This window comes from Rhea pennata, chromosome 1 (genome assembly GCF_028389875.1).
Source record: "Rhea pennata isolate bPtePen1 chromosome 1, bPtePen1.pri, whole genome shotgun sequence".
Lineage (NCBI taxonomy): Eukaryota > Metazoa > Chordata > Aves > Rheiformes > Rheidae > Rhea > Rhea pennata.
The window spans coordinates 41,747,700-41,818,716 of record NC_084663.1 but is presented as its reverse complement, the minus strand read 5'-3'; the positions used below and the strand labels follow the sequence as shown (position 1 = coordinate 41,818,716).

At 42.2% G+C, this 71,017-nt stretch overlaps 3 protein-coding genes across 5 annotated transcripts; 1 reads left to right on the top strand and 2 right to left on the bottom strand.

The window, feature by feature from the left end:
* The first annotated feature begins 38,185 nt into the window (after positions 1-38,185).
* KRR1 (KRR1 small subunit processome component homolog) lies at positions 38,186-44,605 on the top strand. 2 transcript variants are annotated; one of them, XM_062567975.1, is made up of 10 exons: positions 38,186-38,377; positions 39,206-39,381; positions 39,918-40,052; positions 40,246-40,371; positions 40,464-40,547; positions 41,252-41,308; positions 41,816-41,986; positions 42,140-42,217; positions 42,329-42,422; positions 43,965-44,605. In XM_062567975.1, exons 1-10 carry the CDS (start codon positions 38,302-38,304, stop codon positions 44,105-44,107), a joined length of 1,140 nt encoding a protein of 379 aa, XP_062423959.1. In that variant the 5' UTR covers positions 38,186-38,301; the 3' UTR covers positions 44,108-44,605. The 2 variants fall into 2 exon arrangements, with proteins under 2 accessions (XP_062423959.1, XP_062423968.1); XM_062567984.1 differs by lacking the exon at positions 40,464-40,547.
* Positions 44,606-47,348: 2,743 nt separating this feature from the next.
* On the bottom strand, positions 47,349-57,782 carry LOC134136200 (glioma pathogenesis-related protein 1-like). 2 transcript variants are annotated; one of them, XM_062567955.1, is made up of 6 exons: positions 57,541-57,782; positions 54,293-54,538; positions 51,953-52,062; positions 49,173-49,255; positions 48,262-48,288; positions 47,349-48,177 (listed from the first exon to the last, which is right to left on the bottom strand). In XM_062567955.1, the coding sequence occupies exons 1-6, from the start codon at positions 57,718-57,720 to the stop codon at positions 48,026-48,028; spliced, it is 798 nt and encodes a 265-aa protein (XP_062423939.1). In that variant the 5' UTR covers positions 57,721-57,782; the 3' UTR covers positions 47,349-48,025. The 2 variants fall into 2 exon arrangements, with proteins under 2 accessions (XP_062423939.1, XP_062423945.1); XM_062567961.1 differs by having other exon boundaries at positions 54,293-54,457.
* A 2,697-nt stretch (positions 57,783-60,479) lies between these two features.
* Positions 60,480-66,918, bottom strand: LOC134136191 (glioma pathogenesis-related protein 1-like). The gene is given in 6 exon segments (XM_062567944.1): positions 60,480-60,733; positions 60,821-60,847; positions 62,119-62,201; positions 62,959-63,095; positions 64,275-64,521; positions 66,740-66,918. Coding segments are annotated over 6 exon segments (927 nt in total).
* Positions 66,919-71,017: the final 4,099 nt, after the last annotated feature.

Here is a 71,017-nt window from a genome sequence, read left to right as displayed (position 1 = left end):
GCTCCCGGCGGTGGAGGCGGTTCGCAGCGCCGTGACATGCAGAGGGTCGGATCCTGCTCCTGGGTAAAGTCGCCCTTGCCTGCAACCAGCACAGCATCTGCTCAGCGGCTTCTGGGCTTAGCGCATCACGAGGTCCTCGAGAGCAAAGAAGGCGGGTGGTGAGGAAAGGGCACAGCCTGCGAGCGCAGGTCTGGCCTCGGCCACCCCTGTACCCCTGGAGTCACGGCAGGGACGCAAACGTGTGCTCCCTCCGGCTCTCGCCTTCCTGCCGAAGCAGGGGAGGGAGACGAGCGACGTGCCGCGGGGCTGACGGTGCCGCTGACTCTGGGGCACGGGGCTGCAATCTGCCACGGCGGGGGAAATCGGGGTGGGGGGAAGCGTTTGACCCTCGGCGGGTAGAGGAGGGCGCTGAACCGAGGCGCTTGGGGAGACCCTGGAGCCAGCCTGCTGCCGGGCGGTCCCCGGCAGAGGAGCTGGTCCTGAACCTTCCCCTTTTAAAGCAAGAAGAGCAAAGCGCCAGTGCTAGGCAGCAGCTGTGGTCCGCCGTCGCGTTTTCGCATTTCGGCGCCTGCAATTCCCTCACAGCCCTTCGGTGGGTTTTTAAGTCTCCCCGAGCCGGCGGCCGCCCCCGAGTCGCGCGCGCCCTGCGCGCGGTGCCAGGCGCTGGGGCTCGTCCTCCCAAGCGCATCCGCCCCGTGTTAAAGCCGTCCTCGACCGCAGGCGAGCGCGTAGGGGCCAGAGCGAGCCGCTGTCTCGGCGGGGTAGAGCTGCTCCTTGCTTGCTGCCGCTGCATACTGCAGTGCAGCCCAGGCAGAATTAACCTACGAGACTACAAACTACGCACGTTGCGCCTAGGAGCACAATTGCACTAATATTATGCACCCTGTTTCTGTAAAATATCGTTATTTTACTAGCTAGCGATATCCCCTTAGCAGCAGCTATAAATGTACTTTTATCCCACAGCAGGTTAATTAGGCCTCAGTTAAAAAATTTATTGAATGATTTATTAATTGGCTATAACTACCACGTTACATGAAAAATTGTGTGAAGAGATGTGAAATTTCATCTTAGACTCTGGTGTAGTTACAGCTGATGAAACCGTGATTTACACAGTATGTTCAGAAGGGAGTCATACACTTTTTTAAAACCTTGTGGTTTTGTCTTCCCCTTTTGAAACACGGCTGCTTTTTTAACTAGCATTTTAAAACACAGTAAAATACAGCTGCCTAAGCATTTCCCGGTTTATTTTTTGAGGCAGCGGAGGTGAACTCGGAGGTGCGGCGCCCCGATTTCCGTAGCGTTGAAGCACTTCACCTGCCTTTGCCGGGGAGGCGCTCGGCACCCCCGGCGCGCCAAGGAGCAGGAGGCAAAGAGGAACCTTCAGCAGCAAGACTCGCAAATTACGTTCCCAAATCCCTCCTCTCGGTGGCATCCCGGCCAACAGGCAACCCCGGCGTCGTGGCGGAGGTAGGAAGCATCCTCAGGACCCGACGGCTTTTGGATGCCAGCCTCTCCCTCCTGCTCCGGTCGCCTCAGCATCGCTCCTCTCCTGCTCTTTCTTTCTCTCATTTCTGCTGTTCTCACCTCCTCTCTCTCTTTGTTTTTTTTTTCTTTTCCTTTTTTTTTTTCCCCTGATGTGCTAGGCCCTCCTAACCAAACTTACCCTAACAGGGCTGACGATGAAAAAAAAATTAAAATCCATTAAAATAATGGATTTCACCCTGCAGAAATAGCCGTGCAGGATCTCCTGGTATTCCCCTTGCTTCTTTTGGCAGGGCGATACTGTCAGAGGCATAACCTATAGGCTATTTATAAAAAGAAACGCAGCAGCAATAAAAACAGTGAATACTGCGATCCGTCGGGCACATGAGCAATTCCTCCCATCATCGCGCTAGGCCCGGTCCCTTCCGCCTCCGGCATCGCGGCGCTCTCGGTGCCCGTCCAGGTTTCCGCAGCGTATTTGGAAAGCGCTCTTGCGGGTTTTATCTCGCGTAAACGCTCTCCTTCCTCGAGAAGATGTTGATGCCTCGCCACAAAACTCAAACCAGAGTGTTGTGCTTGCCTCTGGTTTAGGAAGTTTTTTTTTTTTCTTTCTTTTCCAGATAGAATCAGGACAAACAATAAAATGACCTTTATAATGAGAAAAAAATGGCAGGCAAGTAGTATCCTGGAGGGGAAAATACGATGCTATTACTGTTTGTTTCTTGGTATGTTTAACAGATTAACTATGCCTATAATTTAGTAAAAGGCTGGGTATGTGACAGTGAACAGAGGTAGTGAATACTGTTTTTTTTTAAAAAAATCTGTTCTTGATGCAGTTACTGAGATCGAGAATCTGAAGGAGATTTCCCCCCAGACCACCATGGATTTGATTACTACACTCTGGTATTTTCACATACTTTAGGCTGTAGTCATGCTACAACACAGCTTCCTCAGAACCCCCCCTTTTCATTAGGCATTTCTGATTATTTAATACAGGCTTCTTTTCCTGTAATGCTTTGTTGCAAACTGGGGGCAGAGATAGATTTCCTTATGTCTCACTTGTACTTTTTTGAGTGTCTTGTGATTTTAGGTAAACAGCAAACACCCAAAAAAGTTGTGGTTGAAATCTTGGTATCTTTGAGATCAGTGGAAATCTTTTGGTTCAGCAGGGCCAAGGCCTTATCCTTAGATCTTTTTGGCTACTGAAAAGTATGAAATTGTGTGCTGGGAACACTGGGTTTCTCAGCAATATTTCTGACAGTGTGTATTCTGTTAAAATTTGCGCCTCTCTAATCCCAAGGTATCTATTCCTGTTACAGCAGCACGTCTCTCAGCCAAAGAGCCCATCAGGAGGCTTCATGCCCTGTCTGATTTCCTCATTACTAAACATGAGGAAGGTACCAGCAAGTTGCTGGCTAGATGAGAGATCTTTTCAGTGGGAAAGAAGAGGTCAATATGGGAAATACTGAGGACCCCTGATGAGTAATTTGATCTTTGTTGCACCAAAGCAGGAGACAGGGGAGGGGAATATCAGGACTAAATGTAAGTGTCGTTGGTTTAAGCAGTTAGTACCTGCTACTTGAGCCCTGTGAGAAGGAAAGCGGTTCTGCTCTCTGTGTGCACATGCAGAATTGCTTCTGAGGATTCCCACACAGTCGTGATTTTGCTTACCCAGTGCCACTGTCAGCGAGCAGGAGCTGTATATTCAATTCCTGTGCAAAACAGCACCCCTGAGAGTGTGCTGGAAAAAAAAAAGAAAACTTGCTAGAACTGCTTTCTCCTGACCTCATTTTAGCTTTATGATCAGTGCAGGCAACAAATTGCCTTCTCAAGTCTAGCAACAACATTGCAGCATTGCATATCTGCATTTAGCTGAAGAAGCCTTGCTCGAGACTACACTACTCAGAAAGGAGCACCTTCTTCCAAAAATGTGTGTCTTAGGTTTCTTTGACCTCTCTTCCTCTTATCCCCAGCTTTTTAACACTGAATGTTCAAGCCATCTTCCAGTAAGTTTCTTTAGTGGTGGTCGGTACCCTCTGCCTAGGGTAGACTCAGCTTGTTTCTTTCTGACCTTGCTCAAATAATTAGCTCTTAAAAAGCGAAGGAAAAAATCCTTTCACAATTGAAGGCAGTACTGCAGAATTTGACCTTCTGAAAGTCTGTTCGATTTTCAGCACAGCTTTCTGCAGATGGACTACCTTATGGCCTGGGCTCTGGTTGTTTCTACCCTATTTGCTATTTCCCACATCTTGGCTGTGGGCCAGCATCTGAGAAGTCCCTGAGCTCTGTGAAATTGCCTCAGGCAGCAGCATTCATCTGCCCTGACCAAAGCATCTGATCTTGTGGTGTCTCCTTGCAAAGTTTTTTAAGCTCTTAGAAGGCATTTGTTTCTCATGGAAAATCAGCAGAAAGGAAAAATAACTGCTTTTGCTTCCCTTAAAGATGCTGTTTGACAGGATCCCAACACAGCTATCTCTTCCTCTTGAAAACTGGAACGAGGATCTGCAGCTCAGTAGTTTTGGGATCTCCATACGCCCAACAAAACGGCAAGAAAGGGGCAGACCGATGCAGACCCTGCAGGACATCTCCACTCCCTCTTTTCCAGCTCGATGTGGGGCTGAAGGCTGCAATAAACAACCGAGCTCTGTGTTTAAACTCCACTGCATCCCCGGCCAGAGTCCAAGACCAGTAGCTGCAGCCTGCGGGTGCACGGCTATTAGCAAAGCACAGAGCACATCCCAATTTCGTCAGCACTTCGGGGCTCGCTAGCTCAGGCTCCATCCCAGGGCAAATCAGAGATCCGAGGGGAGAGGGCCAAGGGCCGAGCTGGGTTTGGGGGAGCTGGGATGAGGGGCAGCGGTGGGAGGGTGGCGGTGCCAGGCTGAGGAGCCCGCGGCAGCCAGGCTCGCCCTGCTCTGACGTCCTGCGCTGGGTAATGCCAATTTGCTTATAAGATTTGCTGATTGGAGAATTCTGCATGTATATATAGCTTTTGGCGTCTGAGGTGTTTCTCCCAAATAGCTGAGCAGACAGAAAAGCCCTAACAACAACGGGGCATTTACACATTCAGATGTGCCCACTGATGGCTTCCGAATGGTTAGGCTGGCACTGTGCACATTCCTGCGATATTTACGGACGGGATTCAGTCACATTTTAGAAAAAGGGAGCTACAGGAGGAGGAAGAGCCATGAAAGGGGAAAATACGACAGAGGGGAAAAAACAGAAAGAAAATGCTAACTATGTGGAAAATCGCACAGATAAGAGAAAGCTACAGCCTGCACTAGCTAATAGCTCTGTCGCATGTGCTGGGGAAAGAGTTTAAAAACAACGCTGCCCCCCTCCCGGGTGAGCCCGTGGCCTGGGTTGGCTGTGATGGGCCTGGACTGCAAGACTGAGAAAACAACAGGAACCTATTTTGTCCTGGATGTCTACCATGTCTCCCTCTGGTCACCCTTTTTTTGTCCTTTCACTTGCATTTACCTTCTCTAATAGGCAGGTAATACTTGGTATTTTCGTCCCACAGGAATTCATCTGTTCCCGGTTTAGGAATAATAATATACGTCTTTAAGTAAAGAGATACCATATTTAAATAACACTGGTAAGGCTTAAAAGAAAATTCCAGATTCCAGTCTCTTTCCTCCTTTCAACGTGCCACATGCATCGTGGGCGCATCATGAACAGCACAAAAGGGATCTCTCACATCTTCTTTGGCTCTATCATAATAGGAGGTTGATGACAGCAAAACCCAGAAAACTAAAAATCCTGCTAGCTTGTGTCATTTAAGTATTTAGCACAGAAAAATAACAATGTAACTTTCCAAGCGGATGTAAATGAGCTTGATTAAAAACTCCTGCAGAAGGCTGGCATATTGTCCAGGCCAATGAAATTCAAAGTATTGCCATAATACCTGCCTTATAAAAATGCATGTATTTCTTCAGCTGTGTGTATTTAGACCTTTTAGCAGTTCTAATGAGCTTTCAGAATGAAGCTACTATAGTAATCAGCTTTTGTGAGACAAGCAACATTTAAATATTAAAAACGTAAATTAGCTAAGCTGGTTAATTACAATTTTCCAAATATTGCGAAAGTGGAAGTAAGACTATTAACTGCTTTGAAATTCAGATATCAGTTCCTCCCACACAGGGTACATCTAGTTCAGTGGAGGAGATGAAGTTACAGAACACAGTCTCCTGAGCTAGCCAAAACAGTATCTGCTTACCAGGGCTAAAAACCCTACATTTCAGAAGCCTTTCAGAGATGCTAGAATGTGACAAAAGACTCTTAGGAAGCTTTTTCCACCTCACACACCCAGCCCAGGGCACACAGTTCCAGCCATGGCAGGAAGGTTGAGGGTCGAGGTGCCCATGAGAGCCAGGCTGCCCCAAGAACCCCTCAGGAAGAGGGGTCTCCTCTCTTTGGGGCAGGTGAGAGACCTGGAGAAGCTTTTGTGTTGGTTGCAGTGAGGACAGTCTCTCCGTTTTACCTTGCAGACAGACAGACAGAGCTTATGGGCAACCATAGGATAATACCAAAGCCTGTGTTGTGGCCCTGTTTCCTTTGATAACACATAAGTAGCCAGAATGCTCTTAAAAGCAACCTGCTGGGGCCCTGGCCAAAGTCTGCGTCTGGCCTGTATGCCTCTCTGCTGCTCTTACAGCACTCAGCCGTCACATGTTGCTCCATTTACTAAAATGGGTGCAGTCACAGAGTAAATTGCCTATCAGGAAGGACGACAGAAATGGATCCAAAATTATAAATGTGCACATCTTGGGGTACATCATCCGCCCATGCTGAGTTGTGCTTGAGAACAGAGAGGGAGCTCAGAAAATTCCTTTTGTTGCTTCTTTACTGGAACTGATTGAAACCACACAGAAGTCGTTTCTATTAAAAGAGTCCTAAATAGTTTTTAGTTTCAATACTGCTAGAAGTTGCATATTGTTTCCTGGGTTTTACTTTCTATATTGTTTTAATTCAAAACTTCATAAAAGATAATGTCCCACAGAAGGAAAATGAAGAAAATATCTTTGAATACATTTCTTCACAAGAGCAAATGGGCTTTTTTAATTGTTGCTCAAGGAAACGGCTTTGCAGTGCCAGTTCTGCAGTTGTTACATGAGCAAGTATTTGTGTTTCTGCAGCATCCCAAGATTCTGCATGTTGCCTTTGTTTTCTTTTAAGTAGTCTGTAATTTTCCATCTGTCTGTTTGACCTACCCTGGTATTGGCTAAAATCCCTGCTGGCCCATTCAGCTCTCCGAGAGGTGGAAATGAAACTCAAAGTTATTACTGGAAGACATTGTGTATTAGAAACTATCAACAGTTGGTGGTATCATTTCATTCAGAAACCCCTTGTCGGCGTAATTCAGAGTTCGCTGTAGGCAAACTCCTCTTAAATGCAAGTGAGAAAATGACAAGTTGACTCTCAACTGCTTAATAACAATTGCACTGAATAATGCTTGTGTTGTTCAAACGTACTGTAGACTATGGCGATTTTCACTGCTAACATCTAAAAAACATGTAATCCCTTGGAACAGCTGACAGAATAGGTGCTTTGCGCTACACTGAGTAATCTTTCAGCTGAATTAATAAAAGCTTGGTCATTGCAACGATAACCTCTTATTTGTATTAGCTTAGTGTCTGTGGGTTCCCAGTCCTGAAAGACCACCCCCCAGTACCTGGCATTGCATACAGTGTAAGAGACTGTCTTCTCACTACATATTATAAACTCTTTGGGCTGGGACAAATAAAAGAATTAGTATTGTTGCCTTTTCACAGATGGGAAATGAGATTTAAGGATATGAGACCATTTTAAACAGAAAGCCTGTGGCAGAGCTGGAGACAACCCAGTTTGCTTGAATATTATTCTCTTAAACATCTCTCATCTCTACTTTTCTGTGAAACCTTACATTGCCAATGCATGAAAATGAATGTATATGAGAAATTTTATAAGAAATATTTTTATTTTGCCTTAACAATGCTTTTTTGTCCTGATTTATTTTTTAAATTTTGTTCTTGAGTACCTGAGAAGAGGTTACGGTAGTAGTAAAATACCACCTTTGAGACATTGGAGCACCTTTACTTTCATAACATTCAGAATCAGCTTATTGTAGCCAGTAGAAAGAATTTAGTATTTCTCAGCTGGAAAGGAGTGATTTTAAAGATTATCTTTGTGGTTGCTTCAAACTGTGAGGCAAGACGCGCTGTTACTGAAGTAAAGTTCAAAAGGACTCAGGTCAAAAGGGAAATAATTGGGCTCTATAAAAGCAAGAGCTGCAACAGTCTTGTTGATTTCTCTGCAGAACAGATTTTATCAACTCTTTCCAGCCAAAGGAAAGAGGATAACTTTAAAAGGATAACTTCAAAGATGTGCTCTGCAGAGACAGTGCTTCAGTGCCAAACTGCAGCGGCGAGGAGATAATCAGCAAGATCGCTATATGCGACCATGGTGCTCTAATGTTAGCATCCTTATGCTGCTCTTTTTGTGCCTTCTGACTTAAGGGCAGACATAAAAGCAACAAATCCTTCAAGAAGTCCATCAGTGGAGAAATGCAGAGATGAACATCTGTGACTCATTGAAGCGTTCCAGGAGCAAGCAAGTAACCTTCTGACCCAGGCGAGTTAAAAGCAGGAAGCACTCTCTACCATCTCGTTTTGGCTCTCCTTCTTTTATCCCAGTTTCTTCTATTATCTCTCTGTTAATTATTGCATTTTCTAGGACAGACAATGGAGCGGATCCACAAGCACTTGCCATATAATCTGTGTTTGTAATTCCTAGCTAAGACCAAAATTCTGGTTTCATCCAAAATACCCCTACTTTCTTCAGATCCTTACTGAATTCTCTTTTACTTTCTGTGACTGTCTGAGGAAAATATTTCTTGCCTGAAAATTGTGATTCAACCCAAAGTTATTGGGGGCAGTTCCTGCGTGAATTTGAGCAGCTAGCACCATAAGGTCATTTCCTTTGGGGGGACCGCAGGAGGAGGCAGAGGGCTGTCACTGGTTCAAAGGCAGAGCTGCACGTTCACAGCAGATGTGGGGAATCCCTGCTCACTGCACATTTCTGTCTGTAGAAGCTACTCAGAGAGGTACATGCACGTCCCATTTCGCTCTTTCAGCAGAGCTGCCACTTTCAAAGGATACTGTCTTTTCAGAAAGGTGACTGTGTGTAGCTAATAACAGCTTCTTAATCAATAGACCTGATGACCAGAGCATAAATATGCCAAACCCTATTTGGTGCCAATTTTTCTCTGGTAACTATTCCAAATCAGCAATCTGTTTACAACTGAAAGGTAAAGTTAGGAATGGGAGAGAATAGGGAAGAGGTTGTAAAACTTTGGCATCAAATTACCTCTGAACACCTAGGTAAATGGAGGACTTAGCTATCAAAACACTTCACTGTAACTAGTGATATACATACAGAAGGGAATCCAGGCTTACCATTAGAAGCAGAATTGAAAGACTGGAAAAAGTGCATGCCTTTTTTTTAATTTGCATACTGAATAAATTTTGATCAAAGGTCACAGAAACAAGCATTGACTCCAACGTTGACGTTTTTACAGTCCCTCCTTGGAGGGGAGCCACACTTTAAAATCAGCGTTGTGCAGTCATAGACCTGTCACTGCTAAGTGGCCTTTGAAATAGGAAATGTGATCCCTGATAAAGCATGAGATGAACAAGGGCAAAGCTGACTGACCACGCTGCACTGAGTATTTCATCAAAGAGGCACAGCGAAGCCTGACACTGTAAATGGGCTCCGGGTGTTAATGATTTGTTTGCCATTTAGCTGTTTTGGCTCACATGGAGAAAAGTACATGCTAACTCTAAAAGCCACCCGCGATTTTAGAAAACCCATTGTGTTATGCTTCTTAGCTCTTTCCTTCTCCGTGAAAATGAGGATAGGGCTGGAGTTCAAACCCATCGCTAGTTTGCTTGCCCAGGCTTTTTGTCCAGACTTGCAGGTTTCTGACAGCTAAGTTGGAAATACTATTTATGCAGCCTGTAAACTTCCTGGAAATCCCAGAGGAGGGGCCAAATTCCTCTTTTTCCTGCAAAGACAGAACTTCCAGGTGGAAAAGGAAAGTGTATAGGAGAAAGTAGGAATGTCTGGGCCCAAGACAATCCCTCCCAACGCAGCAGTGCTACTTGTGGTTCCTCTACACTGAACCCAGCAGAGGCACCCACCTGCTCTGCGTGGCCTGGAGCATCTCGCTGTGGTGCTGCCGGGCCTCTGGTGGCTTGTCCCTCAGGGTCATTTCTGCATGCACCGAGGCCATGTCCCCTCGACTACCATCTTCCCTGCCACAAAAAACGTGCAAGCTTTTTTCTTCCTCCATTGGGGTTAAGTCGTTGTACAGACGACAATAGTAAAGGTATCAAATACCTCCAGATCATGTCAGCAGCATTTGACCTTCCTTCCCAACCCACAGCAACACGGTGCTCTTGGAACACGGTGCCACAGAGAAGAGGCATCTGCGACCATGTCTTAAAGTCTCTGCTGTCAGACCAGGCTGCTGAATGCACTGCAGAAATGACAGAGGACAGAAGTTTTCAAAAGGCAAAAGGGGATAGAGCAGGGGTAGGGGAAAGAAGAAGCTAAAATGACTGAGATGTGCAGCAGTAGCTACGGGTTCACTGAGGAAATACGTAGACTGCTGCAGAGGTGTATGATGAGTACGGAGAAGAGGGGAATTGGTCTTTTATGTTGTAGATAAACTTGAATAATGGGCTGACATATTCCAAGCTCTGTAGTCCAATTTCAGTTCCTTCACACATCAGTCAGTTGTGTAAAACCTATTCATCTAGTTATCTCCTTCTAAATTTCCTTCTGTTCTCTTGTATCCATTGATGGCTCTTATCTAATTACCCATATGCTTCTGTAGTTGTTGGGGAGCTATTCTTTGTGGGCAGTATTACCCTGGTGACAAAACAAAAACAAATGAAAAAGGAGAAAGATGCATCATTTTGCATAGCTGTGTCAAAGATAATGCTTTTTTTTTTTTTTTTTTTTTTTTTTTTTGTGGAGGAAACAATTTTCATATTCTATGGTAGAGAATTAGAAGATAGCTTGTAGTTGTGACTTGTTAGAGTACAATTTTCTAATCTGAATATAATCAGGAAAAGGTCGTTTCTTTACGTGCAGGGAACAAAAGCTTGATTCTTGCTGCTGATTTTTTCCTTTCTCACCATACATTTTGGTATCAAGGAAATAAAAAGAAAAATATATTATGCAACATTCTAGTAGCAGCAATTTCTGTAACTATATAAGCAGTGAGACAGTGAATTAATGTCTCTCTCTCTTTTTTTTTTCAGAAGATCTGATTTATTATGCTACAGTGTGAGCAAGATTTATGTTGGTAGCCATTCTCTTATGAAAGAAAATACTAGTTCAGTTATAGCCCGGGTAACAATGAAATCTGAATCTGACCTATGCTTGGTTAAACCTCAAACCAGTCAAAATAAAGTATCTTCAAATTTTAAAGGAGCAAGTTTCTAACTAAAAACTGAGATGTCCTGACAGTGTCCTTTTAAACAACCTTCAGAGCTGAGCGCGCCGTTTCTGAAAGCCTATTTAAATTCCTGTGAGCATCTGAGCAACCAGGGGCAGAGCGCACAGAGGGACAGATAATAAAAATCAATACAGGCTTTTAATAAAGGACAGTGGCAAAGGAGAAAGAAAGCTTAAAAAAAAACAGGATAATTTTGCTGTAGCTTTAGTAATATTTCAGTCACTTTCATCTGGTTCAACCTCCAGCTTTCTCCCGTAATTAAGACAGGGAGGTATTAAACCTCTCTTCATCCAAGGAAGGAAATGAGTGCAGGAGAATATATATATATATATATATATATATATATATATATATATATGTGTGTGTGTGTATGTATGTATGTGTATACATATTTTTCTAATGCTAAAAAAGGGGGTAGGAAGGGAAGGGTAGTCTCACTCACTCTGGTGACGTGAGTTTTTGTCTGTGTGTGCAGAGACAAGCCTTTTGCTCCATTAGTCATCCTGCCCTGAAATGTCTGGTCCCCGGAGGAGATGAGGATGTTGTGATCTCATCCGAGTTGCAAGGTGGGTTTCTCAACAGCCAGCTAGCCGGCTAGGCTAAAGCTTGTCAAACAGCACCAGCTGGAGCAGTCTTGGTGCAGAGTGGCTGGCACAGCTGAACACCGGTGCTGTGCACGCACACGGCCCAGATGCAGCCAGGAGCAGACCAAAAGCCCCCATCACCTCCTATATGTTGTGCAAATTGCCACTAACACTAAACCAGTGGCTACTACCCCTGAGGTTCATCTAGCTCCATGAGATTTACTCTTGCCATCAGAGCACCCACCTAGGTGCCCATCTCTAGCAACGCAGCTCCTGGGAGCTCAGCTTAGGGGCAGGCAGCATGGTGGCGTGTTCAGTTTACTGCAGACCTGCACAGCACCTCCAAGTCCCATGTGGGATCCTCCACCAGCCTGCTATCTCCCTGCACATCGTCTTCCTCATCACAGCGCTGGTGCCATCGCACTGACAGTGCTTTTCTGTGAGATGTAAATGAGGTATCAGCATTTCTTGAGGGGCAAAGTAATGCAGTGTTTCTATTACACCCCTGCCTAGGGGTGGATGAAGAGCAAGTCGAGAGATTATGGGTGAGGATTAAAGGGCAGGTTAACATGGGTGACACTCTTGTGGGTGTTCACTACATCCCACCTGATCAGGAAGAGGAAGGCAATGAGGCCTTCTACAGACAGCTGGAAGCAGCCTCATGATCGCAGGCCCTGGTTCTCATGGGGGACTTCAACCACCCTGATATCTGCTGGAAGGACAACACAGCTAGGCACAAACAGTCCCGGAGGCTCCTGAAGAGCACTGATGATAATAACTTTTTGACACAGGTAGGGGAGCAGCCAACGAGGAGAGATGTGCTGCTGGACCTTGTACTCACAAGGAAAGACTGGTTTGAGATGTGAAGGCTGAGGGCAACCTTGGAGGCAGTGACCATGAGATGGTGCCGTTCAGGATCCTACAAGGAGAAAGCAGGGCAATAAGGAGGGTTGCTAGATACTTCTTTGTGATTAAGCATTCTCATTAATAAGAATGGACTCTTTGCAGAACTGAACCAATTTTTACATAACATAGTGTGTTTGCTTATTACCATTTGGTAGCATTATACAGTTCAATGGCAGTGTACCTGCTGTTAGACAGAAGAGAAATTGGGAGAGACAAGATCCCTGTAGAAAGAATCTGTGCTTGTGCCTGCAACCAAAACACAGTCTTTGCTTTAAAGGATCGTGAAACAAGCCTTAAAGCTCTGCCGTTGCCCTGAAGGTTGCCAGCGCCATACAAATAGGAGGAATGGCAAACAAGGCAACAGCCAGGGCAGTGTCACGCAGCAGTCCGCATCACCTCATGGCCTGGTTGCAGCCAGATAACACGTTTAGCACAGCCCAACACAAATCCAAACACTAGAGGAAACGGGGTTGGGGGACCCTCAGGGAGAAGGGCAGTGCTTGCTTGGAGGAAACACCAACTGCCTGGAAAAGAGCTGGAGGCCACACTGAACATTAGCTGCTAATCCAGCCCTTCTGCCAAATGATTAAAGGCAGGGAAATATTGAGTAGGAGTAAGTAAGATATATTACCTCCATGTCTGGCAGCAGCATACCGGCCAAACGAGTCCATTGCCAGTGTCAGCAGTTCAAAATGGATATTGAAAAATTGGAAGTGATTCAACAAAGAACTAGAAGGATGATAAAAATATGGAAAACATGAGGAAGGCTCAAGGAGAGCAACCTGTTTATCTTATCACAAAGAAGGCTAATGCAGCTGTGAGTATCTACAGAGGAAACATAAATTTATTAGCAGATAGTTCTTCAGCCTAACAGATAAAGTTATATCATCATCTATCAGGAACAGCTGAAGATAGGGACACCTTAGATTAAAAATAAGGTGCAAATGTCCAACGATAAGAACAGTTGATACTGAACCTCATTAATAGCCACATTAGATTGGATTTTTTTCTCCTGAAAAAGATGCTCTGGCTGCAGCAGGTTAACACCGAAGTCTGAGGCCCTTGTTCTACAGAACATCAGAGCAAATGATCTTGGCAATCTTTTCTAGCTTTGAATATTGTAACATATTTTGTTCCTACTTCAATATGGAAAAAAAGGAAGCTTTTACTTTTGGTACCTTTAATTTCTGCCTAATGTTTTTTGCATTCATCTTCCAGTGCTTTCAATTTCCTGTAATGAAATTTCAGCTGATCTTTAGCTCATTCTGCATAAATGTTGCCACCACAGCAGATAAAATGTAATGAGCTGTTTCCCAATCAGTTTGCAATATGAAAAGCTTCACAGAAGCATTCCATAACATAGCAGAGAGCTATGGCGATAAATGATTAGACTAGGAATCTGCTTCTGTGTCTGGAGGGAATTCCAGCTAAAATCCCACCCTCTTTAAGGAGAATGGATGGGCCTTTTACCAAGGACTTATGAATTGACTTGTGTATGGAAAACTGACTTTGAGTGTATATCTCCTATGACAAGCAACCAATATTTTTCTTGTAGTTGTGTTTATCGTAGGTATATATTTAGGAGGCGATAAGTTTAAAAATATTCTCTCATTACTTGTTTGTGCATGAGATTGTAGTTTTTCTCTTTGTTTCAACAACCACGTCACTACAAGACTGGAAGGTTCCCAAGGCTGTTATCCAAAGGCGCAGGACCAGGCCAGCACAGGGTACTGCAAAGAGCCAGGGCCAAAGCGAGCGGTGGGGTGGCATCAGGAGAGAGAGGCGCTAAAAAGAGTAAGCGCAGTGATAGCACCAGCCGTTCTAGATACTGGTTTGCTCTCCGAACGCCAGTGCTGTGACCACTTCAAGCCGTGTGCTGCCGCGGTGCCTTCGGCTCAGGGAGAGTCGCAGGCACTCAGCAGCTCCGGGGAGGCGTGCGAGGAAACGTGGCAGGACCTGGGCTCAGCAAAGGACGGCGACTGCAGATGGCGTCAAGGACTGGAGGTATTTTTTGACGTGACATGACACCTTGTTTAAACATGGTGTTTGCTGAAATACATATCTCTTACCTGATTTTGCCAAGCCTTGTACCCTGTAAAGTGCATGCCAGGCAGACAGCAAATGCTACTGAGCCAGAGGAGGGATATTTTACATTCATTTCCTGAGGAAAGGAGAGCAGGGCCAGTATTTGGGTTTGAAGGCACTTTTGGTTAGATCAGGACTTGCGAGGTACAGTGATTCAGTTATTTTACTATTTGCCGTACCTAGTCTATGCCATGTATTTAAGAGAGCAAAAATATATCCTTTTTGAAGAATTTCTGGGTTAGAACATTCAGTAGTTATAGTATATTGTTGTCATTATTTTATTACAATGATTTTAACAAAATATTATTGTTGATATTAGCCAAAGAGTTTACAGTGCCATGGCAGATGTATTCACAATAAACAGCATTTTCATCACCTTTAATTTATAAATTGACCATATATATATATACTACAGCAATCATAAAAAAGCAGAAACCTGAAATTGTGCTTAAGGAGACAACGTTGCCAAATACTGCATGTAAAATTTGAAGAAAGAACATTTTTATTCCAAGGTGCTAGGTTAGTTTAAGATATCTGTCTGAATGATCTGTGCAGCTCACTTTTCTACTCCTGATGTGGAGTCGTTAGAAGCTCCTTTAGTTTCCATTTTTGAACAACATAGTACGTGCAGGCACACACATTCATAACCCAGATCAGGTTGATGAATTGGGGCACTAAACTCAGGTAAACACATTTTCCCCAAGAAGCTGATCCATACTGGCACACAGGCATCTTGTTTGACCAGCTAACTATGGATTTTTTTCAATTAAAGTGGAAGAAGTAGAGGGGAAAATCTAACACAAACAGCATGGATTAAAGTCTGGACTTCCAGTGAACACACGAAAGGACTGAGTATTTTGAAAGTTTTAGAGCCAGTGTTTCAGTCCTATCAGCTCTATTACTAAAATCAAACGTTATTTTCTGATTTAACGTGAACAAACACACTTAATACAAATCCTCTGTATTTAGTAATAATTTTAGGCACCAATCAGCAACAAACAAGAAATTCTGTTGGAAAGCCCTTAGATACTTCTTTTTCATACTTTAGAGATTTCCCCAAAGTCTTATCTCAGATTTACATTTCTGATCTTTTAAGAAGTCTTAACAGTGTTCAAAACATGTACACCCTAAAATCAGAATTTGAGGCAAATTATTTCTTTGGCTTACTGATATTTTGGGCTGACCTTGATTCTTCTGCCAGAAAAAAAGACAAATCAGTTTGGTTCTGTGAGCAGTAACAGATTTTTCAGTACTGTCATATAAAGGAATATGTGGTTTTGATATTCCTTCTATTTTCTTATTTTCATTTCATTTTTTTTTCCTTTTTATTAAAAGTGACTCATGTCTATAGCTATATTTCAAAGCAACACTCCCCACTACAGGTCATCCCTGAGAAAGAAGCCTAGCCGTGACCATCCTATGGTGCATATGGAAAATTGTTTGGAGTTTCTAACTGGATTTTATTTCCCTTGAGGTGTCTCACTCATTGTGAATGTAAAATAAAATAAGTAAAACAAACAATCATATGTGTTCTTGCAAACTAATAGCAAACTATGTTCTAAAAAACTTTTTACTAGCGTTAATTACTTAAATTGTTTTGAGCCAGATGATTGAAGAATGTAAAGACTAAATTAAGGGTAGAGCTTGACTGAATAAGCAAGGGAATGAATGCACTGCAGAACTGACAATGATGAGGAATAAAGTCAATAACTGGCTGTCTTCATTCTCTAATTTGTTGAGACTTAAATTCTGAGCATTACAGAGGAGCTGTTAATATTACAGATATTAAACTTCAGGAGGAGTAATTTAGCTCTTCGCCTTGGTAGCTGCATTCAAATTTCTAAAGTTACTGTGTACTGAATAGCTTAAGCGATTGGCCTTCCTTCCAGCTAATTTCCCTATTTCTGATACTGGGCACTTAGTACCTCTTTTAAAATTTCCTGTGAAGGCACTGTTTTACGTCAACTGCTTTTCTAATCTTCATAATGGAACGATAAGCCCTGCTTAGAATTTGAATGTGTGTGAGTCACTCTTCAAGAGCCCATATCATACACACATGTATTTGCCCCTTACAGGAAATAAATGCCCTGATGGCCCTTCCACTAATGGGCAGCAGCAGTGACCTTTTTTTCTGTGGGTCTCAAGTGTTTCGGTGAAACGGCCTGTGTGTGAAGTATTAGGTGGAAGTCAAAACACGCTTCCCTGAGCCAGTTCAAAAGTAGCCGCAGGAGAGGCAGATGCAGATATGAAAGTAGAAATACCTGAGTCTAGTGATGTCCAATCTGGTGCTCAGGGGAGAAAGTAGAAGTGATATTTGATCATCCCAATTGCACATGAAAGTGGATGTTATCCTGTGATCCCAGAAGAGAAGGGATGAATTTTTGGCATTTTGCTTGACGTGGTCACTCCTTGGCAATTCTGTAGGCCGCCAAATACAATTTTCCAAACAAGGGTGCGGCTAGGCTCACATATCATATTTGAGATAATCTGTTGTCTGAACTGCTACAATAGGTGTAATGTACAGCTGCCTCAGGCTTTACTTCTGCATGCGAGGCTGCAAGGCTTTGGTGTCAGTGCAGTGACCTTGAGATGATTCTAGGGATCTACTGATTTATATAATATGACTGACTTTGCCAGGTGAAGGTCGTTTTACCGCCAGCATGACAACGTGCCTCCAGGCCAACCTGTCCATACGGGGAGGGGTGCGAGCTGCTCAGGAAGGCGGTGGCGGCCGAGGCAGGGATCAGCCTGGAATTGCCCATGGGCTGCCCGTACGTCTTTCCTAGGTCTGATCTCTCTCTATTTTGCCCTGTTGCCACATATTTCCAGTTAAGCAAATACCACATCTCTAAACTATGCATCCGCTGAAGAAATCCTACGAAAGACCAACATTCCCAGATGTGGCCAAAATACAGTTTCTCAAACCATGCTATTAATACTGCTGTATGCGTGTGCTTATATGGAGACTACTAAAACAGCAAAGCAGCTCTCTTCATATGTTTCTGTTATGTTCACCCTGAGATTTGGGCTTGGCTTCTTAGCACTCAGCTGTTCTGAGAGTGCGAGGGGTTTTCTGTATGATCAAAACAGAAATGCAAAAATAGGAAGACTAGCAAGATCAAACAAAAATGCCTACCAGGAATAAACCAAAATATAAAAAATAGGAGTAATACTTAATGTGTTTTGGGAGTATGATTTGCACATGACTTTGTTTTGAATATATGCGATTGACTAAAGTCATCCTTACCTAACTTTCCATTGGAGATGCTGTAAATCACTGTGAGGGTATCAGAAGGCGGTAACGATTTCAGCCTCTTTTATTCAGCTGTTACTTCCTAAGACATGTTAATATTTTGTTTGGTGTTGGACAAATCCATGACAAAGGTTGGATAATTTCATCAGAGTGACTAATACTCACTAACACACAGCCGCTGTTTATCTTGAAAAATGCATTTAATACTCCTTGGTGCTTGAAAAATCAGCATACAAGCATTAGAACTGAGGTAAGGAATGGTTGACCATCTGTGTCCGTTAAGGCTTGGTTAAGCTGTTACTGACATGGTTATATCTGCTAAGAACAGAGAGAAATCAGAAATACAGCTTTGTTCTGTTTTAGCATTTATGTTGAAGGAGGCTGAGGTAATTCACAGGAGGCTTTATTTTTCCAGTAATGACTCAAGACAGAAAAGATTCTTTTAATTACATCTCAGTGACAGAAAAGCATGAAAACATGATTCATGATGCCCTAGAGATTACATGATATCTTGGTGGCAGTTATTCTGTCCAGAGAAAATTATATAAAGAAAACTATTTACATTTTGTGTAAATATGCTCCTCCAAGGATTAATATTTACAGGGGATTTGGGAAAAATTCATTTCATATCAATGCAGCTATTTAACTGAGGAGCTGGAGATTACAGGCAGGGATACAGGATCCCAAGCACTGTGAGATAAGCGGCCCTGTTTGCTAGGACAAATAAACGGAGACGACGGGATTCAGCCCGGAAGACTGGTTCTCAGAGGTTGGATTTTTACCAGTTCTGGCCCCAGCGAGGTTTTAGGAATGGGAAAAGGAGGCTGGCCCCCTCAGAGAGACAGAGAGATGTGGCCGTCCTCTCTGAAGGAGACCAGTGCTGTTTTCTTCTGCGGTTGCTAGTTAGGTGGAGCTGCCTCATTCCTTTGTTCGACAGAGACTAAGACGTTGTGAATGCATATATCTGAAATGCTGCCACAGAGAATTACTATTCTGGCCGACAGGGAGCTTTAGCAGCCCACAGAGATGGGCATTTGCTTTGTAACAGGTAGCTTTGGTAATATGTGAAGCTGATTTTCGTAAGAATGAAAGGAAAGAAACAAGGTGTTATCTTTTATGTTCCTTATTAGGCTTGTGTCCTGCCTTCTGGCATTCTTGCACCTTCTTCTGAAGGAGCAGGGCCCTGCTGGAGGCAGGATGCTGCTCTAGAAGGAAGCTGTTTTGGTCATTTCCCATATTTAAAATTTACGGCTTTGTTAACGCAATTTTTCTAAAGAAAGAAAAGAAAAAAACACCACAGCCTTTCAAGGAAGGAAGTCCAATGGGAATTTTTATTTTGTTCCCAAGCCATTAATTAATATCAGCTGATGAGTCAGGAAAACATGGCTATCTGCTGACTTGCAATGTGTCTTAGTAACAAAACAGGATCCTGTGGCAGCTGCACAGAGTTACCAAGGCAGAGCCAAGCCCTTTGTGCTCTATTGGTTTTGGATGAGTTCCTCACCCAAGCCAAGCACTGCAATTGCTTCCCCTTTGCCTGTGTGATCCTCCTTGGTCCTTCTACCCCCCTCTGCCTGCAGACTTATGACAGTCAATCATGTTTTTACAAAATTCTGCAGCATGTTGAACATAAATGTATCTATATCTATATTCAGATTGAATCAGCAAGGATACCAAATTGGGTCTAATTCAGAATATTTAATAAAACAACATTCTTCATTTTTAAAACTGATCCCCAGTGCTAAAAAGTGCAAGGGTTCAGCAAAGCAGTTCAGGTCTTGCTTGTAGGAAAGTCCTCAGGGCAGTTGCTGAGGGCGACCATCACTCCCTGAACACCGTGGCTCCTCGGCAGCCTTGCACTGGTTCTCACTGCCCGGAGGTATGAGCGGGAGTCCAGAGAAGAAAGCAGTCACATAGACTGCAATATATCTTTGCAGGCACCTAGCTGTGAGGCTATATATTTTTCAGGGTTAGTTACAAACAAGCAGAACTGGTCAAGGGCAAAGACAGGAGACAGATCTGTCAATCCCGCTTCGAGCTAAGTTGGGCTAGGTGACCTCCTGAGGTCCCTTCCAACCTGCATTATCCCATGATCCTATAATCGAAAAGAGGACTGGTCAGGGACACAAGTCCTGTTAGTCTGACTGAGCCTATCGGGCTCTCTGGCCTGTTCCCAGCTTGTGCCTTTGGCCACAGGTTTATCTCTATGTCATCTTTTTGTGACTTAAAAATCTGCCCCTCTCCTGTACCTTTTCTGCATGTGCACAAAAGGAAAAAGAGAACAGTTTAGTTCAGGAAAATTATCCAGGCCTGTGTTTTCTGATGGATTTCTGTAGCTTGAGATCTAGACTTACCATCTGCTCTCAAAAGTGAGAAACAAGATTGTCCCAAGAAACATTAGAATTCAGGACAAGAGTCACTCAAGGAACCCAAGATAGGTGGCTGCTATGTGGAAGAAATATAATATTTATTCTGTATATTGTTATGTAACACACTTCGCTTTTTGAGGTACAAAACATCATGGTTAACCTCTTCCTTGACTAGAAAAACCCTGTGATATTATCTCTGAGAGAAGTTAGATACAGATGTCTTTAGGATTGTAAAAGATCTGCAGGCCAGCCTGTGGGCTCCCCAGTGTAGGAGAGACCTGGAGCTACTGGAGAGAGTCCAGCGTGGGGCTACAAAGATGATCCGAGGGCTGGAGCACCTGCCCTATGAGGAACGGCTGCGAGAGCTGGGTCTGTTTAGCCCGGGGAAGAGAAGACTGAGGGGGGATCTTATCAATGTGTACAAGTACCTGAAGGGAGGGTGTCAAGGGGATGGGGACAAACTCTTTTCAGTTGTCCCATGTGACAGGAGAAGAGGCAATGGGCAGAAACTGAAGCACAGGAAGTTCCACCTGACCGTGAGGAGGAATTTCTTCCCTGTGAGAGTGACGGAGCACTGGCACAGGTTGCCCAGAGAGGTTGTGGAGTCTCCTTCTCTGGAGATCTTCAAGGCCTGTGTGGACGCAACCCTGTCTAACGTGCTCTAGGTGCCCCTGCTTGAGCAGGGATGTTGGACTAGATGATCTGCAGACGTCCCTTCCAACCTCAGTCATTCTGTGATTCTGTGATTAGTCTTATTTTCCTCCTGATGAAGCTCTTGCTGGATGAAAACCAGTTAAGTTAAAAATCAGCTTATGAGACTGTTCTATTTAGTCTTACAAATTTCTAGCTGGCTACATCTCTCCAAATTGTTAATCTCTCCTGCTTGATAAGCTCAAAAGTAATTAACCTAGCTGCATTTTACTCACATTCAGTGGAAAACTCATGCACATCTCAGCTTAAGCATGATCACTGAATCTATTTTGAGGAAAAAGGCTGCTCAGAATACTTAAAATGTCACGATGTATGCACCGTTTTCCATAAAAACAAAGCAAAACAGGAGAGAAGGTAGGAGGGACACAAATGCTTTGACACAAATAGGCAGGAAAAACATTTTTCTGGTAGTCAGTTTTCAAAACAGAAATCCTATGTGGACTTCTACATAATTAAATCTTTTGAGAGGTTATCTGTATGCTTGTCCCTGCTTTGAGGCTGGTGTTTTTCTGTCGATAGGCATAGTTGGTCATTGCTGAAGCTCCATAATAAATCTGTAGCTCCCTACGTCTTCATGAGGGATTCAGTTTGAGAAGCTGTGTGCTTGAAAGGGGAAGGGCGTTTGAGAGGAATAGCTAGTCTGATGAGGGAAATGATGATGTCCCCTGAGGGCCAGATTTTCAAAGCTACACATACAAGCCGCATTTCCAACAGCGTTTCACGTGTAGCCAATATTGCCCATTGAGCCTTTCAACCTGAAAATACACACTTCAAATGTAAAGAAAGCAATTTAGCCCATCCTCTGCATTGACTCAAAGTATAAAAAGAAAGAAAGAAAAAAAAACACTGCTGCAAACATGAGTAGTACTATACACTAAAATATCAGAGCAGACTGTTTTCATAGGCAGGTGTCTTCCTTCCCTTGTGTTTCCGTCATGCAGCTCCGTTCGCTTCTGCACGTCAGAAGACAAAAAGCCGTTGCTTGCCGAGGCGTGCTTGGGAGCCTTTAGGGGTCTTGGGCGTAAATTTTCCAGATGCCCTGTGCCCGTGCCTGCCGCAGCTATCACGCAGTGCAAATGCTCCCACCCGCTGGAACAGGCTAAGCCAGGCATCCAGAAATCCCGGGGGACGTGGGAAACCGGTGCTCCCGTCCGGTTACCGGTGCTAACCATCGGAGATGCAATTACCAGCAGGAGCAAAAGGAAGCTCTCGGCCCCCTTCCCAGCGGGGCGGGGACGAAGAGCACTGCTCGCCGAAGACGGCGGGCCGCGGTGCGGCTCGGCGGGAGCGCGGGAGCCGGCGGCGCCCCGCCAGCCCGGTGCTTCGCCCTGCCGCCTCGCCGCGAGCCGCGGGAGCCCCTCGCCGCGGGAGCCCCTCGCCGCGGGGAGCCGCTGGCTTTCACCGGTGTCTTTCAAATGCTCTGCGAGCTTAAGAGTAGCAGATGGCGACGTTTATTTCATCGCTGTGGCTTGTATTGCCAGCTTTGCATTGATCTGAGCCCAGCAGGACAGAACAGTCCCCCTCATTCATAAAACCATTGCATTTGTATTGCTTCCTTTGCTGCCTGAAGATCCTTTTTTTTTTTTTTCTTTTTCTTTTTGAACAATACTGATTTACGCTCAAAAATGTTTTAGATTTTTTGTGAAAAATAACAGGTGACACGGGGTCAGGGGCAGGGAGGCGAAAGCATTTTTCCTTTTGCTCCAGTTCTTTCCTAAGCTGAAGTGCTAAGACTGCTTATCCAACAAAAGGAACAAAGCACATCTCTTAGCAAAAAGCAATATTTTTTGTATCTGGAAGACTGATGGAGCCCGCAAAGCACTGAAGCTTTGAAGTCGGTGTTGGGGGAAGGTTAAATGCGTGCTGCAGTAAAGCTAACTGACAGCCTTAGAAGTAGGGGAACATAAAAAATCTTCTCAAATGGATCAGCAATGCATATGAACTGCCTCGGACGGGACTTTGATCTCCCCAGGCTCTATTTGTTGCTGCATCTCTACTGATGAGGTTTGTGTCATAATGCGATATCATTTTTCTCCTATATTTGGACTGGGAGCTTACAAGGAATAAAATCACTTCTGCTGCCGTTGCTTTTTAAATAGAAATTAAAGATTAAATTAACCATATGTAAAATGTGTGGCAGCTCATTTCAAGAGATTTCTGAGAGATTGCTTGAAAGAAAAACATCCACTTCTGCAGTGCATTAGTCCAACTCTTGCATGTGAGCTACGGAAGTGGCTACAGCCGATAGTAAATGACTGTAGGAATAAAATGCTGTTACGGCATGGTGATTACAGTCCCTCTTGCAGCTGCACAGTTGTAACTTAAAGTCCTGGTGGAAAGGGACTGTAAATTTCAAGACTAAAAGGCTCTATTCAGATAACATAATTGGATTTCTCAGCACTAAAGCAGCAAATCTGCTCTGGATTTCTTAAGCCTGTGAATTGGTATGTTCTGGTACAGTAATTCAGAAAAATCCTAGGCCATCAGGCTCCTCAGTGGATAGTAGTAGCCCTGGATGCCTCTAATATCCCACGAACTACCTTCAGCCCACCCGGAGCAGAGGGCCTGCTGCCGCAACTGGGCAGGAGACGAAGGTACCTCCTCCCACTTTAGGGGTGCCCAACGCAAGAGATGAGTCAGCTGGGGAAAGCACATAATACCTGTACCGTGATCCCTAAATTCTCATTTAGGATCGCGCACTTAGTCAGTGTCGTTACTATAACTATTAATCTAATGCTCTGCTCGGCCAGCCTTGGCAACCTTCATTATTTAGATAAAAGCAGGTCATGAGTTTTATTATGGGATGCCAGGTAGATGCAGTGGAGATACACAGCAACGTCGCAGCTACTATGGAGGGATAACAAATAAGAAATATGAGTTTTGTTTAAATATAATATATTGCTTACTATTACTTATGAAATAAATAAAATTTATGATTTAAATATTGAAAAAATATGTATGATTAACTTAACAAATTGCTTACTATTACTTATGAAATAAATAAAATTTATGATTTAAATATTGAAAAAATATGTATGATTAACTTAACAAATTTTTCCTTAAAGTAAATAGATTCGAAAGTTAATTCAAAATTATGATGACCTGTTTTGAATTTACCATTAGACATTAAAAGAGCATGAATTCAACAAACATTGATAGATAATATTCGAGCAATACTTGTTTGCTGTCAAAGTTGTGAAGACAGCTGGAGCTCTAAAACCCAGGAAGTCCAGCCAAACATCTTGAACCAAGGTTCAACCGAGGAAACGTACCAGCTTTTGACAGCAGCAGCTTCCTCCCTAAATATGAAAACAATATCTGCTTTGATTTGCTTTATTTAGTTTCAGGTCAATAACGGGCTCACTCAAATTTGGGGAACTGAATCGTGATTCTAGAAATGCAGGGAAATCTCGTTTTTATTTTCTATGGTAGTTAAGAAAGCAATGTGTGAGAGACTCACCTCTTAAATTTTGAAGGTGACTAAAAGCAACTGTTTAAATTCCTTGACTTTCCTTGGGTAACAAAGCAGCTGATTTCCAGTGGAGCGTATATTTTCAGAAGAATAGTGATACATTGAAAATTCATTTACCATAGCTTTATGATTTCTGCATTTTTGCTGATTTTCACTTTTTACTCAGAAAGAAGGCACAAAACTTTTTTTCTTTAGTTTTCATTTACTGTTCTCTATCATACAAAATAAAGAATCCAAACAGTGTATGTAAAATTGTGTAATGGCTTTAATACGCTCATCATATAGCATCCTCATTAGCAAAAACAAACACTGAATTTTGTGCAAAGACAATACACAGTTTCAAATCAACGCCTCTTCATGGTGTTTATCAGTGAGATCTACCTTTCCCTTGCAAAAGAGTTGAAGAGTAGAAATGCAGAACAAGACTCAAATCAATTATTTAAATGAAGGTGTCTTGCTGGCTGGTTTATATTGCAATTAAAACCGCTTATTATAAACACTCTGGCTAAAATTAATCCGTTCATATGCCCTGCACATTGAAATCGTTGTCTCCCACAGCTAGTTGTCACATATCCCAGCAAGAAACTTTGAAGTAAACATGATTGCACACGAGCACTGATGAAAGTGGAATGAACCTGAAGACTAAATGTAAAGTATGACCCACTGGCAATGCGGGGAGACAACACTGGACATCATGGGAAGAAAACATCTTCTCGCTGTAGGAGTGAGTGGGCATAGCCAGATGGTCATCTCCTAGTTTATGGGCCTGGTATCAAGATATTCCTCTGCTGAGCTGTAGTTCTATTGCAGTGTATGTTCTGGCTTTACTTCTTGAAGGCAGAGATGAGAGCTGTGGTCTCTTTGGAAGGGAAGGTTGAAGGGTTACGTAAAACATCCTTGCTGCTCTTTCTCATGTGCTAGGGGAATAAATCATGATGTACTATTTGCTCTTAGGTTCCTTATTCCCAGTAGAGAGGTCACAGCCTGTTTGTTAACAAACACAGTCTCATAAATGATAATGAGAGATATTTTTTCCTGACTGAGAGAGAGAAGAAGAAAAGGAATAAATGAGGCATTGTGGTATTCAAAACATTGTAGGAATCTTTCTACCACTTCCGTGCAGAGCTCTGTGGAATGGGCAGATGTTGCCTCCTAGAAATTTCAAAAAAAAAAAAAAAATCCTTTAGTGCCTTGGGATTCATTTTCTGACTTGCATTGCTATACACAGAAACCAGCCTCATCCTGCATTTCTGTTCACCAAAAGAGCAGGAGATGCCAAAACATCCTGGAGTCTTTCGAGAGACTGCAGGATACTGCTGGTTTTCAGGTAAACCATTTCACCTGATCTACCTACGTATTTCCCACGGTGCTCATCGCTTTGATTTTGCAGTTGGAATGACTCCTGCGTCTCAGGGCATCACCCGGTGCCTGCCCTGAAACATGGTGCTCGCCTAGCATTCTGCCTGAGGCACGGACAGCTTTGCAAACCTGCTCCAACTTTTGAATTCATAATGCACGGAAACCAGGAGCATTTTGGCTCTGTATGGAAAGCAGGGGAAGGAGAGGGGGGGACTTGTGAACATTTTTGGTAATTCTGCCTGTAGAAAGCCACATGCCAGCCAAGCTACTGAAAAGGAACTTTCAAAATTTAGAGTTCCCTTTAAAAATAATCAGGTGAAATAGCTGCTACCTCCAGCTGCTGCTTACCTACTCCTTTGGATACTGAGGAAGCAGCAAGAGAGAAACTGCTGGGTTTTTGGTTGTAAGGAAGAGTTGTGTATTTTCTAACAGAGAGCAAAGGGACTCTCAGGATAATGTAAGAGTACAGCAATTCAGTACCTTTCCTTGAATTGCAAAATTTCTTTGCACAGCCTTCTTCCAGTTCTAGGTAAGTATTGGCCTAAATAAACAGTCCAAACACTTTCAAGTCTATCTCATTTCCCATTTACTTTCTGGGAGAAACTATTTTACATGTTTTAAGTATTTTTTGTCAGCGATGTAGCAGAGTTAGTATTTCATCATTCTGCTGCTTTTGGCCATGACCCAATTATAGTCTGATTATTAGACTCCTGCAAGGTAGATTTTGCTAAATACATTTGACTTTTTTCATTTGAGCTACAATCTTTGCAGCCTTCCCCTTCAGCCTGTGATGTCAATATAAGCACTGTGACCTTTAGAGCAGTTCAGCTGGGAACATGCTGCCTGTTCCCTTTATACCTAATTTGCTGATCATTTCCAACCGTGTAAGACCACAAGTGAGAACTCTGTTTGATAGCAGCATCTGCTAGTACCCCCTCCTTTTTTATTATTATTTTTAATCCTTATCTAATTTTGGCAGGACTGCAATTCCTGCTCTTGAACGTGATAAAGGCATCAGCACACAGCCCAGCCCCACAGTAAGAGGCTGTGAGAGCTCTTAGGCAGGATGTCTCGATCTGGCACCTGCTGAAATGGGGTCATTTGACCTGCATGATTGGCAGCATCGCTCAGTCCTGGTCAGCTGGGGTGACCTTGCTGGGTACCTGCGCCCCAGATAATCCCTGGGCTTATTATTGCTATTGGCACATCTTGTCTTTGTTGCTGCCTCCCTTTATTTCCTCTCCCCTGAGCTAGAGAAGGTCCCAAATGCTAATTAGAAGTGTTGCTTAACCAGGGTGATTTAGGAGGATATTTTCTACTCTACTTGTGGTTTCCCCAGTGCAAGCCTGAATGTGCAGAGCAATGTGGGGAAAGAACTGAGACGGTCACAGACTTGAAGGCGAGAAAGGACCATTAGAGGAAGCATAATCGCCTGCAGGGCATCATTACATTTTGTTCGAGTGTCCATATAATGAACTAAATAAGTTGTGTAAGATTAACGCACGTCATCCCGAAAGGCACAAGGTCTTCAGCAAAAGCCATCAAGGAGAGGAGGATCCGTTGCTATCCTAACTTTTTGATACTTATCCTTCTTTTAGAAAATGTGTTTGTATACAAATTGTATTTCTTATTATTGCTATTAATCCAAATTATCACCGAGTCTCTTATCTGAACTAAAGCCTTTCTAATATCAGGTATTTAGATACCCTATAGAAGCAATCTCTGGCAATTTTGATAAGAAAATGACATTTTTTTTCTGGAGTTTTTGGCAATTTTCCTGTCTTCCAGTTATTTTGGTGGATCTCTTCTGCAAGTTAATTTTAATTCTGTGAGAAATATGATCACTAACTTGACACTGTATTCCAGGATCACCATGCCAATGCTGTACACCAAAATCACATCACAGTGTTGATCACTATTTTCTTGTGCATATATCTTTTTTTTTGTTACAGCATTTTTTGGGGGCACTTCAGCTGCCTGGCTTGTCCTCTTTAGTTCCTAAATCCTGCACAAGAGCCAGTCCTTTCCAGGATCTTATTTCCCCCTGTGCAGATGCAACCAGCATTCCTTCTCCCTACAGGTGTGCTTTTGCACTGAATTGTGTAAAAATACTTCTTTTTCGGGTAGCTCCAGCACAGCAAGCGACCCAGCTCACTCCGCATGACTGCCGTATCACTGTCTATCCCCGTGGCAACCTGGGCATCTTCCACACATTGGCTTTGCAGTGCTCCTCTTTTGCCAAGCTTTCAGGTGCTTGACAGAAATGTTGCCTTGGTCATATCCTGACTGAATCAGAAATCTTGCAAATCCTTCATTTTATGACTGTTCCTTGTTGTTAATCAGCTAGGTCTTAATCCACTGACTGTGTCCTATAATATGTAGTGGTGGGGAGGAGGTTCTCTTTTTTTTTTTTTTTTTGAGATATCACACAGGTAGCCTGTTGTAAAGTGAATAGTTCAGAAGTCTGGCATGTGTTCACAATTGCCTTTTATATACCAAACTTGTAAACCTGAAAAGTGAAAGATGCGTTAAATAATGCAGGTCTGTTCCTATAAAATGCTGAAGCCAGTAATTAAATGTACATCTTTTTAATAACTGAATCACACATCAAGCTTATCCATAATTTCATCTAGGATGGAAGTCAGCCAGCCAGCCTATAGCTGTCGGCCTGTGACATCCTACTTGTCCTTTTCAAGTATCACATCGCCACCTTGCTTTAAATCTTCTGGATTTCCCCTGGTATCCCAGAAGCTACTGAAAAATCGTTATCATCTCCTCCAACCTTTTTGGGACCCTTGGGGTGCACAAGATGCACTCCTGTTACAGGAACACAGCATCCTGCATCTTCCAAAAGCAGAGAAACAGCTCTCAATGAATGGATGCTTCTGCCTTTTTTGTATCCTTTTAAGCATTTTTCTGTTGTCAGCTTTTGGAGATTCTCACTCATTTTCAGGTTTCATTTTGTGTATATTTACATTTGATAATTGTCCTTGAATAAACAGTAATTCCAATATTTAGAAACTGTATCATTCCTGCATTGGCCGGGTGAGGTATTAGCATTACCAGGACTGGTTGTCCTTTCCTGAGTGTCTGGAAAGCCCCAGTATATCACACATGCAACTATGAACTGGTGATACTAAAGCTGTAATGTTTTGGGGGCTCTGGGGGCATCTGTGATGCCGTTGATAGGAAACTGCAGTAGTTTGAGCCCCCCATATAACCTTGGAGCTGTGTTAAAGGAAAGCTGGAGCTCAGCACCCTCTGTCTGCCCCCCTCCTGCCCTCTAAGTCTACTTCTGCTTTTCTTTGGAAGCTGCAAGAGCAACTAGTTCAATTGAGAGATTTCCAAAGGGCTCTGCAGCTCTTCCAACCTGCTCAGACTTGGAGTCTCCTCGTATGACAACGTTTTGAAATGTCCACAAATATGTTTTCTCGCTACCCATTCATGTATTAAATACTCATCTCAATGATGAAACGCCTGTCTGGGTCTCTCTTAATGAACAACTGTCAGATGTTTAGCACCAGTAGACTTTACTGCTCAAATGTGCAGACTTCTTAAAGCTTCTCTCAGTCATTTCAAGCTCTGTCTGGCTGAAAGTAGTGAGGAGGGGGGAGAGGGAAAGGAAGAAGCTTTTACTGTCAATGGGATTCCAGCTGGTTTGTATATAAAATCTTTCCAGGACACCAGAAATGCCTCATTCACCATTTGGACGTCATATTCTAAATAAAACCAATTATTTGGTTGACATCTACAACCCTGCTGAGGTATGTGATAATGGTGTCCCTTGTCTGCTAAGACAAACACATGCATTCTTCCAGCGGCCAGCAAGCCAAACAAGCCCTCGCCAGGCTCGGCGGCAGAAGAATGCGCTACTATTCGGGGGCGCTTTCTGTCTCCCTGCCTGGCAGCACGGGTGAGCCAAGCCGATGAGAATACCCTGGCATAACTTCCTGGCAAGAACCATAATTTTTATGTTGCTTTTGGGTAAACTTCAATGACTCATCTTGTATTCATGCTCATCTATGGTTGGCTTTTTTTTTTTTTCTTCTAATGTTCTGATCTGCCAAGCTGCAAGTGGTTTGCTTAACAATGTGGAATGCTTGAAGAACAGATGGTCTCTTTTCTTCCTCCCAGTGGCATGCGGAAATGAAATTTTATCAATCAAACTTCAGTCTGTGATACTTTATCTGAGACGGTTGTTTTAGCAGCTACTTTGCCACCCACCAGCTTCACTGTATTTCCTTCCACATCAGATATGACTTTATGGCAAATTTAATGTGCAGCAGCTAGCGGTTTGCATTACTGCTGTAACTTCTACCAGATCATCTCCAGTTGTGTACAAACACATACTTAGAGAAAGTTTTTGCTCTTGAATATTTACATTTTAGGCAAGGAATGCAATTTGTCCAAGCTCAGATAATGATAGATCTGATTATAGATTCCCAGGTCTCCTTGCTCACTGTACAGCTCACTACACTGACTCACCTTCGTCAGGGCTGGTGTACCTGAGTAATATTCAGCCTATGAACTGTATTTAAACCCAGACGCAGAATCTGGGAGAACTGTTTGCTTTTTCCATATGCTATTTCATGAACGATTGATCAAAAGATGAATAACAAGAGAAAGAATGCTACATGCCCCACTGCTGTGCTTGTTGAGAGATTGCTTTCCTGGAGGGTTGACTGGCATAATTTTTTTTCAGTGAAATCTTACTTGCTACTATTAGGAAACAATCAACACAACTCCCAGATGCACACTATTCACCTATACAGAGTATCAAGCATAACAGCTAAAATCAGAGTTTGCCTGGGTTGTTATGACTATTGAGAAAGTAAGATCTGGGGCTGTTGTGACGACTGTATTGCATACGCTCAGTCCAGAGTGCTCTGAAAGCCTTTATCAACATCTTTGAACTAAGAAAAGGGTTGGCTCCTTGGTTGCCCGAAAGACTTCTTTCCCCGTAGATAGAAGAAATTTGATGTAACAGCTCAAATATCCCCATATGGAGCTGGCATAATTCAGCTTCTTGAGGCTGTTGACAAATGGTGTGATGCTGGCCTAGAACTAGATCAGCACATGGACATCCCAGGCTTTAAGATGGATTTAAACAGAGTATTCACAAAGACTAATTAAGCAACAGCAGCTGCTCTTCATAGGTCTGTCTGCAGGGCAGCAAAGTGAGAGAAACTCCTCCGGGAGTGACTCAGGCCACCTACATTAAGCTCCTGCTCTGAATCACCTCCTGGGAGAGCCTCTGCTCCCATGTGATTGCCCCTCTCCATCGTTACAAGTTACACGTTACTCCTTTTACAGCTGTGTCCCCTGGGCTCCTCTGTTGTCATTGTGGAGCTCGGCCAGAAGAAACATCTGTAAAATCTATTGCAGGTGAAAAGGATAAGCATCTTCTAAGTGATTTTATAGATTCAAATGGGCTTATATTTTTCCAAGCAGAAAATACAGCTTGCTAAATACGGGTTTTGAAACTCGCTCCTAATATTTTAAAGTGAAAAAACAATGGCCATATGGGATTTAGCAAGTCACAAGCCAGGCTGTGATAAGCTGCTTTGTTTGTCAGTTCCCAGCTGCTACTTTGATAAATCACAGGGGAATTTTCTCACTTGCTGAGCTGCTGGCTATTGCAGGAGTGGATATGGAGAACAAAAAGTTTCATGTTAGATTTTATGGGCTGGAGTCTTCAGTCTGCCGGGTTCCCTGTGAGTCACATGAATGTGAACCAAGGATAAACTGACTCCATTGAATCACTGTTTTTATGGGGAGAGAGTTCTCCATGGACATAAAGCTGGTGCAGATACTGTGCCAGCTTTGGATTTCAGACACGCGTCCTTTGGCATAAAGAACAAGAAGGAATGGAGACATGTGGGACTAGGGCTCCTCCGTGTCCGACTCATGCCTGTTTATTTCCCCCAAGTTTGAGTTATGCCTGCAGCAGAAATTATAGGCTTAGAGCTGTTCCTACAGCTGCTGGGACCCATTGCCTGTCATCTTTAACTACACACAAGCACATTTACTAATGCATGTATCTGACCAGGATAAGAAAGGAGGTTTATGTGCCTTCTGGCACAAAAAGTGTGAGAATGTCCCAGGGTGAGACAGTTGATTGCTATTACACCCTCAGCTCAAAAAAAGATATATCAGACTTTGCCCCTTGAGCTGCCTGGCCCTGTAGATAGCAGTGAGCTTGTCTACAAAGCAAGTATCTCAGTGCAAGGAAGACCAGTGCATTTGGCTTTATGAAGCTATGTATTTCAAAATTAATTTGTCTGTGATTCTGCTGACACTTTCTGATTATGCTACTGTCCCAGTAAAATAAAGGGTTTACTAAAATAAATTTCCCATCCCTACACCATGGCAGATAAGATGGAAAATATATATGGCTAATTAAATTTTTTTTATCTATTGGATAGCTTAAGCAGTTTATAGGATTGATTTGAATAAAACCAATGATGCAGCCAACTCAAATGGCTGGGAAATGACTTCTTCATTCTAAAATCCTAGAATAACATAGCAAAGCAACCTTGATTTCCTATAATCTGTCAAAGGAAGGACTTCTCAGATAGTACAGCATATAATATACTCCTGAAATGTCCTCTGTTTAATGAACAGCTGATACTGGCTAACCTCATGGAAATAAGAGAGAATTAGTACCAGCTGCAAAATAGTGAAACTGGCAGTTGGTATTATGCCTGCTATAAATATTTTTAATTAAAAATTGTTTTCTGTCTCTTCAATTGGTATAATAGCGATGATGCTTACTGAGAGTTACTGAAGATGTAATAGGATTCCCCTTCGTGTATCGCAGAGCTATTTATTCTGCTGTAATTTTGCTATAGTGGAAATCTGCATAATAATGCCTGGATTCTAGTATAAGAGAAAAATAAACGGAGGGAGTATTTTATCTGTGCGTTTCAGAATAACACTTGTGAGCACTGTTGGGAATTCTGAAAAAGCCACGCTGCTCAGAGGCTAGCTGCTTACGTGTGACTCTGAAACGATTTCCGCAACCTTGGTTTGGAAATTCCAGCTTCAGCCCAAAGCCCATGAGGCACTGCACACGTTTGGAAAGGGATCTGTTCGGTGTGATTATGGATTAGTAATTTGCCCTTTTATAAAGAACAGGGCAGTGACTCCTGTTTCCCCAGTACCTTGGCACCGGGCTGGCCTCAGTGAGTAGCAGAGATTCGCAGGCTTCTTCCCTGCCCCTGCGTTGAAAGAGCCCCAAGCGCTCCCTTCCTCGCACCTCCAGAGGTGTTTCCTCCCAAAACACCCACCGCAGAGCAGCCGGGAGAGGTGCACACGGGAGGCGATGGCCATGGCGCGGTGCGACTCCTGCCTCCCTCCTCCCTGAGCGCTGCAGCTGGCCCGGGGGGTCCCCCAGGGCCGGCCGTGGGGAGAGGCGGTGAGCGACGTCTCCTCCTCTCGGGAGCAAGGAGCCTGTTTGCCCAGATCCATAAAATCCCTGGCAAAACGAAGATGCTGCTTTAACTAAACAGGATGCACTATAAACCAGCTGGAGAAAACTCTGCATTAGGTGGGGGAATTTCTGAAGAAGAAAGGAGGGATCGCTTTCTCATCTTCATTTGATTCTGTTCCCTTCTGTGGCTTTGGGTCAATATCCTGGCTTAGCCATTTCTTCCATCTCCTTCCTCGCTCTCTCAGCCTCCTACCTTACTCCTCCGTGGTTTCTGGTACGTCTATCCCTCATCGGTACTCAACCTCACCCTCCCATTTCTGTTTTCTAGTGTACACCCCAGACCCTGGCGCAGTTTGCCACAGCGTGGTTGGTTGTTTTCTGACAACTGCTGGAGGCACAAGTCAAGACAAAAGCCTCACTCTATCCATCACCGTATGAATACATGAAAGGACACATCCCGTGCTCCGAAGACCTTTTGATCTAAACCTGCTGTTTGGATTTCATAATATTAAATTCCTTCCACAGTTCAGCTCTCATCCTTTTCTTAGTGACAACAGTTTTAATGCAGCAAGCCTTTCCCCAGACAGGGCTATCACCTTTTTTTCTATTGTTTCTTTCTGGACATCATCCTTCTTCCAAAAATTATCATTGCCTGGCTTCTCCATCTAACCCTTTGAACTGCTTTTATGGTTTGTAGTCCTCTTATTTTCCACCTCAATTAGCTCTCTTTCAAAGGGACGCCCTGTCCACACTCACAAACTCTGCTCTCCCTTAGCTCAGCTGAACTTACGATGGCCTATGTCTCCTTTTCTTTATCTCTTCATGCCTTCAGGATAGCTACACCTGAAAGTTTTGCTATTAGCTCAGTAATATTCTCCTTTATTTCTTGCAAAATCTTCCTTCCTCCTGCTTTTCAGGCCTCAGAATATTAACAGATAAATGATTGAGTGTTTGCTTGTTCCTAGGCCTACTCCCCCCCCCCCCCAACAGGGCAGGTGAGCTGCTATTTGTCCACTGTGTACTTGCAGTAAAGTGCAGATTTGTTATCTGGCAAAAAGATAGCTCCTTAGAATGGGAATTAGCATATGACCAAATCCATGTCTGCTTGCCGGTACAAAGGTCATATTAACAGAATGATGAATGAGTCAAAAGGGACTTTTTTGCAGGCGGCTGGGAGTTTCTCTTTCATTGTTTTAATTCTGCCAGGCTATTTTTCAGTGTTGGGTCACTCAGAACCTTAATTTTATTCAGATAAAGAAAGATCTCTATATTAACAGAAAAAAGACAACAAAATTTTGATTTTTTTCCCTGTATCTAGTCTTGACTGCCTGTGACATTTTGTATGAAAGAGATGAAATTTTAAGAGCCAGCCACCCCAAGAACAGTTTTCACTTGCCCGTGTGGTTGTTTCCCGCTCTGTTGTAAACTAAAAGAATTAACCCCCCCCCTTAGCCAAGATAAATTTGAAATAAAGTTCTCCAGTTATTTGAATCTAAAGGCAGTATTGATTATTTAATTATGTAGAAATTATCCAGAGATTAATGACTGTCCCAGAGCAGTTAATGGCCCTTCTCTCTGCCATCAACACAGGCTGCTTATTAATCCCTGAAAAATGGCTTGCATAACAATCATAACCTGCTGTTAAAAGTTTATAAATAGATAAAAGTGTCACATGGATTTACGAGTGGTGAGGCTGAATGGGATCTGTGTGGCGTTTCTAGTGAATGAATGCCATGTACATGAGCTCATCTGATTGCCTGAATTATCTCAAAATCCCGAGTTGCTCTTTTGGATTTGAAAATGTCATGTAAGAAAGTGCCAAGTGGCTGGAGTCCTATCTAGTGACTGGGAAATAATTCCTGTGCTGCATATTGAAGAGGCAACTTTGTTCTAATAGCAATGATCTGCCCTTTTTATCATATATCCCGAAATGCACTTAAGGGAGGTTGCTCTGCTGTGCTGTTTTGTTTGTTGGTTTGTTTTTAATGAGAAAAAAAATAGGCATCTATGTGCACATACAGAGCTGAATAAGGCACCAGCTTTTCACTGAAGCCCAGCAACTACTTCAGCAGGCACAGCAGTCTTATTGGCTTGAATCTGAATTATTCACATCAAAGTCTTCAAAGCAGCATTTTGCACCCAGGTGTCTCTATCACTCTGGACACCAGCCTCCTGCACCCCATCCCATCTGCAGCCAGTGTCTCCCCACCCCTGACCCCCCCGGGAAAGACATGCCTGGTTATTGCATTTGAACCATGACTAACAACAACGATTTAAGCATGCTGTCATTCACAGTCTCAGAAGACCGCACTGAGGAATGGAGCGGGGTCTGTGCAGACATCCTGCACATGTGAAAAATTAGCAAAGCAGCTTCTTCATAAGCGATCAGACCACAGAGCCTGAAGTAAGACAAAAATTGAGAAATTACTGTCTCCTTCAAAGAATCAGACCAGAGGGGATGCGAGGGACTTTCCTGAACACTGCCTTCCAAGTCTGTTAGCACAATTGCCTGTGTCTGCCATTACTTTTAGCAGACCTGTCTGAATCGGGCAAAATTGTGTGTCAGTGCTATGCTGCTCCAGGGAGGGCTCTGACCTTAGAAACTGCAGCCTTTCCCAATTCCCTGATGGTCAGAGCCTGCTGCAACGCGCCTTCGCCTCCCCTGCTGCTTTGGCCACACTACCTCCCTCCCTGGATCCCTCCGTTGGGCTGCTGGTCCTCTGTTACAGCAAAAAATGTAATTTGGCCACATCTGCGATGTTTCGGTGTGTTGTATTAGGTAGGAGGAACACACATGTAGGAGAAGCGAGGGTATGAGTAAGTGGTGAATTTAACTATTTACCCTCCTTCAAACCCTTCCAAAATCGGCTTTGCTGCACTTCCTGGCCTGTTGTTTGCCCAGAGGCACACTGCGCACTTTATGCGCTACTTCTTCGAGGAGAAATCCTTCCCCTGGCACCGTTCCAGCCATGTCTGCATATTCACCTGCGCCTACACTCGGACTGCAGCCCTTCCTGTGCCGTGTTTGCAGCTGCTTGGCAAGGGGACACCAGTCTCCGGCTGGCGCCTGGGCTCTGCGATAATGCAGCCAAAAAGCAGTCGCAGGAGATGAGGAGACTTCTGCGCCCCAGAGCTCAGCGAAGTAAGTTGCCTCCCTGTGTTCATTCAGGGGCATGGCATCTTTCAGGAAATGAGGTACAGCATCCCTAGTCTGGTCCTAAGCGAAGGAGGTGCAGGGGGCCCAGCTGCTGCACGGCAGTGGATATGCAAAGAATTGCTCAACAGTGCAAATATATTTCCTGCAGCCTCCATCCCTTCTCCTGTCCTCCCCACACAAGAAACCACGAGGTATACGGCAGCTCAGTTTGGGATACTCTGCTCAGAAGCAGCGGTCACTGCCATCTAGTGGGATCAAGGAAGGATAACTAAACATCCATGCATCGGATAAATGGCCTTGAACTGCAGAAGGGACCCAAGAGCATCCCTCTTCTGGGGGCCCTTGGGGATTCCTCTCAGGGAAGAACACAATAACCTGATATATCTTTTCCTTCAAGGCAGCTCCAGGGGCACAGCAGAGCCCTGTGTTGCCCATGTGTCCTCCATGCGGACCTGGAGACACCCACAGTTGGTCCTTAGCAGGCCTGCAAGCACTCGTACCCCAGCATCCCTGCTTTAAGGATGTGGATAGAAAGACATTAAAATAAAAGGACAAGTCAGGCTTCATCCTTCCTCAGAGAAGCAGATGTTCTCTTAACGGTCTCGTCCAGTTCTTCACTTCATTGACTTTAAATAGTCTCCATAAAAGAGGGTGAAGTGCTTGCTATTTTTCTCCCTTGCTTTTTTAGTGAAGAAAATGTCCAGTTACAAGTACAGGAAAGGGAACTTATAAGGATGCAGAAAATCAGCCAGAGCATCTTAAACTACATTATTCATTGAATAATTGGATCTCATCAGGAATATACATTTTCTTTAGTTATGAGCACTGTTAAGGGTACTTCAAGTATTTATCAAAGTACTGCAGTTCACATTTTGGCAACGCTCGTCTTTTTTTCCTTTGTTTTGCATAATAACAATACTAAAATAAAGATGAAAAACCTGGAAAAAAATACATTTCACATTTAAGAGGAGGAAGAAAAGAAGACACTTGGTACATGCCTCTCATCTTAATGGTAGTGTTAGATTTATTAAAGTTGGTGACTGCAATTTGAGTAGATAGAGAATTCAGAAGTGGCTACAAAACTCTCCTGGGAAACTGCAAGAGCGCTCTGGTAGCGTGGCTACCCACCCGATTTAGCCATTAAAGTTAATATTGCTGTTAGAAATAGGAACAACTGTCACCAAGATGTAGGCACACGTTAAAATACTGTAATTCTGATGTGAAAATATGGGTTTTTTTGTGTTGACAAACAGCAAGTAAAACTTGTGGCCCAAAATACCTGCACCTGCCTGTTTGCCACGGTCTAAATAGTTGAAACTAGCATTGCTTATCCGCGGGAAATGGAGCAGAACAGCCGTGCCCATTTGCGTTGGCTTTTCTCTCCCTTTCCGCTCTCGGGGAAGGACAACGCCGCAGGACAACGCCGCAGGACGTCGCCCCGCCGCTTCAGCAGGCCGGCACCTCCTCAGCGCGTCCCCTCGAGCCGTCCCCGTCCCCCCCCCAGGAGAGCGTGCGTGGACGCGCTCAGGCCAAGCAAAGGTGCCGGTCTGCCCTGTGAAAACCCACGGCTTGCGTGGTCATTCTTCTCATTTTTGAGGGAAAAAACCCAAATCACGGCCCCGCCACTGGCTCCTCTCAGTTCCGCCGCCACCGGCCGCGCGCGGCGCCGCGGGCCCGCCGCTCCCGGCATGCAGCGCGCCCCCGCGGGAAAGACCGCAGCTCCCGGCATGCAGCGCGCCCCCGCGGGGAAAGACCGCAGCTCCCGGCATGCAGCGCGCCCCCGCGGGGAAAGACCACAGCTCCCGGCATGCGGCGCGCCCTCGCGGGAGAGACCGCAGCTCCCGGCATGCAGCGCGCCCCCGCGGGGAAAGACCGCAGCTCCCGGCATGCGGCGCGCCCTCGCGGGAGAGACCGCAGCTCCCGGCATGCAATGTGGCCTCCCGCCCCGGCCCGGCGGCGGGTGAACGGCGAAGGCTCCGAACCGACATGGCGGCGCCCGGGGGCGTAGAGGCGGCGGAGCAGCCGCGGCCGAAGCGCTCGCACAAAAAGAAAGCGGAAAAAGGTGGGGGGCAGGTGTGCGGCGCGGCAGCGGCGCTGGAAGGGTTGAGGGGGAGCGTGTGAGAGCCGCGCGGCTTCCTGGGCCTCCCTCGGCCGGGGGTGGGGGGGCGCACGCAGGTGCTCAGTGCGGGGAGTGGGCAGCCGGGGCCTGACTGCGATGACCCCCTCGTCACGGCGCTTTGGTTGCACCTCCAAGAGTGTTGTACCGAGTTCTTGTTTAATAGGTTTGTGAAGCATATGTCAGTTGAGGAGCGCTTTTTTAAAAAAAACTTGCTTCAGAACAGTAATTTTTTTTTCAAGGGCAGGAAAAATGCATAACTGGGTGTTGAATGAACCCAGTTGAGTAACTGTTTCCTGTTATTCCTTCTTTTGTAGTTAAGCAAGGAGGAGGGAGAATAGTAACTGATGAAAGAGAGCTGGGCTTCTTTAGCCTGGGGAAGAGAAGACTGAGGGGGGGATCTTATCAATGTGTATAAGTACCTGAAGGGAGGGTGTCAAGGGGATGGGACCAAACTCTTTTCAGTTGTCCCGTGTGACAGGACAAGAGGCAGTGGGCAGAAATTGAAGCGCAGGAAGTTCTGCCTGACCGTGAGGGGGAATTTCTTCCCTGTGAGAGTGACGGAGCACTGGCACAGGTTGCCCAGAGAGGTTGTGGAGTCTCCTTCTCTGGAGATTTTCAAGGCCTGTGTGGATGCAACCCTGTCTGCCAGGCTCTAGGTGCCCCTGCTGAGCAGGGAGGTTGGACTAAAAGATCTCCAGAGGTCCCTTCCAACCTTACTGATTCTATGAAAGACAAAAAGTAATTAAATATGTGTTGTTGTTTTGTTTACAGTTGATGAAGCTGAACTTCTCACTGTCCCAGATGGATGGAAAGAGCCAGCCTTCACAAGAGAAGATAATCCCAGAGGGCTTCTGGAAGAAAGCAGTTTTGCAACATTATTCCCAAAATATAGAGAGGCATACTTGAAAGAGTGCTGGCCACTAGTCCAGAAAGCCTTGAGTGAACATGTATGAATAGTTGTTTATTATAGTGTTATATTTTATTGTTTGCAACATACAGGTATTATATCACCTAGTAAAAATAGTGCAGGTCACTTTTCTAGTATTGCATGTATTTATATTTATAATATGCTTGTATTTGGAATTTGTGTTTTTTTTTTTTTTTTTTTTTTTTTTTTTGTTCCCACTGATATCAGTGGAGGTCTGTGTAGCCAGGCCTAAAGTTCCTCAGAATTGTTGAATTTTCAGTGAAACACATTGCAGCAGCAAGAATCTAGTCATCCAGAAGCTGATAACTTTACTGCACCTAAATTGAAGGAGATGAGGGAGGTGACATTTTGGGGACTTGTGATACGTATATTCAGTCAGGGTTTTTTATTATTTATTTATTTATTTAATATTCTTAAGCTGGAAGTGATTTTTAGGAATTCTTGAAAATGTGCGTTCAGCATGTAATGTTCTGTTTCTTAACTTCTTAATACTGAAAGTGAATTATGAGATTCTTATTTAGAGATTAATTCACTATTTCTTTTCAAATATTGCAGTATGTCAATGCAACGCTGGATCTGATTGAAGGTAGCATGACAGTCACTACCACTAAGAAGACTTTTGATCCATATGCAATCATCAGGGCTAGAGATTTAATAAAACTTCTAGCAAGAAGTGTTCCATTTGAGCAGGTCTGTACCACATCCTTGGAATTTTGTAGCAAATTATCTTATGTCAGAATAGTTATACTACTTTTTCAAAATGTGGGACTTGCAAGCAGAGTTAACTAAAATGAAAAGAATTATCTATATGGTATTTTCTTGACTGTTATAAATAATACATCTATATTCAGATGATATTCAGATCTACTTCTTGTATCTTTAGGCAGTTCGTATCCTACAGGATGATGTTGCATGTGATATCATTAAAATAGGAACTCTAGTGAGAAACAGAGAAAGTTTTATAAAAAGAAGAGGACGACTTCTTGGTCCAAAAGGATCTACTCTGAAGGTATTTCCATTAGGTGTAGTGATCATGACATTCTTAAACCTGAATCTGTGTCGGATTTTTGGCTTGCCTTTTTTTCTTGCTTGTTTCTATAGGCCCTGGAACTGTTAACAAACTGTTATATTATGGTGCAAGGCAACACTGTTTCAGCCCTGGGACCTTTCAGTGGGCTTAAGGAGGTAAGGGGAGACATGAGCATTTTGTGCAGCATGCTTCTGTGCCCAGCTCTAGGGCAGACTTTACAGGCAGAATCTGGCAACCTGGGGAGGATCTTGCTGATTTTCAGCTATATGTTAGTAAGCAGCATTTACATGAATGTCCGTACTCTTAGCTGCTGGTTTTCATTTTAGTCTCTGACTTCCTTCTTCCCTTGGAAGTAAGAGGATGCTTTGTGAAGTGCTGGGGAGGGTACATTCAGATGTTTCTGAATAATATCTGTGACTTCTTCTATTTCTTCTGCTTTTGTTTCTGTGCCTCCAATGCAGAGTTTGTGTGCATTTTCAAATAAGAAAGTATAGGAGTGAAAATACTGCAGTAATGACATAAGTACAGAATGCTTGTCAAAAGCAAAAATTTCTCATGATGCTGTAAAATCTATGGTAATGGGAAAGCATTATTTGTGGTTGTGTTGAAGTGTCATAAAAACATGACAACAGTGATTTTCTGAACGAGTGTGTCTTCAAGTTGTCTCTGCAGGTTAGCCTTTTCAAGTATCTACAATCTTTGGGAGTGGGGTGGGGGGGAGGAGAATGTTTTCTAATTCTTTTCCAAGTGCCTCTCTGAGGAATTTTGAAACATGATAGTATATCTAGTATTTTAATTGATTGGGATTTGGTGTATTTGCTATGTCTTTTATTCTTTTTTTTTCTTTTATTAAATGTAGGTTAGAAAAGTTGTTTTGGACACAATGAAGAATATACATCCCATATATAACATCAAGGTGAGTATGGCCTAGTGTGCATCTTTGTTTACAGTAAAGTACTATTTCTTATTGTAGAACTGTGTATTAATAATTACATTTTTCTGCATGATAAATTATTTTTTTAGAACTTCTAGACTATGCTTTTTTAAAAAACCTCATTTTGATATCCTCCTTTTCACTGGGGTATATTGCCATTGTTTCATCAATAATAGCCAAGAAAATACCAAAGGAAGAATGTGTGTCAACTTTGCTCTCTTCATGATTGATTGCCTGATGTATGCTCTTGTGAACTGAGACAGCTCCTCTAGTGCATTTCGCCCCTCTTGAGACATGTTTATCTTTCTGGTTCAGCTGTTCATAATTAACCCCCCCACTAATCTCTCTCTGTAGAGAGAGATGGAGAGTTCGGGTGATGCAGCCTGAATGTTAGAGAGTTTAGTAAAACTTAAAGTACTACCCAAGAACTCTAACCTGTAATACTTTTTTTTTTAATAACTTCTCTGTGCCATTCTAAAACTACTGAAGACTTTGATGATCAAAAGGGAATTATCGAAAGATCCTGAACTGAGATCACAAAGTTGGGAAAGATTTTTGCCGAAGTTCAAGCGTAAAAACTTGAAAAAACGCAAGGAGCCAAAAAAGAAAAATATTAAGAAGGAGTACACACCATTCCCACCTCCACAGCCAGAAAGTCAGGTCAGTTAAAGGCTTGATTATACAGGAATATAACATGATTTGAAATCTTGTTCTTGCTAAAAGCAAGTTGGAAGCCCTCTTTGTCAAGTTCTGATTTCCTGATACTACACATGTGGCTAATAGTAATAATTATCTCAAACTTCTCTTGTGCAGATTGATAAGGAATTGGCAAGTGGTGAATATTTCTTGAAAGAAAGTCAGAAGAAACGAAAGCGGGTAGAAGAGATAAAGGTAAAATTGTTCTTACTGTTCATTTAAAAAGTGTTATGACTGCTCTGATTTTCATTTTTGTCCCTTTTGCCCTACACTACTGACGCTTGGCCTTTTTATTGGTAACTTTAGGCAAAACAGGCAGATGCAATCAAGAAAAGACAAGAAGAAAGAAATAAAGCTTTTATCCCACCTAAGGAAAAGCCAGTTGTGAAAGCAAAGAAAGGTAACTTTTAATTTTCCTTTTCCCAGACTTTCTGCAGTTGATTCCTAGGCTAAATGATTATGCAGAGATGTAGCTGTAGGAAGTAAGAAAGGTCACTCAAAACAATCCTAGCAGTTAAATCCATCCATGGAGTTTCCAGGGAGAGTAGAAAAATCAAACAGTTCCTGACTCTATCTATACACTGACAATTCACTGTGGAGCAGCTTCCTGATGGAAGTACAGAGAAGGTTGTCTGAATTAGTTCTTTCAACTGCATCAGTTCTGAGCTTTTTAGAGTTGTAGTGAAGCTGCCTGGCTTCTGCACTTAAATGCATACTTTTCATTTAAAGAAACTACAAAGCAATGCTTCCTTGAAAAGTTGTGCCACAAGTAAGTATCTGTATAAGATAAAATAACAGGTTTTCTTAAAATTAGAAGAAAAATTCACACTATAGGCAGAGTAAGAACTTGTATTCCTTCTCAGATTATTTCTTTAGTGCATAAAATCCCAAAAAAGTTTCCTGGATTCATTGGTTACACTATATACTTATTGTATTAGGTATACTACACACCTATTATTTTATATATTACACGAAGTTTCCTATAAATTTTTTTGAGAAGCATCTGTATTCTGAGGAACTGATTTATTATGCAACACATGTTTTTCTGATGGCAGTTAATTTTTGAGATCATGCTATTGAGTATACTCGTATACTGTGTTCTTCCAGCTGCTGTATTTTGAACTTAAATAGTTCAGTCTTCCAAGAATAAATTACAAGTATATTTTGAATTTAGAGAAGAACTGAGGTACAAAAGGGACAGCTGGTACCTACAGTTGGGTATAGGCATTAATTGTGTGAAAGAACAGTAGTGTCCGAGCCCATGACTCTTGCCCGAAAGAGAAAATGCCACTAGACTAGCAGAATGTTACTTACATTGCTCAGTATTAAGCATTTAACTTAAGTAATTTGACACTCCCCATAAAAAAAAAAAAAAAATCACGGAGTGTTGAATCAAAAGTCTATCTCCTCCCTGCCCCTCTGATTCTGTTTTCAACAGTGGGCAGTAATGAGTGGCCAGAGAAAGGGTATAAGGATATGAAAGGTGTGTGGAGGAGCTCATCACTTTAATACAGAAGGGTGTAATGACCTGATTGCTTCTCCAAGTGTAAGAACTCACTAAGAAATTTCTTAGTGACACCAAGAAGTGTCTTAGAGACACCAAGACAATAGGCAGTGACTCTGTGTTGATTTTGGTGGAATGTCTGAGGGGAGGGTGTTAATAGTTTGTGTGTGTGCAGTGTATGGCACTCATGTTCAAGTGCAGTTGTGTAAGTTTTTTTTATGTGACTACTCTGAATTCTGCTCAAAGACACTTGTGAAGAATACAAGTTTCAATAAAAATTATTAGAATAGCTTGCAAAATCTTTAGTGAATATAAAGTAGAGTCTCAACAAATGCTGCAGGACACAGTTTACTGTCTATAGATTTGAAGTCATCTTGCAGACTACTGTAATTTAGAAAAAGTAAAACTCCTGTCTATTGTTTCTGTTTTATTGTATAGCCTCCACTGAGAAAAAAATTGATATTGAAGCCATCAAGGAAAAAGTAAAGAATGCAAAAAAGAAGAAATTAGGAGCACTTCCAGTGGAAGAAGTCAAACAAAAGATGGCAGCAGATGAAAAGAAAAAGAAGAAAAAGAAATAATTTACCACGCAAGATGCTACTCTTTTATGCTAACATACATTTTCATACTTGGGAGATTTGAGACTTAAAGTTTTAACATCTTACAGATGTCAGTATAATGAACACAAGAAAAGAAAAGGTAGACCATTCTCTTTTCTAAGCATGCTTAAATAATGGCCTAAAGCAGTTGTGCAGAACAGTCAAAGCTCATGAAGAAATCCTACTCTGCCATATTGTTTGAGGAAGTAAGAGACTTCATCTTTCTACAAATTGTCTTTTTAAAGGGAGAGTTCTGTAATACAACCATTTTCGTTTAGCACAAACAGTTAAACATCAGATTGTGAGAACTCAGTGGGAGTCCAAGATAGATTTTTTTTTTTTATGAAAGACTATAAGCAGCCTCAGTTGTGGTGAATAACTTCTACGAAACAGACAAAACTTATTACTGTATTATACTTCTGTTTCTGTGAAAGCTAAGTATGTTTCTTGTCTTGGTGTTAATAAACTATTTTTAATACATTCTTTCTTAAATCCTTTAAATGGTCATCTACTGTAAAAACTGTATTTTAGTTTCCAGGAAACAATTTTACAGTTTCAGGTGAGAATTAAACAACTGTAATCTTAAATCATTAATCAGCTGCCATTCGTTAGCACTATCCTAGAGGCTATTAGACAGAATATGGTATAAAGCGGATGTCTTTCTGCGTAGAATGTGCTGCAGGATAAACATAAATTGTTCCCTTTCTCTAGAGATACTTTAAATTTATTTTTGAAAAGATTGTGTTATAAGAAATTCAGTTACTGTATTTTATTTAGAACCTTCTTTAAAAGAAGTTCGGAGGTTTTTAGTTTTCCTGGAATTTTGACATTTAACCTGTTCCCTTCTTTCTTCTTAGCTTTTTTTTTTTTTTTTTTTCCACCTGTGCAGATGATCTACCCCCTCACTGCTGGGCTTCTCTTATGTTCAGAACAGACTAATTTCAGCAGATTGTGGGCTATCAAAGGAGGTACTGCAGTTCTTCAGTTAAATAGCTGTTTTCACAGTGTTATCCCATAGCTTCTTGCTCATAAATATCCATAAATATGCCTGCTTTAAAAGGGCAATCTGCAGAGCCAGAAGCCAGTAAGGAGAATCTGACTGTAAGCTGTTTTTGTGACACTTGAATGAAGGAGGGAGTGCAAGCATGTTTGGGGAGGGAGAATCCTTAGTTCTAGTCTGGAACAGATGAGATGCTCTTTTCACTGCAAAGGACTGCACAGGTGTTCTCCTGTTTGCTGCTTAAAAGGTGAAAATTAAAAACAAGATTAAGGCTGGTGCTGTGACCACTGGTCACTGCTCGAGTGGCAGTGCAGTGCTAGGTTCATTGGCCTTGTCAGCATTTCAGTTCATGAACCTAATCTGGCTGAAAACACTCTACAAAACAGTTGCTGTCTTCCAGCTAGATCAGCTTACAGCGTGGTTACCAGAGTTGCAATACAGAAAGTACACGGCTTGGCTTGGTGGCAGTCTGGCATTAAATCAACTATATTTCCAAAGAACCGTGCATTTTTAATCTTGGACTCGTTTCCCACAAGTGTAGCATCTATGTAGATTTTTTTGCATCACTTTCCCTTCTGTAGTAAAATCCCTTACAAGCTTCAGGGAACCTTTTCCTTCTCTTGTCATAGGGTGAAAAAGCTTCACACTATGTTTAATCTCTTTCACTTGTTATGGTTGATAGGTTTCAAGGATTGTTGGTTGGACAATTATTTAGTTAAACTGGAAAATCAAGAAAATCCACTTGTATTCCTATGGACAAGTTAGACGAAAGGACATCATGGCTTACAATCCTTATCCAAATGGTAACTGGCTGCATACTCTTAGTGCTTGCTGTTAACTGTTAGTGTTTCTTGCCTCTGTTTTCAGACACAACATGGCTATACAATTCTAACATTTATTTGTATAAAAGCTAATGAATGGAAAATAATGTGGGTTTGGAATGGTGAAAAAGTAGGTTTGATCTTCTCATGAAGACTTTGAAATTCTACAAATCATTTCTTCAAATTAATTTTGGAGTTCATGGACTAGTGAAAAAGTAGCTGAAAGCTGTTTTTAGAGTGACAGCTTGTATTTTGCATTTATTATATGCAAGTTGAGGGCATCTGTATTAAAACAGGCATGGACAACTTATGAAGTGGTTTGATCATCAAGAGTAAAATATCTGGATTTTTGAATGTCCTTAAAAATGAGATCCAGTATTTGTTTGGCATGTCAGGCTTTTTTGGCTGAAAGATATCATGTTGTAAGGTCTGCTCTGTTTTTGTTTGTTATTTTTCCTGAGCCCCAGTGACTTGCAGTGTTTTTTATGGAGCTTTTTATGTGGAATTTCCTTAGAGCTTCTGAAGTATGTGGTTAAAAAAGTTGTGCTGTAAATCTTCTGAACTTTAAGGGCTCTGTGTTTACTTTGTTTACAATCCTAGAAAACAAGTGGAGATTAAACCTAGCAGAGGAGATTCCTGCTGAGCTCATTGTAGCTCCCTGAACGCAATAGTGTATGTTTTTCCCTCTCTTGCAAACGCAAAGAGAAACCTCTTTGCGCAATAGGATCCAGCTGCTTCACTGGGGCAGACGCTGTACAGTGCGGGAGCCCTTCTGTGCAAGAGCATGCACGAAGTATGCATGCTGCCACTGCGCTGCTTGTAGTTCTCACGGCATTTTCAAACAAGACTTTACTATATCTATTCCATACGCGAAGCTCAAGGCCTGTGTCTCACACAAAAGCCAGTGGTGAAAAAACAAATGGGGAGGAAAGTAAGTGCCCTTTGCAGTGGATTAAAAAAAAAACACACACACACACACACACACACACACACAAAAAAAAAAAAAAAAAAAACACTCCAAACTGTCTAGTTTGGAAGAGGGAATTGAGTTTCTCTCCTTCACAGGTCAGCTTTGTGCTTGTGCAGCTCTACTCTTTCCATCCTCGGATCCAGCTAAGGGATTGTGATGGGCTACAGGACGTGCCAGGTTGGAGAGAGAAGCAGTCCCCTCTGGTTTCTGCCATGCCAGATGTATGACCTCCAGTGGACTCATCCTTTGGTAGTTTTTGAATGAAGTGCATAAATAACCAAGAGCACAGCACCACATTGCTCAGCATGATGCAGGCTAGAGCTGAATGTGGACTTTTTGTTAACTAAGTTAATGTTGCAAATACAGAGTTGCCACACAGGGGAAATAGGAAAAATGATTTATTTTTCAAAACAGAAGTCAAAATTTCCGTATTTAAGAACAATGAGAGAGAAAGAGAAGAAAGACTGAGGTTGCATATAAGCACAGCTGAAACTGCTTCCTGTCATAGACAAAGTGAGTCTGAAAACAGATCCTAAACAGAGAGGTGCCAGTACCCTCTGTGCGCAGCAAGACTGGGAAATGTCCACCTGCCACCAGATGCAGATGCAAAAGCTTACGGGGGTCCAAAAACGCTTTGGTAAATACTGTTAGATAAAATTGTCAGCCGCTCAACACCATGCTGCTGCAGCTCGTTGAAAGAGCATCGTAGGAGCTATTGCTGCGGGAAGAGGAGTGGTATGAGTGCAGCCCTAGGCCTTGGCTGGGGTGAGGGACAAGTCCTGGGCTGGAGTCAGCTTCCGTTTGGTGTTAGTGTTGTGAGCAGCTGTCAGTGTCTCAGTGCGCTGCCTCTGCAGCGCACTTTGTTACCCACTGAACCCTTCTCAGTCTGCTCCACCTCAGAAAAGTGACTGATTAAAACCAGTGGTTGGTTCTGAACAATGACAAAGCTGCTACCAGCTTTCCTATTTGCTTCTGGAAATGAAGGTGATATTTTTATACTTCTAAATCATCTGTGGATGCAATCAGTGTCTCTACAGATCTTTCCACAGCCAGTAACTCACGGAAAGGATGGGGATGAACTGACCTAACTGCTCTTGCAGTCTTGTGTGTTATTCACTGGCAGGTGCTACAGACCAGTATTTCTGAAAGACCCACGTGGCTGGAATTGCCAGCATAAGTAATAACAGCCTTAAAACAATAACGGTGATACAGTAGTCATCACATGCAGGTCTGTCCCAGTCTGGATACCATCTGGAATCACCTGTAAACAAAATAAATTACTTGTTTTCAAGCATAACTACATTGAGGGGCAACAAACTGAAGTAGTAATATTAGTGATACTTACTTATGACTTTGTCACGCTCTGCATTTTCTGGAGACAGAAAAGAAATCAGCATAAGCAGACTGACTCGTTAGCAATAATTTGAGTCTAAGCAAAAGAGAATTAACTGAGCCTCGCAATGAGCTGGGAAATTTTATATGGGAGCTATGTTTCTTTCCTAGAAAAAAAAAAGACCAGTTGGCTTCAGGAGCTTTGCTGAGGAGAGCCGGTTCATACTTTGCCAACTTCTGCCCCCTGCTAGTAGCTGGCAGAAAGAGCCCACTTTTCCAAGAACGCTTCTTAATATTACTGTATTTAGCGAACTTCTTGAGTTAAAGATTTTCAGTTTGTAGCTAACATTAATCTGTCCCATGAGTGAAAGGGTAAGTGCCACTCCTGTCTGCAGTGCCAATGTTTTAATGCCAATGTTTTAATACCATGTTCTGTTAGTTCACCAAGGGTTCACTGCTGTGATGCTATTTTTGCATGACTAGTGGAAGGCGCCTGGCCCTGGCCCCGTGCTGTTGGAAAGAGTACGCACGAGTACAGGGGCGTAGAGGGGGCAAGGGACTCAGGCTGGCCACCCGTTTCCCCTTGAGAGCTTGTCACACAGGTGTGTGTATGCGGGTTAGCCTGGCTCTTTCCTTGTGGTTTTCTGCTTCTGGCAGGGGGAACAAATGAGGGCAACGACATCTTAAACTCTAGCTGCTGTATGTCCCAGCAGCACCAAGAGCATCCCACCACCCCTTGGGTAGAAAGCAGGCTCTTTCAGCCCCTGGCCCCCTTTAAGCATCACAGTTCTCTTGACTTTTGATTGCATCTTTCAGGAACTGGATACTGCTGAGCTCTGTCTCCTGCCAGTATGTTTTTTGTGGTCTTTGCTATTTTGCATGGAGGAATTCTCTATGGAGGAAGGTTGGTTGTCTTGTACTTACTACACAGGTTGTCTGCACACTGCTCGCCCTTGCACTTGCTGCATGGTGCTCCTGTCAGGTATGGGTGCCTGGGGAAATTCCCACTGCAAAGGAAAGTAACACCATTCTGAAACCAGCCTTGTGAGAGGAATGTTAGTATCCACTGCCAATTTGTTTCTAACATGGGTTGGAATTTTTTTATTAGGCAGCTCTGGCACTTTTCTCATGCAGAATGTACAATGGAACGGAAAAGGATAAGTATAAAAGGGCACCCTCTTGTTTAGGAACACAGACACTTATTTCAAACTTGGGAATTAAAATAGTATTAGAGCTGTAAGATTTCTGGTGTGCAGAGGTTATGGATTCTCGAAGCTGGCTCTAGCTATGCAAGCAAAAACAGATGCTGCTATTCCATATGTGACTCTATTTGAGCCTTGAAACAAACGGGACTCCCTGGTGCTAGAGAATCTCTCAGGCTGGCAGTGATTTCATCTGCTCATTGTTATATATTTTAAGAACAGTGCATTTCTCTCCTCTGCTTCTTATCTCGTTTCTCATCTTCCTTGGCCAGTGGGATGGTATGGTGCAGTGTGCTCCCGCAGGCAGCAGCCTGCTCTGCCCATGCTCTCAGCTCCTGGGCCCCACGCTGGCATGCTCGACGTGGTCAGTGCAGCGCTGGCCTTGAGCTGAACTCCTCCGAAGGTGTTTAGTATTGCCAGCTCATGTGCAATACCATACCAGCTGCAACTCAGTGCGTCTGCTTTGCTTGGAGCACAGCCAAAGCAAGATTTACAGTGCAGCTCTGACTGCCTGTAAACACGCTGAGAGGGATTTTATGCGCATGGAGTCTTGGCTCTGGTAAACATCGTGGTAAAACCTCATTACATTCGACAAGACCAGGATTTTATTGCATTATCGCTGTTTGGTCTAAGCTGAAGTAAATTCCTGTGGAGTATATTCACCGTAGGAACTGAAATAGTGCATGCATCTTGTTTTGCCCCTTGGAAGAGTTGAAAATAGTTAAGGATTAGTAAAGAAGTTGTGCCCAAAACAATCCTTGGCAAAATATAGGTGCCAAAGCCATAACTGCAAGCCTTGAAAAGCCCCACTCAGCTTTTGCTGAGCTCTGGAGATGCCCAAACTCACAGGTTCCTCCCTCTTTGATCTGTAGAGCCAGTGAATGTCTTTGTGCCCAGGCAGAGCAAGACTGAGCAGGATCTAGAAATTATCCTGCCTTAATATAGTGGGTATTGAGGTTTGATAGGTATTTTCTGAGCCACCTTGGCACTTGGTATCCAGAATACGATCTGGACAACACAGTGAAAACCCTGTGTGTCTTAAAAACAAGCAGCATGTCACATTACCTCAATTTTTAGTAAGCACTAGCCTGTTTACAGTGTTCTCAACCATGCAGTGAAGGACTCTACTTTGAAGACCTCACTAGCGGCAGAGCTTCCTAGAGGAGCGCCCCATCTACTCTACTGCCCACTGCAGGGGCGAGGGTGCTCCTCCGCTTCCCCGTTGATCCATGCCACTGCACGGAAAGGAATCCAGCACAGGGCCTGTCATCTGCGCCCCATGGACATCGGCCAAGGCACCTCCGAGGGACCAGGGCATCATACACAGCCCCGTCCTCACCTCCCACCAAGCCACTGGTTTATTGGAGAGCTGGGTGCACAGCTCGAGGGAGCCTCGGTCCAGGCGTTCTGGCAACGTCTGGCATTCAGGGGCTGCATCACTGTACCAAGCACCAAGAAGGAAAGGGAGAGGACAACCTAGGCCACCAGTGGCTTTTAGCTAGCGAACTGACATGGCAGTCAAGTTACTGGTAACTTTAAAAGGAATTATGTGTCTAAATAGGATTTAGCTGCCTAAAGCTATTTCTGAGTTGGGCTAACCCTCAAGCCTGACCTTTGGAAACTAAATGTCAAAGTGAGGACTGGTCATCTGTTTTTCCCCCTACTCGATTTGGGTGTGGGACTTGGGGGGGGGAGGGGTGTTGTTCATGTTTTGGCACAGCAACACCTGTGTCATTTCAAGGTATCTCATTGGGGACACTCAGTTCTTCAAGGACAAAGAATGGGCAATAGCAATGCCAAACTTCCTCAAGTTCATGGGTTGTCATGGACTTGACCTAAAACAGTATGTACACAAAGTTTTTAAACTTATGTTTAGACTGTGGTAGCATTAATTAGCTGAAGAAAGTTAAAAAAAAACATCCTAGATGCAACAAATGTCCTATGAATGATGCATATTTAACGTAATAACAAGTGGTATGCATCTTTACCCTTTCAAAAGGATTTCTGGATAAGCTTTTGCCTTGAGCAGCCCTGCCTCATGAGTCCAAATTCTCATACTAAAGCTAAGATGTGGGTTCAAGCACTGCACACTGCTGTTTCAATATTTAGCCAGATCATTGAGCTACAGGCTTAATTATGCAGGCAAATGCATAAATATTTGCAGACTTTGAGCCTGTGCCTTGGCAACCGTCTGGGGCCCTCTTGGCACTCAAGAGCAATAAATTAGTTTTCAAATGATTGCTTTAGTATATTAATTTCAACATCTTGAGTTTTACCCTTTCTGCCAGTGCCACTGGTTTCTGGCTATGATTTATAGTCCTCATTAAGCCAAAAAACTCTGAGTGGATGGAGTTGTACATCTTTGTTTTGGGGACCGTTTGATCCCACAAAACACAGGAACATTAGTGAGATGGAGTGATCACGTAAGGGGGCCCACGTAAGTTGTGGGATGGAGGTGGCCGGGCACAAACCCTCTGCAATGTTTGTAACGAAAACACTTACGCTGGTCCGTAGTTGCAAATAAAGTGTGCTGCATTCGTTCCAGGGAAGTCCGTCACTCTCGGACAGAAGTGAACAGCACAGCCCACTTTGTAGCTTGCAGCCCAAACAATCTGAAAAGATAGATGGGTACGCCGGTGACAAAATTCTTGTTTTATCATCTGAGCGGTTAGAGAGGAAGTCGTACCCTAGCACAAGCTCGCAGGCAAACTGACTGAGGAGCGCTCCCTGGAAAACGCTTTACAGTGGAAAGTGGTAGTGATGGACATCTAAGTTGTATTTTGTTCTTAAAAATGCCTAATTGTTTTGCCTGATCTGTTCAAATGACTCTGAAAGAAAGAGGAACTGACCGTAACAGGTGATTTTCCTTTCTTGCAAAGGAGAAGGTTGAGTTTGTCTCCATAGCTTTATGGTAACCCACCAGCCTTCTGTCTTCCCTGGCTGGACATGTGGATGTTAACAGACCACACATGTGCAGAAAAGGCTACCTGATCCCTTACAGCTTCTGTAAGGGTTGATTGCCCCTGCACTAAATCCAAAAGGGCTGTGTTGGCAAATTGCCCAAAGACACTGATGCTTCAGGAGAAGCAATGAGAAGGAAGATGTCCTGGCTGCACTCCGGCCCTTTAGCATCACGAGACAGCACTAATACGATTAGAGCAGGGGCACTAGACCATCTAATCTAAACTTGTGCCTATTACAAGCCATTAAGTTCAACTTGATGTCCTATATCCAACTCAAAGATTACAGCCTGACTGAATGCTTCGGTCCAGGGGCAGAGGGGAGACCTCGGCCTGGCAGGCCCTGGGCTCTGCAATAGCAGAGATGACCGGTTACATGAGAGATGCATAGCAGGCCCAGCAGCACACGAGATGAAGGAAAACACATGCGTCTCTGCCAGCTCAAAGAAGAAAACTGTTGTTTTCTATTTTTAACCTGTCTAGGGCCAGCTTTGTGAGCAGAACATGCTCATCAGGCCCCAGAGAACATTTTCAAGGCAGCACCAGAGCGAAGGGCTGCCAATGCAAGCTGTGGCCAGCTATATCCCTGAAGAAGATAAAGGATCGTGCAGCATTCCTGTCCCAGCCGGTGCCCGGCTGCAGTGCTCCAGCCAGGGGTTCAGTTATGGTCACTGCAGCGACTGTGCTGACGGACAGTCCTTCTCCACCAGCAGCTATGGGGGAAGGGGAGTCGCAAGGGGCTGGCTCCCAGGGCTGGGCAGCATGCAGCTCCTGGGGTATCCACAGCCACCTCCCGCATTGCTGATGGCATCTCATGCTCCCTCCCCATCACTGCCTGGGCTTCTGCTTCACAAACCCCATCAGAAGCAGTATGGCAGTGCCAGTGAGATATGTTTCACTGCAACAGTTGAACATTGAATCTTGCTGGGTCCTCATGAGCAAGGTCAAAGAGCACCACGTGGTCCTCTCTGGCAACTCCTACCTCCAAATAGCTCCTCTGCAAGGCAGCCCCTGCATATGCACCTCTCCTCCCACAGCTTCTCTACTGGCTGACTGAAGGTGCTTGGTCCCTCAGGGATAGTGTTGCAAAGCCAGTCTCCTGGCTGCCTTTGAGCTCCTGCTGGCATTTCCACCTCCTCACCAGGGTGTGGACACTTCCATAGGGCACAGTTCTATATGGATATTTTTGCCTCTGCAAAAAATGTTTAAGAGCCCCAGATTTAAACTAATCCCTAGAAGCATTGCTGCCAGTGGTCCTGCCCTCTGATGCCCTTAGTTAAGAATTATGGGGTTGCATGGTGGTGGCACTCACCTCCCTTTCTTTGCCCTTATCATGAATAGTGGTTGGGAAACATGCACGTGTGATACTTGTAGGAGCTTTGTCACCTCTCTACAGGCTGACACAGTCCTGCCACAGTGAAAGCATCTTGCAGTGCAGTGCAGGGGCAGTCTGACAGAGCTGGGACCTCATCCCACCCCGGGCTGCAGCCCATGCTCTTTGCCCTTACTTTTTGTCCGCTATTTGGCTAAATCTGACTGCTCGAAGGCTGTTTCCAAAGTAAAAGACTCTGCAATTGGTTGCTGGTTTCTAATTTAGTCCTGCTTCTGAGCAAATGTCAAAAAGTGCTGGCTCTACAAGGGAGAAGGCTGGTATTGGGCTCCTTTTCAGGAGAGGGTTTTCTTCTTGGGAAGAAAAGAAAGGATATGTTTAACAAAACACAGTGATTCTTTTCATCCCTAAAAAGGTGAAGTAAGAATATCTTGTGCAAGCAGACACAGTACTTGAAAAATTGTTCATTGATTTTTAGACTAGAAACCTAGTTTTTATGTGGCAGATTGACAACACGGGTTCATGGCTTAGATGGTGAAACGCAGTACCTACCTGTGTGTAATGACCACACACTCTTTTACAGCTATTGGTGGCATAACTGTAGGCGCCGACCTCCTTATACCAAGCAGTGATGGCTTCTTTCACAGTAAAACCTGAAAGTGAGCCTGTCCACAGGTTTTCTCCAACAGAAGTGAATTTGGGGTGAGCTTTCCCTGGCTGTTTGAGGTAGATATTATGTTTAAATTGGCATTTCTTTGCCCAGCCTTTTGCAGTCTTTGCCAAATCTGGATCCCAGCTCTGCAAAATAAAGACAACTAAAAGGCACGACAGTATCTTAGCAAAGCAGTAGTCCAGAGTAACTTTCTGGATGAAACTGGGTATCAATATCATACACGTTGCAAGTTTACTACATTTTTACTTCTGATGAGACAGACTTACAGAACTGCATGGTAAATTGTCTTATGGATTAATTTCTCATGTTCACAAGCACGTTGGGATTTTTGGAACAATTTAAGTTCAACCTATTTGTTTGCATCTTTGTGATTTGTGACTCCAAATGCTAGAACTGAATTCATATTTGTGCAATCACTCATTCACTTGCCTATTCACATCTTATAGAAAGTTGTTGTTTAAGCAATTGGGTTATAGGAATGTCTTTGTTTGCACTGTAGGTGTTGTCTCTCCTTCCTTGGAGATATTCAAACCCTGCCTGGACATGATCCTGTGCAACATGCTCCAGGTGACCCTGCTTGAGCTGGGGGGTTGGGCTAGATGATCTCCAGAGGTCCCTTCCAAACCCCAACCATTCTGTGATTCTGTGAGAGTCTGTGATTCTGCAATAGTATTAATAATACCAATGTAACAGCATTAATGGTAATTCAGTTTCAAGATACTTTCCTTTTTTGAATGACTGCTTGAACACGTCAGCTATTGAAAGAGCGGTGTGCAGATATTCATAGTCCAGATTGATCTTTAGTTTAATTGTACTCATAATCCTAATTTTCTTATGAAACTACATTTATGCAAAAAGATTGGTCTAAACTGCATGGAGGAAAATGCACAGGACAGGAAGGATTTCATATAAATATCATAGTTGTTTGGGAAGAAATAGTTGCATTTTTTTTTCCACCATGTATTTCTCAATGTTAGTTCCACAACTAGGATGAGCTGTTCTCTGATTTAGGGGAGGGGAATTGGTCATTTGACTGCTGAACAGTGATGCAAGGCAGCAGCAAAGCAGAGTATGTAGAAGCAGGAGGGGTATGAAAGCTTCATTGTGAATCCCTAGTGAAACTGGTGCGAATCTTTCTGCTGATTTTGCAGAACTTTGGAACAGACCTAAAAACACTTCAGGAGAATGTGGAATAGTGAACAGGAAAGAAGGGTCACACTGGTCAGGTAAAAGATTTGTAGATCAGCATTCTTATTATATAGGAAAAGTGTTGCAAATGTCACTGGTTATGCATTGTTATTTGCAGTTAAACAAGTTTCTGTCTTATATTTCATTTAAAAAAATACTTTTCCAAAGGTAGAAATGCCTTGAGTTCACAATCTTCATTTTTATATATCTAGACGGACAATTATCAACATCAAAATGAAATTCCCTGTGGAATAAAGAAATCGTTTTATTTTCCTCATTTTTGAAGTACTAAAAGCCATTCAAAAATTAATAAATATGCTATTTTCAATTCCATACTTTTACTTGCATAATAGATTTTATCATGCATTGTATTACTTTCTTCACATTAACTTCTTCCTGGGAGAGCTCATACTTAAGACTGGAGTTTGTTTAAAATGAACATTATCACGATTTTAATTCTTGTATTAGTTGTAATAAACTTTTTCTTTTTTTAAGCTTTTTTTTGGGGGGGAGGGATTTCAGCTCTTTAACTTTTTAAAAGGAAAAATCAGGAACAAAATTACTGTAATTTTAAAAGATAAGTGCTGCCCTCTTCATAAAGCATACCAAGATCTTTCTAGTGTAAGGCCAATAAAATAATCTTGATAGAGTCTGGAACATTATGCACTGGAAGTTCAGAATCGACACTGGATATACTTCTTAGAGTTCACTTGAAGAAATCTGAAGTAAAAAACAAATCTAGAAGAGCAGCTAAATTTTTTCCTGTCTGGGTTGCTTGAGCTTACAAGTTGCTCACTTATACCTCCTGAATGGCCACTTCTTCCTTAGAGTCTTACCACCAGAAATAGAAAATGGGCTTTTTGGGGGGGGACCTTTGGGGAAGTGCTTGCTGATTGTGGAAGTGGTTAGGTCCTCGTCTGGTGGTGAGCATGTGGGATGTTAAGAGAGGGGAATGAAAGAAGGGAGATCAGTATTTGGACAATATCTAGGATCCATCTGAAAGATTGGTGGAGGTGATCCCAAGAAGAAACACCAAATAACATTATGCCTCAAGTATTACCTAGCAGAGGAAGAAAATCAGAGACAGCTTCTAAGCTTCTGGAACAGAACAGCTCCTTCCAAATCAAAGATAGGCTTGTCCCCAGATACAACGGCTTTGTTTATGTGTTTATAGCTTTCTCCTTGCTGCGGTTGCTGTGAGCCACATAGCAAGGAGAAAAGTGCTGCAGGTCTTCAATGTGGGGTGGCCACTTTCAGGGAATCTGGTATATTTTAAACAGTGACAGATTTCTTTCTTTTTCTTTTTCTTTTTTTTTTCTTTTTCTTTTTCTTTTTCTTTCTTCTCCTTTTATTTTGTGTGTGTGTCTGTGTGTTTAGAGATATTGCACTAGTGAGAAACGAGAAAGAAGAGCAAAATGGTGGAATCTGAGGTCTCATTTCTCATTTCTGCTGCACTTGTTCTGTTTTCCATTTGGCCTCCTCTGCAGCCCCAGTGCTTAGGAGAAGCTGTTAATAATTCTCTGTTGGCTCCCTGGACGTGAGAGCCTTGCAAAGAAAGCTTAAAGGGAAGCTCTCCAAGGAATTTGGCAGTCTTCTCTGCCCTTACCACTCTGAGCGTGAAAGGCTGTGCTTCACGCTGCACATAAATTACACCCCGGGCAGCTGAACTGTAATGGCTTGGCTTTCACAGCACAAAACTACAGCATAAGTTTATGGGTTCAAATCTTGAGTCTGAAATTAAGGAATTAAACAGGGCAAAACTATACACATACTTCACTGTATAAACCTGATAATTGCAGTCCTACTGTCTGCCTTAAAAGCATTGCTGTTATGACCCCCTCCTTTTTCTTTTACGGCTGATTGCAAAAATAATTTCTGAGAACTGTAAGCACCATCGCAATGTTATGCACTCGCATGTAAGCTGTGAAGGTCCTCTTACCATGTAAAGCATGTCGCTAGCTGCCGGATTCACTTCAGACCGGAATCTGTTATGGGTGCTCACACATTCATCAATAAACTTTGTATCTCCAATGTCAGGCAATGTGTGCGGTTCATAGGCATCAGAGGAAGGACAGAAGTGCAGCAAAGCCACCACATGAGGAAGAAGTCTGCTTGCCATGATTCTCAGTCTCTTATCTTCTGCTTTAAAAGCAGAATAGTTTAGCTGTATAAGGTACTTTTAGCTCTACAGACAGTGTTTGATTGGAAGGCTTGTGGGCTGGACTTTTATCTTGAGCCATGGCAATGCTACGGCATTTGTGGCAGGAAATGAGTCATTTTTCGGCAGCGTTGCTATGAGAATGGGGAAATTAAGCTTCAAGTTCACACCAGAGCTATATACGCTTTTCTGCTCTTCTTTTTTCTGTCTTTTTTTTTTTTTAATTTTGGAAGCCTTTTATGGTGAGAAAACTTTCTCTCTCTTTTACTTTGACACCTGGGTTTTCTTTTTTCTCTCTTTTTTTTGTCTCTACATCTCTTTTCTTATTGCAGTCACTATGTTTTGCAATAGATTTCCTGCTTTTTGTGAAAATAACGTTACTATTAAGACTGTTGCTCTGAGCCAAAATGCTGTGATAAGTCTATTTAACTAACTATGATTTTACTATAGTATGAATAGTCATTTTCATTGCATGTTGCATTACTGGAGGGATAAAATTGGCTGAGAACTATAGTTCAAATATGCTGCAGTTACCGGTGAGTGTCTCCTGTGATCACAGCCCTGTGCTATGTGTTAGTATCAGTTTTTCCTCCTGAGCATTGGCAATTTGTAAGTCACTCCCACTGACTCGAACCCTCAACGGAGCTGGGCGCCACGAGGCTCAGTGCTGCCTGGTGTTGGGGTGCCCAGGTCCCACACTGGACTTCACAACTGTGAGTCAAGAGCTGACCTCCTACATGTGTTGTCTCAGGAACCCAGGCCCTCCTGCCCAGATCCACCACCTCCGTCACCCTCCTTGTCATGGTTCCTTAACTTTTGCCTCTTGCTGAAGCTTAGACATTTTGCTGCAATCCAGAGCTGGGCTCTCCAGGAGAAGGAGGTTGCTTCACTCTCCACTTCAGGTTTCATTTTAGGAATTTGCATCTTTCGAACGCTTGGATGTTGGTCACAGTTACCTCTTCCACATAAGTTGGGGTGGGTGGGGGATTAGGTGACTTTGGGGTTGTTTGTCACAGGTTGTACAGTGAACCTGCAAGAGCAGCTCCACTCAGACTCGGTCACACACCTTCAGATATCCCTAGGTAGACTGGTCACAGGCTAAAAGGCCCTTGGAGGGAATCATGAGGATGAGAAATACTGTGCATATAACTCCCCTAGAAACCACTTTTTAGAGTATCAGTAGAGTATCACTTTTTAGAATCAAAATATCCATGGACTCTAAATCAGGCAATAAAGCTATATAATGCAACCTAGGATGTTTCTGTAAATCGGTCACTTTCAATCCCTCTTTCCACCCTTCTTTTAGATAGATAATTCCACCATTTTCAGTGTCCTCAAAGTAGTGGATTTTAGAATCACTATTTTTCATGTTAGATGCTAACACAATTTTTTTTTAAGGTCTTGATACATGATTTCAGAACTTTATTGCCTTAAACAAACTACTTGCCCCTTAGTAACATATGCATATTTTTTAATCTAAAATCTTTAAATATTTATCTCTAGGTATAAAAAATCATGACAGACAAGAACTGACAATAGTGAAAATATTTGTCTTCTTGCAAGGTGACACTTTGTAGCATATAACAAGTCTGAACACTTGGGGCTTATATTTATTCTGTTGGATGCTATGTTCATTCCAAGCTGCAGAGAGGTTCAGGATTTGAGTCACAGTGTTCTCAAAATTTAGGACTAAGAAAAAAGGAGGAGACACAGCTTTAAATATTGACAGCACAGGTAAGCATTTCTGATTTCAGCCAGTATCTCTTAGCTTTAAGTATGGGTTTGCTTACTTTTATAACAAATAAACTATAAGCTATATAGAGATAATAAGGGGCTACTGTATAATTATGCATAAACAAACTGAATCCACCAATCATTTAGACTGTCTTAGTGAGGATGAAATCTTCATTTCTGAAAAAACTGTCCTGGGCCCCTTTCATCTTCACTGTCATCTTCATTTTCTCCCACTCTGTCTGCTATCTCAGGTTGACTATGTTCTTTTCTGCTTTTTTTTTTCTCTGAATTTTCAGATGTTTGTCACTATCTCGCATCCTAAAACTCAACTGTCCCCACAGACATCCTGTCTTAAACTGTGCTCTGTCAGCTTTTCCTGATACCTTTCTAGCTATGGAGGACAAAGCCGAACTCTGAGGGGAGAAGAACAGAATAGCAAGACTGACAATGACAGAGTAACTTTAATGGAGATTGGTACACAAAGGTTAAATTTAGCAGAAGATACGCTTCAGTCTTTCTGTATGTAAAAAGCAGTAAATACAGTTAAGTATCTATTATCTAGGAAAAATGAGGTCTGGGATAATTGAAGGTTAATGAAGACCCATCATTGCTGCTTTTGGATCCAATATGCCACTGCAGACGTTTCTTTGGTTTCTAGGTTTTGTCCAGGCTTCCAGGAGGCTTGTTAGTAAGCATAGTAATATAGAGTCCATATGGTCCCTCTAGGAATCCACCACTGGGCCAGAGCTAAGAGGCTCTCACAGACACTGAAGTACACTGGAGCTACTGCCATGCTAATAAGTTATACTAGCTTTAGCCTCTTGTACAGCCACTTGAATCTTGCCTTGAATAGAGAAGCAGCCTTCTCTGTGCTGAATAAATGTCACCAGGATAGCAGAGAGAGATGACCATGGGTGGTTCTTAAACGCGTGTAATTCTCTTGCAGTGATAGGGCTATAGGATAACTATCAGTGTCTTAAATGCCATTACTCATATATAAACATATGGGGATACCACTGTCGTACTAGAAGACCACCACCAGCACTCAGTACCAAAAATATCGGCCTTAGAACTGAAAGACTAAGGCAGTAGTTGTCACACGAGGGATGTGGATGCTCCACAGGCGGGATGCGCGGAGGCATGGTGGGCGGGTGGACTGGAGGGCGAGGAGCAGGAGGCCTAGGGATATCTGGTGGTGGCTGGGGCTGTGTATCCCAGTCTGGGTACCAGCTGGTAGAGCCTAAAAAACAGCAAAGAAATAGCTATTAAAATCCATCAAATCTATCTGAACCTAAAGGAAAGTGATTAAGAACAACTAGATACGTACTTATCAGTTTCTCACGTTCTATGTTTTCTGTTGAGAGATCAGAAAAGAAAGTAATTGTGAATATCATTCAGTAATGTTTATTAATTGCTGCTGCCTGGCTGATTGCACCTTTGATGCCAGACAGTGTTAAAAGCAGGAACCAGATCAATAAGAGCAGCCTCCCAGCTTAGGTGGGTCTAATATCATTTTATCGAATTGGAAGAGAAGCATAAAAGAAGCAGCTGCATTAGGAAGAATTTGTATCGTGGGGAGGAAGGAATAGCAAATAAAAATGAAACTTAGAATTTTTTTTTAAGATTGATACACAAAACTAATTTAAATAAAGCAGTTACAGACAGACAAATCTCATTAAGTGCAAAATTTATCACAGAAATACAACTTTGTTAAGAACTATGCAGGACTTCCTGGGTGCACCCAGCCAGAACTACTGACTTGCCCTATGGAACCATATGGTAGAACTGTTTTCAGGACATAGCATGTAACTTTTAAAAGCTCCCTTCCTCCTCCCCAGTCTGAGATGTTTCTGGTTATTCTGTGATGCATCAGTCTGATGATTCAGCCAGGATATCCCAGAAGGAAATAAGAATGCCAAATGTTCATTTGTTTCTACAGCTGAATCTATCTGGAGCATGGCTCCAGATAGGACCGTCCCTAAAAATCTGTATGATATTCATATTTAATTTAAGACAGTATTACATGTCATTTAGTTTACATTTATTTGAAACACTACTTCTGACTCTAATTAGGAAGTAGGTGTAATGACAAAGGTCCATGGCTGTAAACTGTTGTGCAAAAACAAGCTCTTACTGCTTTATTTCAGAAAATTGCAGAAGTTAGAAACAGACCTGTTTTTCTTTACAGTCTATTGGTTGCTCAGACCTGTATAGTTTTCTGGGAATGTGATAGGACATATCAAACTCAGCTAGAAAGTAGAAGTTAAATATACTGTTTCTCCTAGGAGAAGAGAACCGGAGAGGAATATTTGTTGGAAATAATGTTATAGTTTGACTTTTTGATCAGATAAAGAGGTATGAAGTGGTTGAACTGATATATCTCTTCATTGGAAACTCTAGCTTCTGTAACTGAGGGCCTTAAACAGCAAAGCGTTCAAATTACTTTTTCTCATACTGTCCTTACCAGTGTTTGGTACTGTTGTTATTTTTGGTGGGCTACAGACCCACTATATACTTAACACAAATTAACTCACGATTGTATTTCCATTGATAATTTTATTTATATGTAATCATATATATATAATACTTATATATAATTTTCTTAGCTGATTGCTTTTTTCTTACCACAGAGATTGTCTGCACACTTGTCATTACTACATCCACTGCATGGCCGTCCTGTTTTATATGGTTTTGTTGGGTAATTCCCCCTGAAAATCAGAAAAAAGCATATTTTGTTAGCTCAATCTTTTGAAGAGCAAATTAAATACACTATTTCATCAAATTGTTAGAGTAACTCATCATGGAAAGCTATTATAGAGGAAAAATAACTTTATCAAAAAACTTATCATTACAATGTTTGAAACTGCTTTTGGGTCAGACTGAAACTCTCACTCACATGGGGAGCAGCTACCTGGTGATTCTTGTCATTGATATTAAACAGACTTTGTGAGGAAACTACCATTCTGCATAAGGGTACAGGAGTCTGCCTCTAGTTTCTCATTACCCACCTGTAGCAAAAAAAAAAAAAAAAATCTGTAAAATGTATGTATGTCCAGAAATTGCAAAGCATGGGATAAGCTATAGAACAATCTTCCTTTTATTTCTTCATTTAAAATGTTTTGTTTGAAGTCAGAGGGGCTGTAGAGAGGTGGAGTATTTGTCAAATTGAAAGTTTGCATTTTTCTTTCTTTTCCTGCAGAGGCTGAAGTCAAAACAGATATGATTCCACCACTCTTGCTTATGGTGAGTGCTCTAAGCAAGGATCTGCTCACTTGCTTTTTTCAGAACAGGATTTTCTGAAGCTCAGGCCAAGGGCAGCAGCCTCCGTTTTAAATGGCTGGGGGAACTTCCTCTCAACCAGTGACATCTAGATGATGTTTTTTTCTGGAATTTGTTAAGACTGCTCCCACTATTGGTAATATCTGATACCAGAAGAGTTAGAGGACATTTAAAAAATAATAAAACCCCAAAAGGTCATAACTGACTTATGCCGGTCCATAGTTACAAACAAAATGTGCTGCTCTGAAAATTCCTGGAAAGTATTCAATTGTATTGCAAAAGTGAACTGCACAGCCAACTTTGTAACTTGTGGCCCAAACGACCTGAAAAGCAAAGCAAGATATCTAATGTGTTTGTTGAAAGACTGAAAAAGCTACTAGAATTCACAGGAGTAAGGGAGGAACCAGCAGCTGAAGTGAAGGGTTCTTGTGGGAGTTTAAAATAGCCAACACAGAAACAGCATTAACAGACTGAAGGAAAGCTGAGATCAATCACTGATTGATTGGTTTTTTTTTCATTTACTGTGTGGTTGCCCTGGAAACATGAAAACAGATTCTGTTTTGACAGCCCCATTAGAAGAAAACAGGCATTATTTTTCTTTCTCAACTTTTAGTATCTCTCTATGTATATATTTAATAGCCCGAACCATGTAATGTTGTGCATGCTTGGTAATGAGCATCCTTCCTCTAGGGTAAGTGCTGTCCAGTTGTGCTGCATGCCACCGAGCAGATGATACCATCAGAAAGCAACTGTCTTCTAGGGATCTCTTTTGACAGTTTAAAAATCTCTCAAATAAATTTTCTATTTAATTAAAAAGAGAAAACATAAGTTAACGGTTCCTAGTGGTGAGCTTCAAGCATGCCTCCTGTTTTCTCTAAAAGGCACTTCTCTTTTGAAATGTACCTAGTTTTGATGCCTGTATAAGCACACAGTTACAGAAGCCTTTGTGTATGTGGTAGGACCCAAGCACACGTCCCAGCTTCGCATGCACCCTTGGCCACATCCTAGCTTCACCCTTCACCCCAGCAAGGCCCTGGTATTTACTTCTCTTTCCCAATCACGTATACCAAAGAGGTTGCCATAGCATTTTTCTAGCAGATCCTCTGTGCTATGCACCAGGGGATGACAAATTTTGGGAAATGTGTGAAGGGCATCTGGCTTAAAATACAGCTACACGAGAAAATGCCATTCTCTTCAGGTGTCTGGGTGGGTGCTGTGGTATGTCTTGTGGTAAGGAGTAAGGTGCTAATAATTGTGTTCAAATTGTAAACTTCAAAGATGACATCACTGTGAAATTGTCAGGCAGATAATCCCTTTCCGTCAGGAGAATAGGCCCCAGACAGCCCTGCTGCTCCGAATATTCTATTTCCAATCTCATCCAGTACTGAAATGGGGAAAAGAAATCCCTGACATGTTTTCTGTTCCAAAGTAGTCTGTTTCAAGCCTATACTTGGACCCTGTGAAACTACTAGGTTATAAACCATTGGACAAGTAAAACTCACCTGGGTATAGTGACCACACTTGTCAGTACAGCTATTGGTATCGAAATGGTAGCTTCCAACTTCGTTAAACCAGTCACGGATAGCTGTATCCACAGAGAAGATGGTGGCTGTGCCAGTCCAGATGTTTTCTCCAACAGGTGTAAAGGTCGGATGCACCTTCCCTGGCTTTTTAAGATAGATATTATGCTTAAACTTGCACTTCTTTGCCCATGCTTTGGCAGTCTTCGCTAAAGCAGGGTCCCAGGACTGTGGAATGGGAAGAAAGCATAATATGACCTGCACTGCAGTGATTTAGTTGAATTCAGACACCTCTTCTCTTAATAACTCTTTTCCCCTTTCTGCTTCCCCTCCTTGTGAGAAGTTTCATCCTCTCCCTCGTCATTTCTACACCCATAGCATAACAAAAAAAATGTTCTTTTTCCTTTAGGTACTGCAGAACCAGTACTATCTATCCACTGTCCTGTGATATTTGAGTTGCTAAATATTTAGAGCAGGACTGTGGTGTTTAAGTTGCTAGGCCTGAGAGCAAGTAAGAGCTGTAGAGGGGCTTGAGGAACTTTTTGCCTGGGAGTGCTTGGCTCTCCAGAGATCTGCACTTCACAGCTATCAGTAGACTGGATAGGAGTCCTATTCTGCCGGCCAAGATGGAAAGGAGCAGAGTCACAGTTGCTCCCTTCCCTACCTCTTTCTGCCACCTTGCTCTTCTACCTTCTCATCGGGTGAAAGAGCTACTCTTTAGGGCCTTCTACATGTCCGAAGGAAATGAAAGCTCACTCATTTCTACTGGGCTGAGGAAGAACCATATACACCCTGAGTGACACAAATGATAATTTGAGAAACTGGTCTGCAGGACTGTCTGAAAATGTTTGTGCTACTAAATGACCAGGCAATAAAATGGCAGACAAAATTCAGTGTAGAAAAATGTAAATTGAGGGACGTGAGGAAAAAAACCCAATCTTGACTTTTTATTTGTAATGACAAGTTTAGAGTTGACTGCTACTACTTGGAAATCAGTGTTTAGTAGTAGCTTAGAAAGCAAATCAAGTGTTAAAAATTCCTTGAAGAGGAATAGAGAATAAAAACAAATATGTAATTACGCCACTGTGCAAGTTCATTATACCTACTAAATACTGTGTGCAGTATCTCATCTTAAAAAGGGCACAATAGAATTGGCAAAGGAACATATACCACAGATAGGGAAGATCATCCTAGTTGTCAGCTTTCATAAAACAAAAAAGGAGTACTCTGCAGCTTTGAGCAGAGACAACTGGACATCCTGTGTGGATTGAAACACATAACTAGGAAATAATTACTTTTTTCTTCCAATAAAAATACCAGAGTATTTAATGAAGCTAGGAATTAGTGGGTCTAAAACCAATGCAAGGAGGTATCACTTCGTACAACTTGTGGTTAGGTTGTGCAGGTCTTTGCTACAGGATGAAAGTATGGTAAAATTTGCATTTTTCAGCTCAAGACTGAAAAAAATCATACAGGAAAAATTCATCAAGAGCTTTTAAATATAATGCAACACCTTTGATTCAAGAGGTTCTGGTATGCTTGCCTTGCTCAGATTCTGGACTTAATGGATCTTTAGTCTGACCAGCTAAGTTTGTTCTTGTGCTCTATCATTCTTAATTAAACACTGCTTTTAACAAAATGACAAGAAATTAGAATCACAGGTAGTCTGAGTTTTAGAGCTTTCCTGTGGATTTCCTTTCACAGAAGTGACCTATATTATTTCTGTGGTTATACATTTAACTTTTCTTTTCTAGCTAAACAGCACTGCTGCAGGGCTCAAAGTAATGGCATACACTGACTGGTGTTATCTCCTCATCTGCTCTGCCTTTTCCTTACATATTTCACTGAATAAACTGAGACCTATCCATAGTATGTTCCGATATCCATTTTACTGATAGGAAGCTCTGCTTTCCAGCTGAAATATTAGTACCCTTACTCTACAAACATGTTACATTAACTGAAGTCAGATGTCTTTATGCACACTCTGTCAAGCCCCTTTCTACAACACGTTTTGGATTGGAAGAAACAAAGGAGATGCTAGATTTTCAGCACTGGGGAATCCTGTCATACAGACTGACTATTCTGGGGCTATTTAATAATAACAAGCCTCCTTGTATCATGAAACATGAAGTAATGTAAGAAAGGTTACTACCACTTTTAAAAAGCGGTAAAGAGCTGAACAATATTTATATTTTTACAATACAGCAAGGCTGGCTAAAGGTTAGCGTAGCAACCCATCCCTAAACAAAGAATTCCCTTCAAATTAGTAAGATTGAACAAAACTGTGAATTTTTTTTTCTATTGTATCTCCTTCAAAGAACTATCTTATATAGTAAGAAAATCATTGACAGGGAAAGAAAAGTACAAAGCAAATTGAGAGGAAGATGGACTAGTTTAGCAGCACAATCTATATTAATTCTCAAAGTGATCACAAATATCTCCTTATCATGCGAAACATATTGCTGGCTGGTGGGTTCACTTTGGATCGAAAGTTGTTGTGAGCTGTCACACAGTCTTTAATAAAATTAGCATCTCCTATGTCAGGCAAGGGATTTTGTGCAAAAGCATTACAGCAAATTAAGAGATCCAGGAAGAAGAATGCAGCACAGAAAAATGTGATTTTCATAATTCTTCAACGCTTTTAACTTTTTGAAAGAAAAAATCTCTTACTTGGCGATAATACCGGCAAGCAGTTCTTCAGTGTGGTTGTTTGCTAGATGCGGAAACACTTGAAAATTTGAAAACAGGAAGTGAATTGTCCTTGTTGTGAAGCTGCCCTGGGTATGAGGACACAAGCGTGTGAGCCCTGCTTGGTGGGGCAAGTGTTTGAGCAAGGTGGCACATGAAATGATTGTTACGGTGTTGCTTTTCCTGGTTGCTTCATGACCTTTTTTCCTTCCTAAATGGTACGTCTGACTTGTCTCAGAGAATTTAAGAACATCTGTGACATCTAAGAAAGATCCAGCAGCATCACAACTATATCTGAGTTATAAACAGGAGGCTAAACAGTACTTGTAATCAAATATTTGCACGTTTATATCTGTGAATTACTAACTCTCCCCACTTTTGTCTTCGCTCTGCCATGATTTGCTGACTGATACCAGGAAGGTAAGTAAGGGCAACTGTAGGAGGAAGCAAAATGGAGGGGCACCTGCTGGTGTTTTGGAGGGAGTTTTCTTCCTGTGGGTGATGTAACCTTCTGTCCTATCCAAGAATGCGTGATTTTCCTATCAGCTGCCTCCTTCTGGGCTGCAAGGACCCTCATCTCCACCATGTGCTCTCCAGAGGCCTGCAAGGCACCATGCAGGGGTCACCACAGGGTGTTGCAGGGGCGGGGGGAATGTAGCAGTCCTATTTATGATGATTCAGCCCATTATGGTGAATAGCTCCCCCTCCTGCTTCTAAAATGAAGGTAGAAAAAAGGCTTGTCAACTGCTCTGTTTTTTTGCAGATCAACTTGCCTGTTTTCTAAACAATAGCTATTTGAGTTCATTGTTTACCAGCACTTGTTATCTTTCTCCAGATGACCGTTACCTTGAGATTGCAAAAATAACCATTTTGTCTTTCTCTGTTTTCTTTTTCTAACATTGTCCATACAATCTATGAGGACCTAAAATCTTCGGTCAGCTAGACTTAATGTAAAGCCATGCTACAGGTACATATGATTAGTACGAAGATTAATATTAGCAGCATACTACAACTGCCCCAGTAATTTAACAGTCCAGCAGTCTGGCATTTTTTTTTTTTTATTAGTGCAGGCAAAAATCTGTGGTTGGAAACTTACCTGAGACCTTTGTGAAGCAGAAAGCTCGACATACCCAGTTCAAGTTATGCTGCTTTTCTGCAGAGATAGACTCTAGCTCCATCTATTGATTCTCTCTACATAGAAAGAAGTGCAAACTGCCCTCAAGCATCCATAATGAAAATTTTCAGAAAAAGAGAATGAAAATCCTTTGTCAGCCTTAATCAGACTTTCTTTTTTATTTTTATTTATTTATTTTTTAAGATGGATCAAAATGAAGCCTTAAGATCTGACTATCCACATAACATTTGACAGGACAATACAAACCTTGCCTGTCCCTGCATAAGTCTCAAGAGAAATCTAGTACAATTAGCTAATTATGAGCAGGAAGATGTGTAAAATTTGGGGAAAATTCCTATGTTTACGTCCACCTTTCTCACTTCTTATCTCCTGCTTTCAGTTTAGAATGGCTGGAAACATAAAATCTCTGCATCCTCATTTTTCCCTAATGTATGATACGGTCACAAGAATAAGAGATGATGGTTTACAACTATTACAGAAATCCAAGATGCCTGAGAATCTGTAAAATTATATTTGACTTTGTCCTTAAATCAACAACTTCCTCACTGAATATTGTTATTTATATTAGGGAGAGAATCTTTACTTACTGGATTCAGCTGAACAAAGATAAAGAAGCTGCAGTGAATAAACTAATATCCTGATATGAGTTGCTACTTCTAGAATACAATTTCACCTCAGATCAAATGGAAGAACACTGCTGGTACTGAATTATTTCTGTAACTATCAAACAACTTGCAATATTTCTACAAGTTAAATATGATAATAAATTATTTAATATGTAGAACCTAATTGATAAATATGTTAAAATATTTATCTTGGAAATCAAAGGCTTCGAGTTTCTTGGATACATGAAAGTGAAGCGGACATAATTTTCATCACCAAGAAGATCATGCAGCATTTCATTTTCATAAAGAAATTACTTTAAGTAACATGGGTCTGAAAGAGACTACAGATCCCTCCTCCTCTTTGCATATGAGGACTTTTAGAAGTAGTGTGTCTTTTACTCATGTTTAGGAAATTTCTGTCATAACTCATGAAGTTAGAACTTGCATCTCTTGAACATGCACCCATGACAGCAGTGGTTGAAAAGATGAACTGAAGGCACAGAATGTACTAATACTGGAAATGTGTAAACTCAGAATGCTTTGGACACACTAAACATAGTTCAAACCAAGAAATACTGCCTGTTTTATCCTAGAAAAATAAATGTCCCAACTCAAAGTCAATAATTTTGTAGGTGTTCCAGAATCCAGAACTAAAATCATTGATCATGTTGATGAAGCGGCCATTTTTCCTCCTGAGAAGTCTGTTTTATCTGAAACATTAAAGGGAACCATTTTCTAGCAGATAGCACTCAGTTACTTGAATTATTCTCAAGTATTGTCAGGCAGCTTGCAGAACAATCTGAAATGACATAGCCAGACACAAAAAACTTTGATTTTGAAATATTTTTAAATATGATGGAATAATTTGTGCCATAGGAATCCATATTTTGAGTTTCCTTAAATACAGTCTGGAAGCATTCCATTTGCAAATACTTCTCAGCAATATGTGAGAGGAAACATACATTTTGCCCCATACATACATACATATGTGCTTCTTACATATGTACAGAGTACAGGTATACCTGGATATTGTGGCTACAATAGCATGTAGTAACTGATTTAACTATGGTTATTCCCTTATGGATGGTATGTTCAATATCACACATTCATAGTAAAGCAGACAGTAAGCATTGATCTTGAAAATGCTAGGCTTGTACCTTAATATGGAACCACTGGACCGTATTTCCTCTTTAAATTTGGTATGATTTGTGTTTAAATGTTCTTAGTAATAAAACAGAAATAGAAACATAGAAATAAACAGAAACAGAAATAATATAATTTATTAAAGATTAGAAAATAGTATGTAATTTTTGAAAAGTGCTCCAAAACACTGATTCCTTAATCAAGCATATACAAAAGAAAAGAGGCCAAAAAACCTCTGTGAAACTGCATTATGCAAAAAATCAATAGTGGGTCAAGGCTCGCATAAATCAATATTATTTCCTCCTATGATTAAAAATACTAATAATAATTTTAAATGTAATCTTTTTTTTAGGGTAGATGTGTTTTAATTCATTAAAGATTAAAATCATGCCTAAAGGAATGTGAATTAGCCTAGTGAATGTTTTCTGCCACCTGCTTAAATTTCTGAATAACTATTAACAGAAGGGATTTTCATAACATTAGACAGTCATATAATAGTATTATTTTGCTGTATGAACTGAAAACTCTTTGAAATACCTTGGAATTACAATGACGTTCAGAAAAAATTCGAATCTTGACTGAAGAGATGTAAAACCCTGATCTTCATACTTGTCTTTACCACTAGATGGCACTTAACCAACATTTCACTAAGTACATTAATTTGCTTGTTATGGTATGTGTCTCATTCACAGTTTTAGATTAGTATCATCATAATACGCAAATTACTTTAACAGAAATGCATTCGATTTTCAAGTTTTAAGAAAATCATAAAAAATAAGTATCTTTAGTTTACTTGCAATAAGAAAAATGTTTTCATAGATCCCCAGATTTTGAGTAATCATTTGAAATTTCATGGTGAGGGAGGTAAGGTACCTTAAAACAGTTAGTTTCGGTTGGGTATATGAAAAGAGGCTTGCAATGCTGAAATGGAAACATTCAGACAAAAGTCATTTATAGGATTTCCCTTTTGACATTGCTTTGAATTTAGAATAGCTGGGGACAGAATTCTTCAATTTCTTAATTTCCCCTAATGTATGATTCAGAAACCAGGAGACATTTTAGGAAATTAAAGGATAGTATTGATAACTTAAATAATACTCTGTTCAGAGGCTTGCAGCTCCCCAAGTATAAATCTTAAGCTTTTAAAATAACTG

What these genes read in the sequence shown, in the direction of transcription:
- LOC134136200 (XM_062567955.1), bottom strand. Translation starts at nt 57,720, where the DNA reads ATGGCAAGCAGACTTCTTCCTCATGTGGTGGCTTTGCTGCACTTCTGT. An exon ending in ATTTGCAACTACGGACCAGC is followed by an intron (nt 49,256 to 51,952) that starts GTAAGTGTTTTC and finishes TTTCCTTTGCAG; the next exon opens with TGGGAATTTCCCCAGGCACC. An exon ending in AGAGCGTGACAAAGTCATAA is followed by an intron (nt 48,178 to 48,261) that starts GTAAGTATCACT and finishes TTTTGTTTACAG; the next exon opens with GTGATTCCAGATGGTATCCA.
- KRR1 (XM_062567975.1), top strand. Translation starts at nt 38,302, where the DNA reads ATGGCGGCGCCCGGGGGCGTAGAGGCGGCGGAGCAGCCGCGGCCGAAG. An exon ending in AGAAAGCCTTGAGTGAACAT is followed by an intron (nt 39,382 to 39,917) that starts GTATGAATAGTT and finishes CAAATATTGCAG; the next exon opens with TATGTCAATGCAACGCTGGA. An exon ending in AGTTGTGAAAGCAAAGAAAG is followed by an intron (nt 42,423 to 43,964) that starts GTAACTTTTAAT and finishes TTTATTGTATAG; the next exon opens with CCTCCACTGAGAAAAAAATT.